Raw genomic sequence first — 72,089 nt, forward strand, 5'->3', positions numbered from 1 at the left:
AAAGCAAACATACCGTACTTGTTAAATAATATAAGTAAACTGTCATTTCCTACAATGTAACAAAAGTCTACTTTGTAGCTGCAGTTACATTACAAACGCGAGCGAGGCAGTTTTATTTTAAGAAGTGATGCATGTGCTGAAAAAAATCCTTCAGGCTACTGAACATGTCGGCGTGCATCGCCATCAGTGACACGGCATCCAGACGGCGTGTGTATCGCTCTGAAAAATAACCAGGTTAGAGCTTGTGTGTTTGTGTGTGTGTGTGAGACTTGCATACTAAAAGGAAGCAAGTCGGTGTCTGTATGATGGATGTTGCTAAGCAGTGGTGGTTGCTAGGTGGTGGAGGGGGAAGGAAAAGAGGGCTGGGGCCGGCGATGGAATCTGCGGGTTTACCTCCGTGTGCACGTGTACTCCTTGGGTCTGAATACTTTATCTTTGATGCCGTTGCATAAATAATGCAACTTCTACCTTGTAAAAGCTGCAGTTTTGGAATTTCTTTACATTATTTTACATCTCGCTCACTTTCATTCAAAACGAACAAGGTGGGGTCTTAGGAAATATGCTGCCGTGACAGTGCTTTAGTTGTTGAGTTAGATCGCAATAGTAAAGTGCTGTAACCACAGGCGGCACTAAAAGGGTGGGAATGGGGGCTCACCAGGGCTGTAGCCCCCAGCGTAACTTCACCAGAAAATCTGACATCTGCTAACCAAAATCCTGTAATTTCAGGCTCAGTTTCTCACTACCTTTGTATGACTGAGCCAATCCTCTAGCGCCCCCACCACACACCCACTCCCCCAGCATCAACAGCACCTGTGAATTTTTTTTTTTTTAATTTATGTGCTGGGATCAGCTGAGCAAGTTCACATCACTCCCATAACACAAAACCTATTTTTATTTTTCCTTATTATACTGTTTGCTTTGGTACGCTAGCATGATACAAAAAAAAAAAATCCTTATCAAAAAAGGTACCCTAGAAACCAGAACCTGACAAAACTGAAAAGTGGGAGGATGACAGATTCACATTCAGAAAGAGTGAAGGAGAATAGTGCCATCTAAAGGACAGCAGCCTCTATCCTGATCATCTTGATTTTATCTTATGTAACTCTTTTGTCAATCTTTCTTACATAGATTTCAGATAATCTTAGATAATCTTACTAATTATAATAATTTTGGATAATCTTATATATCGATGTAAACATTTAAACTTTTTATTTTGTGGATTTCTGACTTTGTTGTATTTATTTTGTCTCTTGTATTTGTTTGTTTCTTTTGTGCTATTTTTTTTGTGTGTCTTGAATAAATTATCTGAGTTGAGTTTGAGTATGTTAGCTGCGTAGTTTTTCTATTCTGCCCACAAGATGACGTGACACTAAATTAAGCCAATCCGACAGGAACTCTGGTCAGGAATGGATTGCTGAGTCTGCCAGCAGAATACAGGACTTCCTAACCTGATATCAGGTTGTTCCGGTTCAACTGTGACGTTTTGTGAATGTTACAAACATTTAAATGTTCAACATTCTAACTCAGCCATCAATCATTCATGTCTGTAGTCACCTGGATGTCACAAGCCACTTTGACACTTGCACAAATTTGATTCCCACACTGGCATGCAGTCGTGCGTGCCAGTGAGTAAACTTGTAAACTGTGCGAGGCTGTGTGCCAGTGCACAAAGAACATTTTGAAATGTTAAAAATTTCTGGCACACATAAATTTTGTGCCACTTGCGTGAACTAGTCGTGAACATTGTGCAACCTATTTGCAAACACTGTGTGTCATTACACACAGGACCTCGCACAATTTACAACAGTTTACGATGAGTTTACTCAACTGGCACGAAAGATTGCCTGCCAGTGTGGGAATCAAATTCGTGCAAGTGTCAAGGTGGCTTAAGGTTGAACCCGCACTGAGGGTGAGAACTGTTGTGGAATTGTTGAAAGGCACAGAAACGGCTTTGAAAGTGAACTCTCATAATCCTCTAAAGCTGAGGAAATTGACAAATGTATGTAACGGTGAATTAATTATAGTACCTCTGATACCTACAGCAGAATGACAAAGAAAAGACACGTCAGCTATGACGCATCAAATACAACACGTCACGACTAGCAAAGCTGTGTTGCACTGAATTCACTGTTAAGCAACCTGCAGTGGGAAAGATACACACCTTTTGTCCTGACCTTTCACAATAACAGCCAAAGAAATATATATCTCTATAGCATCTTCTAACCATATAGACAAAGTGCTTCCCAAAATGCAATGCAATATAATTAAATTACAATAACTTCATAAAATTGTCTAAGGAGATTCTTCAAACTGGCAGAATTACAAAACTCTATACTGTGATCAATATAAATAAATTGATATTTTGCCATATTGCTGAGTGCTAAAACTAACTACAGTTTGGTCTAGTTTTTGTGTCAACATGTACATAATAGGGACTTGACATTTACTTTAAAAAGCACTTTCATATTTCGTGCACCACTAAATACTCACCCCCCCCCCCCGACCCCTTCAAACAACTGAGCTGTGAGACATTTAAAACTATAAAAGCAACAACTACAGTCAAACTGAAAAGGGCTCATTAAAAACACACACAAAAAAAGGCTGTGTCAGAAAACAATGAGACTCACAATGAGTCATTTACTTGGCCTTCCATTGGAAATGACAGTAAAACCAGCTGTCTGCTCTCTCCTGGATGACTGGATTATAATCTGCTGTGAAAATTCTCACAGTTCACTCGTTTCTGGCAGACATTTTACAGATTTGTCTTCACAATCTGGACATGTGTGTTACTGTTTGTGCTCAAATGTAAATCTTTAATTTTACCATCGGCTGCATCTCTTAGTTGGTGTCTTTCCCGTCATGGACGGTCTGATCCAGTCGGGCGAAGGAGACGGTGGGGGGGTTGATGGGGTGGGACACGGGCAGCCATTTGTACTCCAGGTCCTGTGAGGGTCCAGGCGCCAGTCATAGTGCTTTAACAGGTACGTGCACGCTTCCTGAAGACAAATCGCAGGAAGAACCATTTTCTGTATGTCTGAGACGATGCTGAGGATTAACGTGTGGGCGCAGGCGCCAATCTCCTAAATTTACATCAGATAAAATGTTAAAGCAGCGAGGCGTTTGGCAGCATGTTAACCTCTTCTGAATGCCGAACAAGCCAACAATTTGAAAAGTTTGCAGCATCCACAACACAGTTTAAATAAATAAATATGAAAATAGCACACCAACGCAACACCTTTCAGCAGCCAACTGAGAAGGAAACATTAAAACCTTCCTTCTGCGTTGGCATTTATTAATAACACAAAACTAAATGTTCACACGGACAGAAATTAAAGATCGGAAAGGCGACAGTCAGGATCGGATTGTAGGATGATGCTCACTGGGTCTGTTTCACGGTGTCTCTCAACTGTTTTTACAGAAACAAAATAGAGTATTTCAACTGTGTAAAAATGCCAAAGGCTGGAATATATCATTCAGAAAAGAAGGGAAGAAGGGAAAACCTCGTCTATTCCTCCGTCTGTGGCTGATAATATCACAGCCAGCGCTCCTCATTGGCTGATTCTTAACCGTAGCGGCAACCAATTGTATGCTGTAGTGGCACAGCTGCTCCGCCCCCTGCTAATTTATGAATTAATTTTTTTTGGATTGAGGCGGAGGAGGAGGAGCAGTGTCAGTGACTGGGGACGGAGAGAGAGCCAGTTTAGGAATGGAGGAAGGGTGGTGATGATGATGAGGGTAGGGGGGATGAGGAAAAGAAGAAGATGAAGCACAAGGAGGCGATGAGTCACATCGCTGACCCAGATCTCTGATTCTCACTCTGGTCACACCCTGCTGTGTGTGTGTGTGTGTGTGTGTGTGTGTGTGTGTGTGTGTGTGTGTGTGTGTGTGTGTGTGTGTGTGTGTGTGTGTGTGTGTGTGTGTGTGTGTGTATATAGACACAGGATTGTTTTTAAAGGTTTTAGTGTTATTTTTGTTGTTAAAACTGTATTACTTCTCTCAATCATGCGACAAAATTATACAAAAGTTTATTTACTGCACATCATCACAATCACTGCTGGTGCACCTGTTTGGGTACAAATATGCTATCATATTTTAGCTTTTTATTTATTCATTTTTTCACCTAAATCCTTTTTGGAACAATGAATGACGTCTCATTAATTTGAATGTGTAAAAACAAGAATTATATACATGAGAAATGACACAACAGAAATAATAATATGACAAATTCCATGAGCCACATATTGCAGAGGGTGGACATCTAAACTGCAGTAGAGAAGCTTGAATCTTCGACTGGACTGGGTTGCTTGACGTGAGGACGTTTCGCTTTAAATCACAGAAGCTTCCTCAGCTAAAATTCTTGCTCTGGTAGTCTGACTTCTGTCTTGACTCTTGTAGAGAAGAATAAACCAGAAGCCAACAAAAGCTGGAGTTTTTTAACCTAACCAGACCCCACCTACCGAGAGGCTGACTGCTATAGGCTAGTGACTAAACAATAGCTCTAATTAGCACCTATTGTGCTCTAGTTAGCACTCTCCTAATGACAGGACGGAAGCCTCCCCTGATGGCTCCCTTGACGACTCTCTCCTGATGACGTGAATGACTCATTACCATGAACAAAAGACTGAAACTGCTTTGACCTGAGTACCACATTGTAAACAGGGGACAAAGCGTGTCTGAGACCCGCTCCGCGGTTAAGGCTGGCTTTCAACTGTTTTACAAAGAATGCTTCCTTGACACCTCCTTGACACAAGCATTCTTTGTAAAACAGTTGAAACCCACCCATATATATTGTTAAATAGATGCAGTAGTACTTTAGTGGATTCTGCTGCTGCCTCAGGATTGAAATCCACCATATCCGACTCAGTGTCGTCATCAATAGGATCGTTTGAACAGGAATTAACATAACAGTGGCAGAATGTGGGTGAATGGGCTTCAATCCCAATGAGAGCTGGACAATGACAAAGCAACGTTAAGGCCCAGGGTCCATTTAAGCATAAATAGCTTGCGGAAGGATGAGCCAGTAATGCTTTGTGCACGTTCTCCCATTCACGCCACTCTCTCAAAATAACATGATAAAATTGTCCATCTCAACAATGGACCGAGCTGAACGAGGAGGACCATCATTCATATTTCACCTCCATTCAGCCAGACCCAAAATTTACAATGACTCATACGCTCCCTGTGTGCATGTGTGGGGTTGAGTCACCCCTCACTGCTGATTCTTCAGCAGCCTGCAGCATCAAACCTCTTGTCTGATTTGTCTGTTTATGTACATATATTTATTCTATACATACAATTAAATAATTTGACAATAAAAATACGACTTCACCGACTGCGCTGGTACGTAATGTCTGCGACTATGTTGCTGTTCATTCTGACTCAGCGGATGTGACTCCTGTCTGCTGCAGTCTGTTTGCTCACTTCTTTTTTGTCTTTATTTCAAAAACAGAACAAGCTATCAAGAAGGAAATGCAACACGTCATCTGTACAAAAACGTGTGCCCTCCTTCCTCAAAATGCAGTGAAAACCTGTGCATTGTCTGCAATTTTCTTGTACACTAAACAAAATCCATTGAGTAAGTGCAGAATTCTGACCACAAGCAATTTGTAGTTACAGAATTCTTTGTGTGACCTTGACCTCTGACACCCTCCTTCCCCACCCAAAATATAAAATGTATTATTAATTTGGTAGCATTCACATTTGTAAAGCAGGTGTTATTACACAAATTTTAGGCAACAGACGTCAATGCTGGCAATGACTTTGACAGCAGGGTTTTTGGAGTTCTATTAAATGCACACAAATGTTTGTTGGGTAACAGCAGTTACGGTGCTTTTTTGTGGGGGGTTTTTGTTGAAAAGCTCCCTTTGCTGTTGATCTATGACCTTGTGATTCCAACATCAACAGGCTTCAGTGTTGAAATGGTCTAAATATATCCTGACATTCTGGAGTTAGTCTCCCTGTTTTCTGGCAAATGTGCAGAAATCGAGGGACGGACAGACTGCAAACCAGACAATACGGCTCAGCCATAGCAGCCTGAAGGGTAAAAACCTTCTAGAACGGGGGCAGTCATTCATTTTTAAAGCCCTTCATGTTTCCCTGCCCTTTATTAAAAAACAAACAAACAAATCCTCTTGGAATGACTGTAATGTAACCGGAGTTGGTAGTGAGTCTGTTTGGATGTTCTTTGTGTTAGAAACAAAAGTCGCCCAAATCTGTGCCTCATCTCACACCAGTGGTATGGTTAGTGGTTCGGTTTTTCATGATATAGCCAAATTTGCCAACAGCTCTTTTGCTCCTTCTCCTCCCTCCCTTCACCAGAGAACGATAAACAGTCTGACAGCGTTTTTATTTGCCTGCAGCCTTTCACTCCTTCCACTATCTGCTGCCACCACAAGAAACACTTGGCTTCAGTTGCAATTGGGAGAGTTGGATGCCGTCCCAAAGAAAATACCAGCCAATGGCTCAAAACAAAAATGCAGTAAAGTGTGTGTGTGTGTAATGGTAAAGTTACCTTGAGGAAGACATCAGTAAGTTTAGCTCCAATGCAGCTCCTTGGGCCACTGCCGAAAGAACACAGAAAATGCTCCTGACCTGCGTTCCTGCACACAGTCAAAAAATACAGTTACAAACACATAAACATCTGCCCCCAGAGGACAGATCCCAAGTGTCCGTCTGTCTGTGTGTTGCTATAACTTCAGATAACCCAAAACCTGTTGTTCCATCTGGGGTGCCACTGTGGTTTTGTCGCTCCTCAACATCAGCCTTTGATGTTTAAATTTTACATGGGGAAGGCTTAAATCACTTGAATCAATCCCTCAAGATCATCTGGGTTTTAAGTCTGGATTGGTGGTGCAGTGGTGTGAGCGGTTGTTCCATCACAGGAAGATTAAATTCCATCCGGTATATTTCAGTGTGGTGTTTCTGGGTTAGCCCAGTGGGCATTTCCTCCAGCAGTCCAAAGGCCACTTTGATAATATTAGTACTCAAACCAGCACTCTCTCAGTACTGGATGTGAACTCATTGCTCATCTCTCAGCAGACAAATAACCGACACATGGGTCTGTTTTGCAAACATAAACAAGTTTGGTCAAATTGCCTCGTAGGTATTTTGGCCTTGTGATGCTCTGATGATGATGAGGGTCAGACGGCTTGGCTCTTGAGCAATGAAAAGGGCCGAGTGGTTCCAGCAGTCACTGTTTATATAAGTTAAACCTTTTTCATGCTCCATTCCTTTACAAGTTCCAGTGAGGAGAGGGAACTTCTTCAACAGCACTCAGGTTTGACCTGACCTGAGAATGTTTCACTTTATTTCCATTTAGAGTCCAGTGGTCTCTGTTCTTCATGTCTTTTTAATTTATACACACTCAATCCAGTCTGGTTTTAAGACTGTCCTGCTGCTTCCAGTCTTTTCTGTGTGATGATGAGACCTGGAATCCAACAGTTGGATGTCTTTGTTCCCAGGTCTCGCAAAAGAACCTTTGGTATCACTGTAATGACTTTGTTGATGATGGTATGGTACATGGTTTAACGCGTGTATTAAACCTCATGTCCATTTGGTTACTGTCCAACTCCACATCACAGAGCAGGTAACTCAGTGCAATGAGAGTTGGACTCACAATACGTAAACCATTATGACACCATTTCCAACAACTAAAGTATTTTTCTGCCTTGTTTATTCAACAAAAATAACACAGATATCGATATTATTGGCAAACTGATGAATCTGTCAGGCTCTAGTGCGTCTCCCTAAGTATGATCCAACATGACTTGGTCACTTTGGCTTGTGGATGGACTCAACTCGTTCCGTCATGTTACAGCAAATTAAAATCTGACAAGGGCTCAGTACATGTCTTCACACTAAAGCCTGCTGCTTATGACTGATGTGCTCTACAGACAAAAAATCACATGTGCAAGTCGGTCCTCTACACCTCCCCACCAAATGACAACTGGCACGCTTTTGTTTCTGCGGGATAAAATAAGGCCAGATACTTTTTGGATGCACCTCATATCTGCGTGGTTGCTCATCGGTACCCACGGCAATTTCATCACGTAATGCGTGTGGCAGCACACAGCACCACAGCATGCTCCAACACCTGACCTGCGAAAATGATAACTGTACTATTCAACCCAGATTATACCATTGTTAAATTACTGTAGTGTGCTCATGGAAAAAACTGATAATAAGAACAGTCTATGAAACAGTAATCTGAGGCTGAGTACAGGGTGTACCCTTCCTCTCTGAGGTCCAAAGTGTACCAGGATAGACTCAAGCACCCCCTCGTAGAATAGATAATGGATGGATTATGCAGCCTAAAATTACATCAGAGTCTAAGTGATGTTTACAGTTTCTATAACTTCTGGAAGCTTCTGTCCTTGTGCGATCACATCAAATGACCTCCATCTCTACAACATATCCATCTTATTACAAATAAATTCCAGAGTACTTCTATGCATAATAAAATGTCCTTGCTTTGCCCAATACAGCTGACCTTCTTTCTGTGAGATAGGACAAATAAATTCAACACTTGTTCAGTGATCCACAGGGTTCTGGGCAGAAATGGATAAATTCTGAAGGTGCACATCAATCAAAAGTGCCTGAGTCTGGATCACAGCTTGACCTTTTTTTTTTTTTTTTGGTCCATCCCTGCCTCACGTAACTCCTCTGGAAAGTAACTTTAAATACCTATACTCTGCTGGCATTCCGCTGTCAGGTTTGTCAACTGCCTGATGATGAAGGCCATTTCCTCCCTCTCACCACTAATGCATCCTGTCTTCCTGAAACCTGAGCTCTGATTAAAGGGAAGCAGGAAGCATTAGAGGACTGCATAGTCGGGGTCCAGTGTGCACGTGCATATGTCAAACAAACAGAATACTGGTGTTCACTTGCAGTATTTGTCTAATGGTTTAATGTACTGTTTGGCTTATCCTTGCACAATTAGAACTGCAGCTCACAATGCTAAAATAAAGAGAGAGAGAGAGGATGTTTAAGTACAGCATGACGCTCCATACAAATATGCTGACTCGAAGGGAGGTGAATATGAGCGTGACAGTCTATAATTACTTTTTTATTATAGGAAAATGAGAAAGTGTCTGAACTGACACAGCGGAATTTACAGTGCAATGGTAAATTATTCACAGTGCTTCACTTTTTCTGTATTTTGTTATGTTACAGCCTTATTCCAAAATGGATGAATTTTTTCCCCTCAAAATTCTACACACAATACCCCATAATGACAAGTTTTGTTTTTTTTGAGAGATCTGAAAATGGCTGTGCATCAACACTCCCCATCCAACCTGATGGAGCTTCAGCGGTGCTGCAAAGAGGAATGGGCAAAACTGCTCAAATATAGGTGCACCGAGCTTGTGCCATCATATTCAAGAAGACTTGAGGCTGTAATTGCTGCCAAAGGTGCATCAACAAAATATTGAGCAGAGTGTGATTACTTATGCACGTGTGATTTCTTCATTTTTTATTTTTAATAAATTTGCAATAATAATAAAAAAAACTTTCATGTTGTCATTATGGGGTGTTGTAAGTAGAATTTTTAAAAATGTATTTACTCAATTTTGGAATAAGGCTGTAACATAAAATATGGAAAAAGTGAAGCGCTGTGAATACTTTCTGGATGCACTTCACATAGAAAGAGTTGACCTGCTTAAAGCCAAGATGGGGCACTCTCAGAAACAAGGGCTACAAGATATTGGAAAGAACAGATGCTATCTATCTATTTATCTGTCTGTCTGTCTGTCGTAAACATCATAAAGGCACCATTAAATGATTAACGATCTTTTCCAGCCACTGAGGTCCTCTACAGTGACGCACTTGCATGCTGCATCATACCCAGATAAATGTGCCACATGTCCACAACAAGCAGTAACCTGAAACCATATGAAATGAGGTCTACGCGGAAGTGCAGTTCCTTGATGGGCCACTTGAGGCTGGCTCTAAAACAGAGCAGTTTCCCATAGGATTCCGTGTTAAAATGTTCAACTTTAGAGCAGAAATAAACATGTTTATAGCCTGGTAGAAAAAAACTGTTTTGGTCTTGATAGATAATTTCCTCCTCCATGACAACTGTGTAGGGGTGATTTTTTTTTCCTAACTTCTAAGTTTAAGACATTTTAAGGTATGAAGCTGTGTATAATTATGGGTGTGGTTGCTTTGAGTGACAGCGGCTGAGCCCAGATTGTCCTGTGTCTGCTCAATGTAGCTGGAAGTGGGGACTGTGTGTGTCATTTTGGAGTATTTCATGAGAAACACCTGGAATAATACGGCTTGTGGTTTAGGTGAAATGTCCTAACGGTTCATCCAAGACGTCCCTGCTACAGTATTCCTGCTGAGTGAAATTCTTGTTGGATTTAATGTTGTATGCCAGTGGTATTCATTTTTTTTAGCAGCTGTCAGTAGCTTCACCTGTTAGATCCACATAATGTATGATTACTAAGAAAATACACGGCTCATAACTTTTAACGTCCACAACAAAGTAAACCATTAGAACCAGTGTGCAGTCCCCAAAAATATGATTTAATAAACACCCAAACCCAGGTGAGGTGGCTCGGTCTCTAAGAGAGGGGCGTGTTCAGGTCTCTTTCATCACACAAAGAGCCACACTCTACCCCCTTACACAATAATGAGTTCATCACTCAGCCGCTGTGAACATGGAGATTCCCAGAATGTAGCCCAGAGACGGGCTTCGTATCGACTCTCCTGGGTCTCTAAAGTAAACCAATGGGTGACGTTATGCTGGTTTTGTCCGGTGTATATATCCTGTCTGTGGTCCAAAATGTCACAGCTGGCCCTCTCTCACAGTGCAAGTGATACTCTCACTAAGAAACCGCTCATTTGACATTCAGATATCACTGATTATCGTCTAAGTCTGACTTGGTCTCACAGTCTCTGTCCAGCAACCTCATGACTCCACTGACTCTTACCAGGCATTTCTCTGTCAAAGAGGCTAAAGACCCAAAGATATGAATGTCACTGCTGAGGTAAGTGACTGTTTCTCCAACTTCAACACTTTGACCGTATACAGATAGACTTCTGATGGCCAAGTCCAAGAAGCCTGGATCTTAGTCTTGATCCAGGACAACAGCAAACCCAGACACTCGATTCCTTGCTATTCCATTTAATGGTAACATATTGCAGATATGCCAAGAACATAGTCGTAAAAACAGAGAAGGCTGATCAGTAATTGATTCATCCAGAGGGAAATGAAGTTGTCTCAGTCGCCCTTCAAACTCACTATTTTACTGTAACAGGAATAAATAAAACTTGGTAAACTCAAAATGTTGCTGGATGACACAGTCATAAGAGTGAAAATCTGAGTGACGTGACCAACCAAGTTGCACAGACAAGTCAATCAGTCGACTTTACTGCTCTGTTTGATCATAATGCGCTACTAACTCCCAATCCATGGGATCTCCAACACAGGAGTCACACAAACCCATGAGAGCAATGCTGGAGCTGACCTAACACTAGACTTCTTCCAGTCTGTGAGACCTGGTTTCACAGGGGTTGGACACAACAAACGTTTGATCGTGACCATCAGAGGGCGCCACTAAAATGGTTGGGCACTTGTTGCATGACAACAAAAACTTAAAGAAAAGCTGCATGCCTGACACAGTGATTGAGTCTTGCTTTATCAACACCCAAAATAATTTTTTCTTCTGTCGCTTTGCTTGTGCGACAACTCAGCCAATTAGCTCCTGATGTTTTGATTCAGTCACCGGTTAACTATTGATAAATATGAATAAATAAAGACCCTATTATTAGAGGGATGAGGAAGAAAAGAAAGCCTGTAAAGTTTCAGAATGTAGCTGACTTAAAAGAAGTCTGCGTCTGATTTAGTACATTTCTGTGAGGACACAGGCTTTATCACTAACAACCACACCTGCTCCTAATTTTCCATCATCCATCCAGCTTCTACTAACCATGCAACAGTTGGCCGTGTTCAGGACGTTTCAGGCAGGTCTATGGGATATTATTGTCATGGTTTGGCCCTGTTCGAGGCTTTGATTCCTTCTTTCTTTTCCTCCTCTTCGGCTCCTGCTTTATTAGTGGATTATTTTCATCGTGTGTTTATTCTGTGTTCCATTTTGCTTTGTCACTTTGTATTCTTTTGTCTGATTTAGTTCTGTTCTAGTTTTGTCCTGCCAGTTTGTGTCTTCATTTTTTATCATGAGTTTATCACATTTATTTTATATGCTTGGTCGTGGGTTTTTGTTATTATTTATCTTCAGTGTTGCTTATCTGATTATGTTCCATTTGTTAGTCATTGCATTTTCTGTTTATCAGTTATCTTGTTTTGTTAATTACATTCACTGGGTTTTGTTTATTTGCAGTTTAACCAATAGTTTGTTTTGCTTTCATCAGTTATTGTATACTTTGTCTTAGCCAGTATCTGTTTCATCCTAGTTTGGTTTAATATTAAGTTCCTTGTTTGTTCCCTCTTTATAGTCACAGGATTTCTTAGTTCTGCCCCTTTTGCTCACATTAATTATTTGATCATGTCATGTTTCTGACAGTTAGTTTTTCTGTCACTCACTTTTCTTGCTTTGCACTGCTTTGTCTTGCCCTCCCGCACTCTCTTGCCTTTCTTTCCTCTTCTTTGTTCACTTAACCACACCTCTTTCCAGAACCTCCCACACACCTGCTTCACATCTACCTGATTAGTTTTCTCCTCATTAAAACCCTCACAGTTCCACAGCTCACTGACTTTGATCACTCTCTCACCTCTCATCCTATCCAGTTTGCGCTCTAGTGTTTTAACCTTGCTTGTGTACTCCGTGGTCCGCCTCGCTGTAGCCCTGAACTCTGCCTGTTTTTTGACCACAACCCAGCCTGTTCCATGTCTGATACCTCTGCCTGTATGTCTGACTTCATGTGTACCGAACCTACTGCCTGGTCATGAGATAAAGCTACTTATTCTCCACAACCAGCCATGTCTGTGAGTTTGCGTTGGTCTCCTACTGCTTCTTGCGTCGAACCACCACCAACCCTGACAATTATATGAGTTGTTTTTTTTCTGTTGACAGGGTGTATCAAAGTTCACCAGCTGTTAATCCATTTTTGCTTGTTTAATGTTTTGATGTAGATGATGATATCATTTATTGACTGAGTTTGAGGGGATGCATGCACTCATCTACTCATCTACTGTACTGATTCACTGCATTTTACGGGTAACATGCATCAGTGTTCACATGTGAAAATAGTCCTTAACGTCCACCAGCAATGCTCATCCTCTGCCAATTTGTACCGCAAAAGCTTCGCCAAATAGCACATGATATAGTGTTTTAAACCGTGCACTCAGCGGCAACACTGTCTTGCACTTTCATTGTTTGTTGGCTTTTAATATCAACCAATCAGAAATCTCTGCGGCAGATGCGGGATGAAGCCTACCTTCAGCCTCCATCTTTGACATCAAGAAGGCGTTGTACAGTACATAGTTTGGCAAGATGGGTTTGAATCACTGGATCATTGCGCACAAACAGTGTGAGCTCAGCGATGATTCACCGTCACAGTCGGTCTTCTTCAAATCTGAATGGAAACACTTCGACGCATCAGTGAATACAAAATCCATTTTGAAAACGACACCGTGATTTGCTGTGAACTAACCCCGTCTATGTGTGTGTCTGTGTGTGTGAACAGTATGCCGGCACACACACGCAGAGGGTGACAATACCTGTTATAATGAAAGAGACAGTAACAATAAGAAACAGGAAGTTCGAGTTCATGTTTTCTTTGTGTGTCATAATATCAGGGTTTGTTTGTTTGTTTTTTCACAGAACCCGTGTTTTTGTCCATGATGGATCTTTGAATCACAGCATAGAATCATGATAATGTTTTTACATTTCTTTCCTACGGGATCTCCACACAGATAGAAACACAAAGGGAATCTCCACTGGTTAAAAAAAAAAATCCTTGTCAGGTGAGCAGTTACCATGGCAACACTTGACTTCATTCACAGTGTTTCTTCATTCAGTTGTGTGTCCTTGTGTGCCAGTTTCTTTCAAACTGTGCACATTACTAATACCTCCGTCACACATAGCCGGAATCACACAGAGTGCCATTGGAGTTATGAATTGGCGCACATCCGAAAGGTATCAGATTTCAGTTCAAAAAAACCTTCTGACAGCCATCTGCGGAAGTCGACAAAGTTGGTCAAAATCGGTCAGTGGTCCCGAGTGTGGAACACATGTTCATAATTCTCCGGGCGCCATCCAGACAAGACACCTATCTGACAGCGATCCATATGTAATTTGACGGCCATCTGACCACAATTTACATATTCCAGTGGCAGCAGAAACAGGATCTGAAACAATCTGATTGCGGTTGATTGAGCTCTGAGATCAATCGATCACAGCAAAGCCTGTCGACATGCTGTGCCACGTTTGTCCACCTCCGCTGGACCCCAACCAGGGAAGGTGAAGGAAATATTATGTAATAACATGTATGTGGACATGTGCACACATCAGAGGCAAGATGCAACGCCGCAACGCAGCTGAACAGGATGTCATCGCTGTAATGCATGTGTTATTACATTTACACCTCCTAAGTCTGTAGCAGGTATGATGTGGAAATGTTTGCCCAGCACATGATGACATAAATAAACATGTAACTCACCTCCGGTACCTCATGTTCCACAGCGCAGCGCAGAGAGCTGGTCAAATCCCTTTCACCGGGCTGCACTGTGTGCTGACGATCAGCTGACAAAAACATAATCCACCTCGTATAATTAAATCCCATGTGAAGCGTCGTCCCACAACGATAATCCAACTACAGTTGTGTTATGATGCGTATCAAGCAAATTAACAACAAAAAAGAGTTTTAAAAAAGAGAAAAGTGACTTGGCTGCATCTGAATGTTGTGCACATGTGGAAAGTTGGCGCACTGCCAGCACAGTTCAGTGGCAGTTATGGAGTCCAGTCGGACAAATAAAATCTAGCAATGCAAGTATATACTGATCAAACACCTAAAGGGATTTTTCACCAGACTGTACAACAGGTGATCACTGACAAGTGTCAGTGCGCTTGGATGGACATCAGCTCCAGTCCTCGCGTGCACACATGCGCCCCACGTGTGCACGTGGAGTTGCTGGTACAGCGTTTATGGACACATATACACGCACCTGAGCGAACATTTCGGCCACATACTTGCACACTGCTTTGCTCACCTGTTTTACACACATACACACGCGCACGCCGTCATGTGAAGCACACACTGATGAGAGTAGAGAAGCTTGAATCTTCGACTGGACTGGGCTGCTTGACGCAAAGACGTTTGACTTCAAATCGCAGAAGCTTCCTCAGCTAAAATTCTTGCTCTGGTAGTCTGACTTCTGTCTTGACTCTTGTAGAGTCTCTACAAGAGCACGGCTGGCCACGCCTCTTTTTCTGACAACTGCATTGGATAATGGCAATATTTGCCATGTCGGAATGGCTCCTCCACATTCTTGCTATGTGTGACGGGGGCCTAAGGTCCAGGCTGCAGTAATTTTCTGTAAAAATGTTCATGCATTGGCAATAATTTAATTTAAAAAGATTCCAGTGTAATTTAAGTAAGAACCTGAATTTATTTGAAGTTTTTACACATTACTTCTTTGGAATAATTAAGCATTGTTTAGCCTTTTAAAAAAAGTGTTTCAGAAAACTGTTCCCATGGCGGTGGTTCGATTTAACCAATAAATTAGAGGAATTGTGCACAGAGAAATCAGGATCTTCTCTTTTCCCCATCTTGCACACACAGGGAATTTCCATTGGTAAAGACAGTGTCAGGTGACCTGTTTCCATGGCAGCTGCTGCCTACATACATATATTAAAAGGCTTATTTATTTATTCATTTATTTGTGTGTGCGCGTGTGTGTTCCTGACGAGTTCTCTGTGTGAATGAATGAGGATGAATGAGAATATACAGCATGAATGAGCAGTTATACAGTTTCATGATGAAGTGGTATAGAGGAGGATTTTCTTTCACCAAGACATCAGATCTAGGCTTGCATCTCAGATGTACCTTCTGGTAAATTGTAGCTGAACTTTCAGGTCTTCTTTTTAAGAAAATCCTCCTCTGCTCCACTTCATCATGAAGCTGTATAACTGGTGATACAAAATGTAAAACATGCAGTGTGCACAATTTCTTCAACCACAGCCACAGATGCCTGTAAGTTCTGGGTTGTCTGGGTGTCTTGGTGGCTTTCCTCACTCTTCTTCTTCTTGCACAGTCACTCAGTTTTTGAGAACTACTCCACACAGATTTACCATAGAGTGACATACTGTTTGTCTTTCTTCATAACTGATGGAAATAAAGTCCAAGACATATTCAGTGATTTGGAAATGTTCATGTGTCTATCCCCTGACTTGTATAAAGGAAATTAGCAATAAAACTGATTTATAGGTATTATACCAAAGGGGCCCATGACTTATGCAATGTTGGGAAAGTGTAGTGACACGGACCCACAACAGGGGGCGCAAATGAACGGTCAATAGATGAGCCAAAAAGTAACAATTTAATGTTGTGAATGTGCACAACGAACATACAGACAATCACAGAATATCATAACAGTCAATACACAGAGGTGACGTGTGGGCAGGCTCGAGGATAGAAGACGTCTGTCCTGAGCAGAGCCGGAACCACACGATTTCCGCCGCCCCAGAACCTGGTGAATACTGGAGCCGCCAAGTCCCGAATTCCCAGGTGATCACCGTCCCCGACTGTCGGATCTGGTACTGCTGGCGAAGAACAAAGACAGTCAAGTGTGGGTGTGTGTACACCCAGTAACAACAACGGTGGGAATGCCATCTCCACCTCTCACTCAATACTTGCAGCGCGTCCTCAGAGGAAAAAGAGTGCCGTATTGCACAGCCTCCACAAAAGGACCTGAACTCCTGCAAACACTCACAATAAACAGATTCTCAATATTTCCACAAAGGCTGAGGATATTACCTCCTATGAAGTATGATTTCTCGGCAACAAGGTGGAGATGACGTCTGGTCTTTATGGAGTGAGATGATGTTGAGTAGATGGGTGACAGCTGTCAAGAGGTAATGAGCGACAGCTGTCACCCCCGGCTGTGTCCATGGCGGCAGCGCCCTCTCGTGCCTGAAGCCCGCACTTCAGACAGGGCGCCCTCTGGTGGTGGGCCAGCAGTACCTCCTCTTCTGGCGGCCCACACAACATGCAACCCATCATCTTGGTTTTTATTTTTTTAAATATCAAGTTGTAGAAATTTCCTTGAGTTTGAGTTTAAGGAAGATAATTTTAGAAATTTTTATATTGAGAAGCCTGATTTACATTTTGTATTTGAAATGGCATAAACAAATGAAAATGTGTGAAATATGAAGGGGCCAAATTCTTTTGGAGGGCACTGTATAAGCGTTACCAGGATGCAGCTCGACATTGACTGGTACGAACACGGACTACACCAATGTCTGAAACTACTGCTGACTGTGTGTAGAACATTATACACTTCTCTTGTCTGATCTATGAGTATGACTGCTCTCTTACAAATGGGTGCGTGGTTACCGTGGCAATGATCGATGCGTATGTGTATCAAAATTTTGGATTTTTTCTGCACAGGATGCGTAAACTGACAAATTCTTAAAGGTGTAATCCCATTAAATTTTCCATGATTTAAAGTGTAAAAAATATTTTTCTGACTAATTTTGTGCCATATCACCAGTATGGTTCAAAATTCACCTTTTTTGGAAAACAAATTTTAGAATTTGAGCAACACTGGCAAATACTCCAACAAGCTGCCACTGGTTTCCCAGCATGCCGTTAGTCAAAGGAGACTGCTAGCTAGTGCTGGCGTCATGGAGCCGAAGACACATGTCATCAAAAAATAAAATGTAAACACAGTGACAGCCTCAATGAATAAACATCCAGCAGGGATCTTGTTAGGAAAAATTCTGGATAAAATCTGGACATATTTCACAGAGGTTTTGCTGGATATTTGCTAGACAAGAAAGACAACACTCATATGGGTCTGTTCTGTTAGCTGTCGATACTTCTCAATTTTTTTTATTTGTATTGCACCAAATTGCAATGCAGGTCATCTCAAGGCGCTTTACAAGAGCAGGGTCCAAATAAGAGACGACCCAAATCAGCTGGGTGTCCATTAAGGGTATAATGATACATGTATTTGTATTGAACCGTTTCCATACAGGACGTTCGGTTCGGTACAGGGCTGTGCACGGGTGAGTTCGCATTGCGTGTGTTTACCGTAATTTCTGGACTACAGTGCACACCTGAATATTAGCCGCACTCACCAATTTTAAAAAGAAAAAAGAAATTGCACATAAATAAGCCGCACTTGTCTATAAGCCGCGGGTCTCCACGTTATAACATGAGATATTTACAGAGAAAGATGTTAGACAGAAAGATTGCTTTTAAACTTTTAATTAACTACGTACCGTAAATGCTTTTCTTCCCTTAAGTGTTACATGTAAATATTGACGCGCACGTCATCCAGTGCGTGCACGGTGTCACTGCTCCACACAGAGAACTGAGTAATTTTATAACTTTTTCTTGAGATTTCATCGCGTGGGCAGCCAGGACCACATGGAGGCTGTGGTAAATGAGATGTTATTGAGGCGCTGTGACATTTCAACTTGTTGCGCCAAGACAGAGAGCCGGTGAGAAAGGAGAGGGGGGGATAAGGCTCTGCTCCGCTAACTGATCTGACAGCGCAAAGTGCCACAGAGCGACTTTTCTTCACTATAATGCACAGGTAAGACCTTATATTTACAGTGTGTGTGTGTGTGTGTGTGTGTGTGTGTGTGTGTGTGTGTGTGTGTGTGTGTGTGTGTGTGTGTGAATTCACACCGCATGAGGAGTGCAGCTTTCAGGAAATCAACTGTCAGCATCAGCTGACATATTCGTTGTTTATTTGAGAACATTTTAATTAACTTATTACCAGGCAGCACTTTGCAATGATTTTTATTTTCCTGTTTGTATAATGTTATAACAAACTGTTGGTTTAAATAAGCAAATTTAGGTTTTGCATTTTGTTCCCACACTGTACCAAAAATGAACTGAACCGTAACCTCAAAACCAAGGTACGTATCGAACCGTGATTTTAGTGTATCGTTACATTCCTAGTGTCCATCCATTCTAGCAAACACGACAAAACATGTAAAACATAACAAAAATGCAAAACAAAATGCAAGAAATTTGTTACAACGAACAGCAAACAATAAAATTCAAACAATTAAAGTTGGCTTTGTTTGTTTTTTAGCATGTTTTGGAGTATATTCCTGACTGGGGGCAGTCCAGGTCATGGTTACACTAAAAATTAATGAAGAAATGCTCAGAACTGCCAGTAAAAGTGATTCTTATTTGCTTTGGTCACAATTACAAGAAACCCACAGTTCACTGTGGATACAAACATTATTTTTCTTCTCAGTTTTCTACTGTCCTGCCTTTTTTAAAATTCTTTCAGATTTCTATCTTCTGGTTTTTGAAGTTTTTTGTAAAACCTACAGCTTATGCATGTCTTTTTTAAATAAATAATTTCAACCAAACTGCAAAGAGGAGAAACTCTGTGGGATCATTTATGTTTTTGGAAACATCAGATCCTCACCTTCCCATCCATCTCTCAGGCAGGAATGTGTCCGGGTGCTGGAAGACCTCTGGATCACGGTGGACAGCGTGGCTGATGTAGACAAGGCCGTAATCCTTCGGGATGTGGAATCCTGCGAGTGTGGAGTCCTATAAAGACACACGGGAGACTTTATTTTACACACAATAAAGTTTCTCGTTTCCAGGCTCACAATGTGCTTAAATATGGAATAAATCACACTTGTGGCGTTCTGTAAAAGAAGAGTGACCTGAAAGGTGCTTGTCTTTGAAAACTTTTACTTCTCGCATTATCGTTTGTTCACCTTTTCAACTCCTCCCTCTCCTATACAGAACGGTTTTTAATTATCCTCTTCCTCACCAACATCTTTTTTCTTCCCTTACATTCAGATTGCAAGAACATTTTGCTTACGGTGCATCCAGAAAGTATTCACAGCGCGTCACTTTTTCCATGTTTTGTTATGTTACAGCCTTATTCAAAATGGAGTAAATTCATTTTTTTTCCGGTCGAAATTTTACCCACAACACCCCATAATGACAACATGGAAAAAGCTTTTTTTTTTCTTTTTTTTTTTTGAAATGTTTGCAAATTTATTAAAAAAAACTAAGAAATCCAGTGGTGGGCACAAATAACCAAAAAATTAACTTCGATAACAGATAATCAGATAACTGAAAAGTTATCTTTGATAAAGATAAAACAATAAACCACCCAAAAATGTATTGGAAGTTACAGATAACCGATAAATTCCAGCATTGTCTCTGATATAGTAGCAACTACCAACATGCTGATTTTGAGGTTTAACACCAGGATCGCTTCTGGAAGCATCAAAAGTGACAACAGACCCAAATAATGAGTCAGCACTTTTGTCTTTCAGCGACCTTCCTCCTGCTGGAAGCTCCAGTTTACTACATGGCTTCCAGCACAGATGCAACTGAGAAAAGCCAGAAAGCTCAACTCTAACCAATCACAGCACTGCCATCAGGCCGAGGTCTTGGAAAATAAAGCCCTCCTGAGATATGGTTTGGTGTATAAATAAAATGAATACTGATAGAATAACTCAATGTCAATTCTGTCGTTTGTGCAAAGTTAAGATATATATATTTTAATGTTGAATAATGCACTAATTCTGAAGTTTTGTAACAAACACAGACAGATGGCATTCTGGGGAAAATGTGCCTCCGCTATACTGATTGGTTGATTAATTCTATGTAAACCAACACGTTAATGTGAGGTGTGTCGTGTGTTGGTGTTAAACGTGCTTTTGTAAAATATGCCATTTAAAAAAAAAAAAAAAAAAGCCAAGTTGTAATTAGATAACTGTCTGATATAACTGTGTCAAAATAAATAGGACACTGCCAACTACTGGTGCCAGTGCGAGTTTTGGCCCTTTTCTAGCTGATTTTTCATTCGTGTGATCGCACCGAGTTTCAGGTTAATTGCGCGTCCTGCATCGTTTAGTATACATGGAGTAATGAGCTGCGTTTAACATCTCACGACCACCTCCTGATCGCCGATTGTATAGTCAGATGAAAATCAAACCTGTTTGATATTCTTGTGCCTGTGCAAACACCGCAGAGCTGTCTTGTAATTTTTTTTGTTTTGTTTTTTTTTAAACTTTGATGTCTCCCATCGAACGTTTTTGTAAATTAAGTTTGAAAAAAAAAGCTTCTGTTTACGTTTACGTCGAGTCTGACGTGGTTTTTGAACATACAATGTGTGTGAGAACATAAATCGGGCGCTGTGAACTTTTACACCGTGTGGTTCTGTGGTACAGTGTCTGCTCAGCGTCTGAGCACTGCCATGAACACTACTGGCCAGTAGATGACAGTAGAGACCTTGAAAACTTGCCACCTTTGTTTACCAAGTTAACTGTCTAAAAATTATCGGACAAAAATTCATCAGAAGATAGTCTGATAATGGTTTTCAAAGTTATCTGAAAAGATAATCCGATAATGAAAACTTTATCTTCGATAATTATCGGTTATCGGATTATCGGAAGTGTGCCCACCACTGAAGAAATCACATATGCATAAGTATTCACACCCGTTGTCCAATACTTTGTTGATGCACCTTTGGCAGCAATTACAGCCTCAGGTCTTCTTGAATATGATGCCACAAGCTTGTTGCACCTATCTTTGGGCAGATTTGCCGATTCTTCATTCGGTCCCCCTCCATCAGGTTGCATGAGGAGCGTCAGTGCACAGCCATTTTCAGATCTCTCCAGAAATGTTCAATCTGATTCAGGTCTGGGCTCTGGTTGGAACACTCAAGGACATTCACAGAGTTGTCCTGATGCCACTCCTTTGATATCTTGGCTGTGTGTTTAGGGTCATTGTCCTGCTGAAAGATGAACTGTCCCCCAGTCTGAGGTCAAGAGCACTCTGGAGCAGGTTTTCATCCAGGATGTCTCTGTACATTGGTTCATTCATCTTTCCCTCAATCCTGACTAATCTCCCAGTTCCTGCTGCTGAAAAACATCCCCACAGCATGATGCTGCCACCACCATGCTTCACTGTAGGGATGGTGCCTGGTTTCCTCCAAACATGACGCCTGGCATTCACACCAAAGAGGTCTCATCAGACCAGAGAATTTTGTTTCTCGTAGTCTGAGAGTCCTTCAGGTCCCTTTTGGCAAACTCCAGGCGGGCTGCGATGTGCCTTTTACTAAGGAGTGGCTTCTGTCTGGCCACTCTACAATACAGGTCTGATTGGTGGACTCAGACAAAGATGGTTGTCCTTCTGGAAGGTTCTCCTCTCTCCGCAGATGAATGTTGGAGCTCTGACAGAGTGACCATCGGGTTCTTGGTCACCTCCCTGACTCAGGCACTTCTCTGTTGATCACCCAGTTTAGACGGGCAGCCAGCACTAGGAAGAGTCCTGGTAGATCTGAACTTCTTCCATTTAAGGATGACGGAGGCCACTGTGCTCAGTGAGACCTTCAAAGCAGCAGAAATGTTTCTGTACCCTTCCCAAGATTTGTGCCTCGAGACAATCCTGTCTCTGAGGTCTACAGACAATTCCTTTGACGTCATGCTTGGTTCGTGCTCTGACATGCACTGTCAACTGTGGGACCTTATATGTAGACAGGTGTGTGTCTTTCCAAATCATGTCCAATCAACTGAATTTACCCCAGGTGGACTCAATTTAAGCTGTAAAAACATCTCAAGGATGATGGAAACAGGATGCACCTCAGCTCAATTTTGAGCTTCATGGCAAAGGCTGTGAATACTTATATACACGTGATTTCTTAGCTTTTTTTATCTTTAATAAATTTGCAAAAAAACTAAAAAACAAACAAGCAAACCATTTTTCACATTGTTGTTATGGGGAAATTCTCTGTAGAATTTTAAGGAAAAACAAGAAAATAATTTTATCCATTTTGTTGTGGCTGGCGTGCCTGGCTGGCTTTTGTCTGTCTTTTGGTTTTCCTTCCAGGTGGTGCACATTTGGGACTGAGTGGCTGTGTAGCTGAGTTTATCAGGACCTCACCCTGATCACCTGAGGCTGATCACCTGCGGCTCGTCAGGACTCACAGCTGTGGTGCATCTACATGGATTGGAACATGGTGGCATTTAAGACTGGAGTACACAGTGTGTATTTGCCAGAGACTCGACCTTGTGACCAGACGGGTGAGATCGTCGTCTCAAGAGCCATCTCATCATCAGTGGATGCAGAGAACGTCCAGGTTTGATGCATGGTCTGTGAAAGAGGAGGGGGTGAGGTCTCACGCTCGTCAGCACACTTCCTGAGGTACGTTAGATTTTGTGACTAACATTTATACAGTCAGTAAATGTGGTGTCCCTCACACCTTATTATATTGAGCTGTATGTAGTCGTTTAATCAGCTTCCACTGCAGTGGAGTTTTGTGAACAGGGTGTTCTATGCCTGCAGGGTGGGAAGCTGATTAGTAATTAAGCCAGGAAGTGTTTGCTGTTTGTACACCTTTGAGCAGTCCCTCTGTGTGTAGTGTGGACTCACATGATGATTTCTTCTTTCACAGACTCGGTTTGTCGCGGCCACCTGGGGGGTGTCGGCGGGGTCCTTGGGTCCGAACTGGTTCTGGCTCCGGACCGTTTTGTGCTGCTGGGAGCACACCGCAAATCCGCCACGCCAGACCGCGCACTTATTTGTTTGTATTTTTTCACATCACTGTTATGTTTATTAAACCCTGTTATCCTTTGTACCGTGCTCTGCTTATTTTATACTGGGTCCTTCAAACGCTGGTCGGTTCTCCGGGCTGCGTCCGACACATAACACATTTTGGAATAAGGCACAACAAAATGTGGAAAAAGTGAAGCGCTGTGAATACTTTCTGGATGCATGGTACCTTAGTTCCGCCTGAAGAAACTTGAGCTTTTTCCACCTGATTGTGAATACTAATGATTTCCACACCCACCTGCACACAAATGGTTCATTGTGCTTTTCTTTTGCTGCACGTTAACAGCGTTCCTCTTGCATTTCTGTTTCTTTTGCATTTTGCCTGAAGTAATAAGTATTTACAGGCTAATGGTTAACTTTGACTCTGTGTACTTCATAAAACAAAGATGCAATAAAATGTCATTAATCCAAAACTAAAATAAAAAAAATTAAAAATCAACTGTGATGAACTTAAGTTTAAAGCTACAGTGTGTAGGATTTAAAATTTTATAGCTTTCATAAGAGTTGCAATGATTAATTGATTATTAAATTAACTGCCAACTATTTTGATAAACAATGAATCTTATTGAGTTGACACTCTGATTTCAGCTTCTAAGATTTCTGGTTTCTTTCGTCCTCTCTTCCAATGAATTGAAAATTTTTGGGTTGTTGGACAAAACAAGACGTCATCTTGAGCTTTTCTGAAGCACTGATCAACATTTTTCACCATTTTGACATTTTATGTACCAAACACCTAACTGATTAGTCCAGAAAAATAATCAAACTAACTGATAATGAAAATAATGGCTAGTTGCAGCCTCAAAAAAAAAATGCCATTTTTATTTTACTGTTTTGTAACTCAGGAACAGACAAGACAGTGTGCTCCCCCAACACACACACACACACACACACACAAACCTTTTTAATTTCAGACACTTTATATTTTTATATGGTTTTTAATACTTTTAATGACATAAATAATACAAGGTTCAAAGTCGTGGCCCAAATCTTTCCTCCATCATCACACTCAGCACCGGTTCCCCTCAAGGCTGTGTACTGAGCCCCCTCCTGTTCACCCTTTACGTGCACGACTGCTCTCCGACCCATCCCACAAACACCATCATAAAGTTTGCAGATGATACCACCGTGATTGGGCTGATCTCGGGGGGGATGAGACCGACTATAGAGACGAGGTAAATCAACTGACAGCATGGTGTTCAGCTAACAACCTGCCGCTGAACACCACAAAAGCAAAAGAAATAATCCTGGACTTCAGTAAGAACAGGGCTGACCCAGCCCCGCTCTACATCCATGGAGACTGTGTGGAAAGGGTCAGCTCCATCAGGTTCCTGGGAGTGCAGCTCTCTGACAGCCTCTCCTGGACTGCCAACACCACAATGGTGGTGAAGAAAGCCCAGCTGTGACTCCACTTCCTGAGGGTGCTCAGGAGAAACAATCTGGAGGAGAAGCTGCTGGTGTTGTTCTACAGAGCCACCATGGAGAGCATCCTGACGTACTGCATCACAGCGTGGTACGGGGGGGGGGGGGGGGGTGCACAGCAGCAGACAGGAGAGCGCTGCAGAGGGTTATCAAAATGGCCCAGGGGATCACTGGTTGCTTTCTGCCCAGCCTGGAAGATACTGCCAGCTCTCGCTACCTCAGCAGAGCTGCCAGCATCAGCAAAGACACATCCCACCCCAGCAACCACCTGTTTGACCTACTACCCTCCGGCCGACGGTATAGGTCAATCAAAACTAGGACAAACAGACTCAGGGACAGCTTTCTCCCCAGAGCGATCACTGCTCTGAACAAAAACAAGTCACTCTAATCCGCACCTTCAAGTTTCTTGTGCAATATCTGTAAACCATGTGCAATATTCCCGTGCAGTATGATTCCACAGTTGTATATAATTCTCATTTTACATTTTACTTGGTCCACATTTTATTTTATTTAACTTATGTTTATATTAGTTGTACATATTACCTTAGTTAGTTAGTTGTACATTTTACCTTATGTTTATATTAGTGGTACATATACATTTATCATTAAATTTCACTATCTTTTATTTGGCTAAAAATTACTCGCACCACGGAAAGCACCTTTTTGGAGTTGCACTCAAATCTCATTGTAATGCAAATTATAATGACAATAAAGGTGATTCTGATGATTACTGTTAAATTAACCACAGGATGAATCAACTAGAAAATGATCAATAGATTAACTAAAACAAGAGTCATCAGGAGATGATCTGTCCTCCCGGTCCCCACAAATCAGTAATACAAAGTGCTGGGGAGGGTCACCCAAGTACAGGCTAAATGCTAAATATGAATGAAATCGGCCAACTGGTTCTTGAGGTGTCGTGCTAACAAGTGAAAACGAACAGATGGATATGCTCTCTATATCCCCTCGTATTTCATACCGGGGGGTTAAAAACAATCAGACTAATCGATTACAAAAAGCTAGTTACAGCTCTAATTCATAACCATATGTTCATTAGCGTATAATTAATTACCTGCAACATCAAATCAGTGTTTTCATGAGCTTCCAATGAGCACTGCATATCTACATGGGCATGCACCCCCTCATGGAGGCCACCATGGTGCACTGTCATGTTGATACAGTGGCCCAAAAGGGACATACCTGCTCTGCCTTTCACATTTTGAAGTGCAGTCAGAAGACCGAGTGTTTACTGGTTGTCTGCTGTTTGCAGTCTAACAAGTTTCAGAACCTTGATTTTTGCAAAATGGAGGATTATACAGACTGCTCATCACAAGAGAAGGGAGCATGAATTCACAATGCAATCTAGTGGTGAGGTTACAACCTCACCACTAGATGACACTTAATCCTACATACTATAGCTTTAAAAGTGCTACAAATTATTTTTCTACCATTAGATGGTGCACTAGCACTACATTTCAGGACATAAACAATGCCCCCCCTCCTTGGAGACCCCTCCACACACCTCATCCCTAGCTACTCTATTTAAAGCAGAAGAGACAGTCATTGGAGCCTTGTGACAGGTCTAACTTCTTTCTTTTTGGAAAAATACGATAATACTGTATTTCCACATCTGAGCAATAGCTTTTTGCACTCCTGGAAGACTTGCATAGTAGCAGAAGTCACATTTGCATACTGAGCAGAATACAGACAACAATAGTCAGCATTTTTTCATTTTTCTATACAAGGCAATTCTTCTTAATGTGATTATCTCTCGCCCTTTCCCGTAATTTCAGTATGACGTGGTTCCAAATTTTTCTTTTGTCCTTCTGTTACAGAACGAAACTTCTATTTACATCCTGATCAGAAATAAATTATATCATTAAGTCACATGGGGGATTGATTATGAAGACAACATGTTCAAGAACAAATTTTAAAAGAAATACTTTTAAGCATTAACTTTTACATAAAATAACACAAATAATCTTATACCTACAGTACTTCAGTCATTTTAGATTTTAGGACATTTTCTCTGCCCAATGATAAACACATCATATATTCTGTTTCCTTTTATTTCCATGATGACCTTTGTGGACTCTGGCTTCAAAAATCCATCTATTTCTTTTTAGAAAATATTCTAAAACCCCACATCATTAACACATGGTCCACGGAGGCCGTTACAAAATCAATGCTCCTGGCATATTTCCCAGCAGTGACAAATGCCTTCCGACTCTCCTTTAGAGCATCACCAATACACAAAAGTTCTCATCCGGTTTCCGGAGAAAGCAGAGCTAATCAATCACATTGATTGGGCAGTTGCATAAGGTGGCATGGTGAGGTCACACTGATCAAAGATAGCCAGTATGAGTGGAGGAGCCGATGCTGTAATCTGCCTCCCTCGGGGTGAGCAGCTAAACGAGGCGGGGTTTCAAGTAGTGGCTGAAACAGGATGATGAGAGCGGGAAACATTTTGATGAGTAAAAATCCAGGCTGTACGTTAATGTTAATTTCCTATAAAATATAACACATTTGAAATTGGCATGACTTGTTTTTCTGCCACTAAGTGTCACATTTGTGCCACCCTTTAGGACAGGGGTGGCCAAGTTCGATCCTCGAGAGCCACCTTCCTGACACTCAGTTGTCTCCCTGCTCCAACACACCTGAATCCAATGAAAGGCTCATTAAAAGTCTGCTAACAAGTCCTTCATTGGATTTAGGTGTGTTGGAGCAGGGAGACAACTAAGAGTGTCAGGAAGGTGGCTCTCGAGGACCGAACTTGGCCACCCCTGCTTTAGGACGTAAACAAAGCTTCCCTCCTCAGCCACTCCTCCTCAAACCCTACCTCCACTACTGTCTCTTTATAAACCAGGGGACATGCAGAAGCACATGCAGAAATCTCATGCACTAAACATTGCACATGCAGCCAGATCAAGAATGTAAACAGTCTGTCCCTAAAAACTGGTCCACCCTGCCTCCACTATGCATGCATCATTTCGGAGTTCTGACACAGAGTCTCTTCAACCAAAGCGATCAAATGGATTAATGGGATTATTAACCATCAGATGACAAAGTAAAACCTCTCAAATCATTCTAAAGTCAGTTATAAGTAGAAATGAGGCCATTTTAAGCAGAAACAAGGCAAAACTTGGCAAATGACCGGCACGCAGTGAACGCATCAGGTAGCAGCTCATCTGGCTGCTGTGCTCTGATCGCTTCATTCATCTTTTATGATGAAATAATGCTGAATTTATGTGGAAATGATTGTTGTACAAAAGCTTCAGATATCTGTTGCTGAGATAGATGATGACTGGAGTGCACTTTGAAGCAGAAATGAGGTGGTAATTCGTGAACTGCAGCTAATGACGCATGCACAGTGAAGGCAGGGCAGGCCGATTTTTAGGGGGGAACGGGAACAGAAAAGCTCAGAGCAGAGATGGACTGTTGCCTCATTCTCTGTGCAGGATACATGAACCAACTAGGGGTTTCTGTGGGAAAATTTAGCAAGGGGGAAACACCAGAAGCGTGGGAGTGGATGGTGCGGAGCTTTTGAAAATTTGAGGTCAAAATGGGGCAATCTGAGGCTTCTTGAAAGACCGGAACAACAACAACAACAGAGGGTGGGAGCTGCGTGAAATAGGGTATGTTTACGCATTCTTACCGTCATTTTGCCACATTTTAAGTATTTTGGAAGAAAATATGCTGTTTATTACAAACAGGCTTGTTATTTCCCATCACCAATGTTATGTCTTTATGGAAGAATTGATCACCAAGGGGAAGGCTGTACGCTAGGAATAATGCTGGAAAATTATATATATATATATATATATATATATATATATATATATATATATATATATATATATATATATAAAATCAGCATTTTGGCAAGGGGGCTTGCAGCCAAACCAAGGGGGCGTGGTGTCCCTATTTCCTGGTTTAGAAAACCCATGAAATCTATATAGAAAATAGTCATTGGCTGCATTATTTAAATTGCCATTCATAGCAACTGTAATTGTAAGCATGTAATTCACATAACATTGGCATTTATTTTTGGGCCTTCAAAAGAATGAGTTTGGTCAACTCTGATTTGGTGTTTTCACCAGGTTTCATTGGTCAAAAGTGGTTTCAAAATTGGTCAATTCGTTTTTGTGTAAACCACTGCTGGGATAGGCACCCCCACCCCCATGACCCTTAACTGCTTTAAGCGTTTGCAGATGAGTGAGTGAGTTTTTTGTAATCCTACTCATAAATGGAGTTTAAAACAAACTCTGTGGGGTGACAAAATCTTTACATTTTGAACAATGACTGGTCGCCCTGCTCTGTGGGGAATTGCTGTTTTTAAATGTCTTTATTCCATTAGTGCTCAACTGCCAATAAAATAGCTGACCAATTGGCAATTGGGGGTGGTTATGAAATAATACACAATCTTCTACTGACAGTAAATTAATATGTGACTCAACCCACATCACATATGTACTTGTCTTTAAAACTGATTATATTTAAAATAACAGGAAGGAAATTTTCTAAAATTATAAAATTCTAATTGAGGCTTAATAAGGGCATTTGTTTGGAAGTCTGATTTCAAGGTAGGCCTTGATGATCTTCAGTCTGACTAAAACCTTTGAACACTGAACTTGCTGCAGGGCTCAAACAGTGAATTATGGTGGTTTATGACCCTCTCTGTACCTGCTGGTACTTTATGATGTGAGGGGAGAAACACCCATAGTAACAGAACGCCATCTAGAGGAAGCCAGTGCAATTCACAAAACAATAAGGAACTTCTGACTCATGTCCCTTTTTGTACAAAGTATTAAAAACCCTCAGAGGCACCATAATAATATACAGTACCTGGGAAGTACAGGAAATAATTTCATTAAAAACTGCCTAACTGTACAAATTAAGGGATTTCAATAGTCAGTCTTCAGCTAAACGTCAGACATATTCATGAATACTCACAAGTTTGTTTGTATAACACATGATCGCCTTTTCGTTTTTGTGGTTTCCTCTCTGTTTTTACTAGCAACAGGCACCGAGGAGGTGCACCGGGTCTAGCAAACATTGTGAGGTCCACTAACATTTCTTGAACATTGGCGGTAACCCTGCACGTGTTGTGACTTTATTCTAATGCAGAACATGTAGACATTGCTCCAAAACATCATGAAGCAACATATGGATAATGTGTCTCACAATAAAGGACAACAAACTGTCATGTAACTTTCTGCAACATGAAAATGATGAGGTCCCACATTCAGTCTCACCTGACCAGCAATTCTGCATCCACCAATGAAAGGAGGCCAGAGCCTCTGCACCTCCAGCAGCACTCTGTGCAAATAATCAGGGTCTGATATCGCATGGTGACGGGTCTCCACCTCAAAGTTGAGAGAGAGAGAGAGAGACAGAGAGATATGCACCTTTATTTGAAGTAGCTACAACAAAGCAACAAAGTGCGTTTCTGTTTGTCCAGAATGTCATCTTCAGTCCTTGCATGGACTGAGTGTTTGGTAACGTTGTGGAGTCCAGTTTTTTCAGTGAGCAAAGGGTCATGGATCTTGACTTTGCTAGATAGCTAGCAGGGAAGACTGGTGATCTGGCAGCGTGGTAGCCAATCACGACCCAGGACGGTTCCATAGGGCGATGTTGTGCTGACTTTTGGCACAATAGCATGCTTATCAGGAGCACATCTTTAAATATGGCAATGAGCAAGACGAGATATTACACAGTTCTCTTTTAGTAAAAGTATGCATAAAATTAAGTCTAGAAATTATCAAGAATTTATTTTTATTATATTTAATGTCAAACACTAAATTTAGTGGACCGGCACTCAATGGAAGTTTCTCCAGGGAGCAATATTTCGAGGAACAACAGAGAGCGTCATTGATGACGGTCTGCTATATATCGATGACCGGCAGGTCTAGGCTTAAATAGTGCCCATCTGAGCTCACCTCCATCTATAGATGAACAATAGAGAGTGTAATAACCAGTAGTATGTCTCTGTGGCATGAAAGTAGCAGCCTTGCAGACAGGCACTGGGGAGGGTCATGAGGGCAGCAGAGAAGATTATCAGGGCCAGGCTGCCAACCACTGGTGAACTGGCAGAACAGCACTGCTTGTCCAGGACAAGAAGGATAATCAGGGACTCTTCACATCCCTTTAACAATCTGTTTTCCCTCCTGCCCTCAGAAGATGGTACTGCAGCCTGAACTGCAAAACAGCTTTTACCCAACCACCATAAGACAGTTAAATACAAATTGATAGAAAGAACTGTGCAATATAGAATGTAGGATATAGAATACACTGTAGCATCAGATAGCAACTTTATCCTCGTAGCATCTTCATATGTGCAATATCCCGTGTCCTTTATTTATTCATTGTATGTTGTGTATACACAGATACAGAGACAGTTATCAATAGTTTTTTAAAACCTATTTATCACTATCACACCCCTTGGACTTTTATTCTGTGCTTTATTCTGTGTTGTTATCTATTTGAGCAGTGCATCAATATTTTTTTTATGTGACAGCATCTGTGCTGTTTTTTTTACTGAAAGACAATAAAATGAGTCTAAGTCTAAGATACTGTGGGAGGTGCTGCAGGAGTATGGAGCAAGGGAGATCCTTCTCAGGGCCATCCAATCTCTGTACTCACAAAGTGAGAGCTGTGTTCAGGTTCTTGGCAGTAAGTCGGCTTCATTTCTGGGTTGGCGTCCACCTTGTTTGTGATATTCATGGGCAAGATATCAAAGCATAGTTGGGGGGGAGAGGGTCTTCAGTTTGGGGGGCTGAGGGTCTCATCACTGCTTTTTGCATATGATGTGGTCCTGTTGGCTTCATCAGCCTGTGACCTCCAGCACTCACTGGGTTGGTTCACAGCTGAGTATCAAGCAGCTGGGATGAGGATCAACACCTCTAAATCTGAGGCCATTGGTTCTCAGCAGGAAACTGATGAATTGCCTACTCTGGGTAGGAAATGAGGTCATGCCCCAAGTGAAGAAGTTCAAATACCTCTGGGTTGTGTTCATGAGTGAGGGGACAATGGAGCATGAGACTGGCCGGAGAATCTGTGCAGCAGGGAAGGTGTTACATTCACTCTGCCGTACTATTGTGACGACAAGGGAGCCGAGCCAAAAGGCGAAGCTCTCAATCAGCTGGTTAGTCTTCATTCCTACTTTCACCTATGGTCATGCAGTTGGTTCATGACCGAAAGAACTAGATCACAAGTACAAGTGGCTGAAATGGGCTTCCTCAGGGGGGAGGATGGTAGGGTGAGAAGATTGATCATTCGTGAAGAGTTGGGAGCCTCCGTAGCTGTCACTTCGGAGAAGCCAAGAAGGCTTCAGTTTCTGACCCCCATCCTGACAGAACGTGTGTGCTGATAAGATATTGCATGAGTTCCCCCCCTCCCCCCTTGTTTCTGTGTGTGTGTGTGGGGGGGGGGTTCTCATTATACTGAGGAATGCTGATCTTTATATATTGGACTTTACACTCCCTTATTGTTTAATTTACTTGATGTACTTCATGTATTGTAAACATTTAATATTTTATTGCAGTACTTGTGTTTTATATTGCCTTCATTACAACCTGATTGGGGACAACTGAAAATTTTCTTTTTTGCCTGCCTCTGGCTCATTTACATGTTTTTAACTTTTACGAATGTTAAAAAAATAACCTGCTTGCATATGAAAAGTTATTTCAGTTTATTAACCACCACAGAATATACACCTATTTAATGTACTAAAGATGTAAAAAAAAAAAAAAAAAAAAAAAAAAAAAAGCTGTTGTGTTTTGTTGTTGCGCAAGTAAAACAGTTTTGTTTTCATACATGAGGAGTTTGACCAATCAATTTTGTTTGACTCCACTAGTTCGGAGCTGAAATGATAAAAAGTCCTACCCCTGAGACTGAGCCAAAAAAAAAGTCCTTGATCACTCCAGTGGACACAGAAGACCTGTTTGAATCAGGTCCTCCTGCAGCATGGTACTTGTCCCTGAGAAGGAAAAGCACCAGGCTTCAGTGTGTAACTACGATTTTTACCCCACAGGCTCCTCATGTGGAAAAAAAAATCATCTGGTAAAACTTGGTGTCACTCAAAAAAACCTAGACTAAACGCAGCCTCACCCATTTGTATCATTCTCCAGTTTGTCTTTGATGATTTTCATCAGTTTGGCTCGAGCGTCCATCGCGGCGCAGAAACCTGACGACCACATAGGAACCTTCACGCTCACCGGAGCAGACGTAAGACCTGCGGCGGAGGGAGGAAAAAAGCAGAACTAATTGAACTAAAGGAGGAAGTGTAACTTTTATGCAACACTTCATTGCACAATAAACTGACTTGCAAAACGCATCTATATAACGAGTCCGTCCATCCAACTGTGACAAACGTGTAAAGAGATGCAGTGAAACTATTGTCCCTCTCCACGTGCATGAAAACACCGTAACAGCCGCCCACATAGTCCACTTCCAGAAATCCCTCAAGAAATCACATTCAGACTCTAAAGAGGCCTCCAACTAAAAATGTGGTTGGACAAGAATCAGAGGTTTGACCTATCTGATACAGACCTGCAACCTGAGTCCAAACTGACGTTCCTGCTTCTAAGTGTGGAGGAGGGATTGTTGGGAACACTTGTGTTTTGGTCTGAGATAGTGGTGCTTCTGTAAAATCTAGCAGCACAAAACGTGTATATAATTAAACAGGAAAAGGAAATAATCTGTTGGGAAGGTGTCGTAGCACGGACCCACAACAGGGGGCGCAAATGAACGGACAATGAATAAGCCAAAAAGGTAACAATTTAATGTTGCGATAATACACAACGAAACGTACTATAATCTGCACAGTCAATTTAACACCAGGTGACGTGAGGGCAGGCTCGAAGATAGAAGACCCCCGACGAGAGAGAAGCTGCGTCCCACACGGCTTCCACCACCAACGGTCTGAAGAACACCGGAGCCGCCAAGTCCCGAGTCCCCAGGTGGCCTCTGTCTTTGGCTGTCGACCCTGGTACTCCTGGCAGAAAGCAGAAATATGATGAGTGAGTGTGAGTCCGCACACTCAGTAAATCCACAGTTAACGAGGGAGGAAGCGCCTCCACCTCCAAGCACACACTCGTGCAGCTCCTGTTTGAGCACTTATCTGGGTGGGAGGTGTTGCGAAGCCGTCGCTGAACACCTCAAACGCCACCTCCACAGACGAGTCTCACCGACAGGAAAACGGCTGCAAAGAAGAGTTTAGACAGATATACAGTCTTAAGTTCACAGAGAAATTACCTTGGTAATGGTAGTCGATTTCTCGGCGGGGAGGTGGAGTTGCAGTCCGGCTTTTATGGTGGTGATGATGAACGAGTGACAGCTGGTGCAGAGGATGAGTGACAGCTGTCACTTCTTCTGGGTCTGGCGCCCTCTCGTGCTTGGAGCCCGCACTCCAAGCAGGGTGCCCTCTGGTGGTGGTGGGCCAGCAGTACCTCCTCTTCAGCGGCCCACACAACAGGACCCCCCCCCTCAACGGGCGCCTCCTGGCGCCCGACCAGGCTTGTCCGGGTGTCTTGCGTAGAACTCGGCCAGGAGGGCCGGGTCCAGGATGAAGCTCCTCTTCACCCAGGAGCGTTCTTCAGGTCCATACCCCTCCCAGTCCACCAGGTATTGGAACCCCCGGCCCTTACGACGGACGTCCAGGAGCCTGCGGACCGTCCAAGCAGGCTCCCCGTCGATGAGCCGGGCAGGAGGCGGCGTAGGTCCAGGTGCACAGAGGGGCGAGGTGCGGTATGGCTTGATGCGGGACACGTGGAATACAGGGTGGATCCGCCGGATTGATGATCTTGAGGATGTGAAATGGTCCAATGTACCTGTCCTTTAACTTAGGGGAGTCCACACAAAGGGGGATGTCCTTTGTTGAAAGCCACACCTCCTGCCCGGGCCGGTATGTGGGGGCCGGGGAACGTCAGCGGTCCGCATGGGTCTTAGCCCTCGTCCGGGCCTGTAATAGGGCAGAGCGGGCGGTCCGCCACACCCGGCGGCACCTCCTGAGGTGGGCCTGGACCGAGGGCACACCGACCTCTCCCTCCACCAGTGGGAACAATGGGGGCTGGTACCCCAAACATGCCTCAAAAGGGGAGAGGCCGGTAGCAGACGAAACTTGGCTGTTGTGGGCATACTCGATCCAGGCCAGATGGTGACTCCAGGCCGCCGGATGCGCAGAGGTGACACACCGAAGGGCCTGCTCCAACTCCTGGTTGGCCCGCTCTGCCTGGCCGTTGGTCTGGGGGTGGTACCCGGACGAGAGACTCACGGTGGCCCCCAGCTCCTTGCAGAAACTCTTCCACACCTGTGAAGAGAACTGGGGACCACGATCTGATACAACGTCTGATGGTATCCCATGCAGCCGCATGACGTGGTGGACCAGGAGGTCTGCCGTCTCCTGGGCCGTCGGGAGCTTCGGGAGGGCCACGAAGTGGGCCGCCTTGGAGAACCGGTCCACTATCGTGAGAATCACGGTGTTGCCCTGGGACGGCGGGAGGCCCGTGATGAAATCCAGGCCGATGTGAGACCAGGGGCGATGAGGCACTGGCAGGGGTTGGAGGAGGCCCGTCGTCCTCCGATGGTCTGCCTTGCCCCTGGCGCAGATGGTACAGGCCTGGACGTAGTCCTGGACGTCGGTTTCCAGGGGACGCCCACCAGAAGCGCTGCTGGACTACTGCCACGGTCCTATGACAGCTTGGACCCGTGACAGAAGTCCAGTACGGCAGCTCTTGCCTCTGGTGGGACGTACAGTCGGTTCTTGGGGCCAGTCCCCGGGTCCGGGCTCCTTGTCAGGGCCTCCCGGACGGTCTTCTCCACGTCCCAGGTGAGGGTGGCCACGACAGTTCGACAGCCCAGCTTTGGCTTCTTCTTCGTGCACCCGGGACAATGCATCTGGTTTTTGGTTCTTGGTCCCGGGGCGATACGTGATCTGGAAGTCAAAGCGCCTGAAGAACAGAGACCAGCGGGCTTGCCTGGGGTTCAGCCGCTTGGCGGTCCGAATGTACTCCAGGTTCCGATGGTCCGTGAAAACCGTGAAGGGCAACGACGCCCCCTCCAGCAGGTGTCTCCACTCTTCAAGAGCCTCCTTCACCGCAAGAAGTTCCCGATTGCCGACGTCATAGTTCCGTTCAGCGGGGGTCAACCTCCGGGAATAAAAGGCACAAGGATGGAGAACCTTATCAACCTCCACGCTCTGGGATAGCACGGCTCCTATCCCTGAGTCAGAGGCGTCCACTTCTACTATGTACTGGCGATCAGGATCAGGCTGCACCAGAACTGGTGCAGTCGAGAACCGGCGTTTCAACTCTTGGAACGCGGCTTCGCACCGATCCGACCAGGCGAAGGGGACCTTGGTGGAGGTCAGGGCAGTCAGGGGGCTAACTACCTGACTGTAACCTTTAATGAACCTCCTGTAGAAATTTGCAAAGCCTAGGAACTGCTGTAGTTTCCTGCGGCTTGTTGGTTGGGGCCAATCTCTCACTGCCGCAACCTTAGCCGGATCAGGGGCGACGGAGTTGGAGGAGATGATGAACCCCAGGAAGGACAAAGAAGTGCGGTGGAACTTGCACTTCTCGCCCTTCACAAACAGCCGGTTCTCCAACAACCGCTGTAGGACCTGACGTACATGCTAGACATGGGTCTCAGGGTCCGGGGAAAAGATGAGTATATCGTCCAGATATACGAAGACGAACCGATGCAGGAAGTCCCGCAAGACGTCATTTACCAAAGCTTGGAACGTCGCGGGGGCGTTAGTGAGGCCGAACGGCATGACCAGATACTCAAAATGACCTAACGGGGTGTTGAATGCCGTCTTCCATTCGTCTCCCTTCCGGATCCGAACCAGGTGGTACGCGTTTCTAAGATCCAATTTAGTGAAAATTTGGGCTCCATGCAGGGGCGTGAACACTGAATCCAACAGAGGTAACGGGTATCGGTTGCGAACCGTGATCTCGTTCAGCCCTCTGTAATCAATGCATGGACGGAGTCCGCCGTCTTTTTTACCTACAAAAAGAAACCAGCACCCATCGGGGAGGGGGAGTTCCGGATCAGCCCGGCAGCTAAGGAGTCCCGGATGTAGGTCTCCATTGATTCGCGTTCCGGACGTGAGAGGTTGTACAACCTACTGGACGGGTACTCAGCGCCCGGGACCAAATCGATGGCACAATCATACGGTCGGTGCGGGGGAAGAGTGAGCGCCAGATTCCTTGCTGAAAACGTCAGCAAGATCATGGTACTCCTTTGGCACCGCCGGATAGATTGGGGGGGACTTTGACCTCCTCATTAGCCGTAGTGCCGGGAGGGACCGAGGATCCTAAACACTCCCGGTGGCAGGTTTCGCTCCACTGCGTGACAACCCCGGACGGCCAATCTATCCGGGGATTGTGCTTCACCATCCATGGAAAGCCCAAAATCACTCGGGAGGTGGAAAGTGTTACATGGAACACTATCTCCTCCCTGTGATTCCCAGACACAACCAAAGTCACTGGTTGTGTCTGATGTGTGATTAATGGAGCAGGGTGCCATCTAGTGCTCGCACCCGCAATGGTTGTCGGCAGAGCCACCACCAGAGGGAGCCCTACTTCCTTTACCATCTGCTGTCCAGCAGATTCCCTTCAGACCCCGTGTCTACCAGTGCTGGGGCGTGAAGGGTTAAATCCCCACAAAGGATTGTTACTGGGATTCGTGCAGATTTGCGGGGTTTTCCCGCGTGCGTGTTATGGCCCACCCTTAGCCCAGTTTCTAAGGACGGGCGTTGTAGTTTGACCGTTTGGGGCAGTCCTTCTGCATGTGCTCGCAAGAGCCGCAGACAAAACACTCCCCGCGGGCCAGCCTCCTTTGTCTGATATTTGATCTTAATTTGGCCCTGCTCGTGTCCATAGCCTCCTCAGCAGGGGGAGCTGTAGCCACACGGAGCTCTCTGGCAGTGAAGCGTGGGGACGACGTCACCTTGTCGGAACCGGAAGGGGGAGGGATGGCTCGTGCCCGGTTACGCCCCCCGGCCTGCTCCCGACGATGCTCGTTTAAACGGTTGTCTAAGCGTATAACTAAATCGACAAGCCCGTCAAAATCCCGGGGTTCCTCCTTAGCCAGTAGGTGCTCCTTAAGGACCGGGGACAGTCCGTTTACAAAGGCGGCGCGGAGCGCAACGTTATTCCAGCCGGACCTCGCTGCCGCGATGCGGAAGTCGACTGCATACTCGGCTGCGCTACGGTGCCCCTGTCTCATCGACAGCAGCATATTCGAAGCGGTCTCGCCTCTGTTGGGATGATCAAACACTTGTTTGAACTCCCGTACAAACCCAGCATAAGACGTTAGGAGCCGTGAATTCTGCTCCCAAAGCGCCGTAGCCCATGCGCGTGCCTCTCCTCGAAGCAAATTAATAACATAAGCCACCCGGCTAGCGTCTGATGCGTACATGACAGGGCGCTGTGAAAAGACGAGTGAACACTGCATGAGGAAGTCCGCGCACGTCTCGACACAGCCCCCGTACGGTTCCGGAAGGCTTATGTATGCTTCAGGGGACGGAGGGGGGGTTTGTTGAACGACCAGTGGAACGTCTGATACAGGCCCAGGAACAGCCAGAGGAGTGGCTGCAGCAGCGCCCTGGTCGCGCGCTTCCACCCTGGCAGTGAGAGCCTCCACACTCCGATGAAGGAGGACATTCTGCTCGGTCACTAAATCTAACCGAGCCGTGAAGGCGGTTAAGATCTGCTGCAGCTCACTCAACACGCCTCCCGCTGACGCCTGCGCTCCTGGCTCTTCCATTGGCCGTTCAAGCTCGGGTTGACGCCCCTCGGAATCCATGACGATGGCCGAGAAATCCTGTTGGGAAGGTGTCGTAGCACGGACCCACAACAGGGGGTGCAAATGAACGGACAATGAATAAGCCAAAAAGGTAACAATTTAATGTTGCGATAATACACAACGAAACGTACTATAATCTGCACAGTCAATTTAACACCAGGTGACGTGTGGGCAAGCTCGAAGATAGAAGACCCCCGACGAGAGAGAAGCTGCGTCCCACACGGCTTCCACCACCAACGGTCTGAAGAACACCGGAGCCGCCAAGTCCCGAGTCCCCAGGTGGCCTCTGTCTTCGGCTGTCGACCCTGGTACTGCTGGCAGAAAGCAGAAATATGATGAGTGAGTGTGAGTCCGCACACTCAGTAAATCCACAGTTAACGACGGAGGAAGCGCCTCCACCTCCAACCACACACTCGTGCAGCTCCTGTTTGAGCACTTATCTGGGTGGGAGGTGTTGCGAAGCCGTCGCTGAACACCTCAAACGCCACCTCCACAGACGAGTCTCACCGACAGGAAAACGGCTGCAAAGAAGAGTTTAGACAGATATACAGTCTTAAGTTCACAGAGAAATTACCTTGGTAATGGTAGTCGATTTCTCGGCGGGGAGGTGGAGTTGCAGTCCGGCTTTTATGGTGGTGATGATGAACGAGTGACAGCTGGTGCAGAGGATGAGTGACAGCTGTCACTTCTTCTGGGTCTGGCGCCCTCTCGTGCTTGGAGCCCGCACTCCAAGCAGGGCGCCCTCTGGTGGTGGTGGGCCAGCAGTACCTCCTCTTCAGCGGCCCACACAACATAATCAGAGGTATCTGTCAAACTCAACAGCAGCCATTTCTCAAAACTGGAGGCTGAAAAATGTGATGGGAACATCTCTAATGTAAAATACCCGATTTGAAACACTGTGCAGCCTTTTGCAGAGGTCAGCAGCATTATGAAAGTGCACAGTACGGCACTGGCCACATTGTGCACTTTCAGTGTGCTTTCAGTGAGCAGATGTACACATGAGATGTGGTTTTACGGGTTATTATGTGCATTCATACCGTGCCAGTGCCGGGTACAGAGCTGTGTGATTTCCTGGTATACTTCAGGCTGCTCCTCTGCTCGTACATTCAGAAACAGGCCCAATACCAACTCTGTTCCCAGACTCTTAAAATAGAATAGACAACAGCGGCTGACCGCTACACACACACACGCCAGCCGTTGACTGGTTTTATCAGGTAACTTTCGCACCACAAAACAATATATTTGCACAGTTTATCAAAAGTAAATGAGATACCTGAGAGTGAGATCCTTCAGACAGCGCTCGCACACACTGCAGACAGGACGTACAGAAAAAATATATTTTTACCCCAGACAGCCAAAATATAGAATATGACATTATTTTCATTATTCATTCGACTGTCAAATATTTCAATTATTAACTGGTTAGTCACTTGGAAAAACTACAGCTGCAACAATTCATCAACTATTCAGCAACTATTAAACTGGTAGACAATTATTTTGATAACTTGACTAATCATTTTCAGTTTTTTGTGTCCAAATTTGCTGATTTTTTATTTTTTTACATAAATGTGAATATTTTCTGGCTTATTTTCCTGCATCTTTGGGTTGTAGACACAAGACATTTGAAGGCATCATTTTAGGCTCTGGATGGCACTGATCAATACTTTTCAAAGGTTGTGTGGTTTTTTTATTACATTTTATGGAACTCACAACTAAGCGAGAAATTCATCAATTTATAAAAATAATCATTAGTTAGAGCTCTGGAATGAAAAAGAACTAATTTCTGTTAAGAAAACCTCTGATGTGGATTTAAAAAGGTTTGGACAAATCACACAGTCTTATTGCAACCAAACTGATAAATTAGGGCTTCTTAGAACGTATGAAATTGTCACTGCCTGCAAAGTGTCACACACAAATCTTCATGTATAAAACAAACAAATATACCTTTTGTTATTATAATACTTCCTGTACCTGGAGATATAATCACTCCATGACCCCAAACAACTCCCTGTCAACAGACTGTTGAGAGACAGACGGAGGAGACACGCCTCTTCCCCTAAAATGTACAGATACAAGTTAGCCATGTTTTCATTCACACTCAAGTTAAACCACATTTTATTTTAAAACTAACAAGCAATTATATTCAAGGTGAGGTGAAATTAATCTAACAGGAAATGGCTTTAAAATAAAACATCCAACAATGATTTGATGCATCTTTGGCTACATTCACATTACTAATTGAAACAGCCTGAAATTGATTTTTTTTTTCTCCTTTCTTTATCCCTCTAGACTGTTCAAATTCATGTTTCGAAGTGAAACGGATCTGGTCTGATTATTCTTTCAGCAGTCACACTGTTAGAGGTTAGATCTGTGTCAGACCTCGGATCATATGCAGCATGGTGGATTAGTGGTTCACACTGTTACCTGACAGCAAGAAGGTCATGGGATCAATTTCCACCTGTGGCCTTTCTGTGTGGAGTTTGCATGTTCTCCCTGTGTTTGCGTGGATTCTCTCCAGGTGCTCCGGCTTCCTCTCACAGCTAAAGACATGCAGGTTAGGTGAACTGGAAACTTTAAATTGTCCAGATCGCTTGTAAAAAAAAAGATCTTGATCTCAATTAGACTAACCTGGTTAAATTAAAATACGGAATTACCCCAAATTACCTGGGTGGGGGGGAGACTGATATGGCATGTTCACACTGTTCAAAAGATCAGATCTCAGTGTTCTGACCCTTCTCCCAGGAGCCACATGGTCCTCATAACTGATCAGGTTTGAATAAGCTGTAGAACCAAACATCCAAGGTTTTGGTCAGGCTGTCAACCCAAATCCATACTTTGGCATATTCAGATTTTATTCAGATTTATTCTTGAAAGTCTGAGCATCACATTTTTGCAAATCTGATTCAAAGTGTGTTTGAAAGTGGTTTAAAATTCCAATCTGATTTCTTAAGAAGCATCTGTCTGGATGCATAAATTGGATTTCAAACATGTCTTTTCTGTCGCTTTAAATACAATGACGACATCAAATCCACAGTGACGGCAGTGCAGACAGTTTGTCTCAAAAGATCTGATTTGAGTGAAAAAAAGAGATTTCCCTGCGCTGTGAGCGTAGCCCAAATCCAAGATAACAGCTCAGTTTGTAGTTTTTCACTTGCACATCAAAGTGTATGGCAATCTTATTTGAATAAAAGGGAATAAAATTTGAATAAAAGTGCTGGTATTTGCAAATTTAATGAAAATATGTGTGATTCACCATTTTGGAGCTATTGAACCAAACTTGCGCGAGCTATTGAAGTATTCTTTTAAAACTAGAGCTCTTGGCAAAACTCTATTGTATCTAGTAATGCTAAATGTCCAGCAGGTGGAGACAAAGCTTCATTTCAAGAACCTTGCATATAGCCTGCTGTGGAACACTGCTAATAATGACCAATCTGTTGTTTATATTAGCAGTTGTAGGATTGTTCATTGAACAGCTTTTCCTTATCTTAGGACCCTGTCACACCTTGATGATTTAAGCAGCGTATGTCGACCGTATTAAAAACTCTGACATACGCTGAATTTTTTTTCACTGCTGGATGTATACATAGCGCATTCATAACCAGTTGGACATATACATGTCGTATTCCTAACTTATATATATATAATGTTTCAATTAATTAACACCAACGACTGCATAGCATGTTGCGGGTTACACATGCAATTTACGCCTAACAATATCTGTCTTACGCAAAGTGTGTGGCAGAGTATCACTGACGAGCACGGGGCGATCACATGTTGTAGACCTATATATGGCTGCGCTTGACAATCACCGCACTCGACATCGGAAGATCAGCATGTTGCAACAACCTGCTAGCAAGAACTCTCTTGGCTGAGGCTGGGGGTGAAAGGTGCCATGATCACCCAGTCAACCTCTGGAGAAGATGCAGGCTCCAACACCTCTCGGGCTTTGTCCATGGCGTTGGTTGCTGCGTCCGTGGCCCCTATGGACGCTCCACTTGCCAAGAAGAGGAGGGCCAAGAAGATGCTGTTTTGTCTTAATGTCCAAGAGCAGCAGCTCAAGTGTGATTTAATTCATGAGAATGCATGCCTGTGGGACATTAAGAAGAGTGACAATGAGAAACCCACACCCATCACCCACACCCGTCTCAACAAGAAAAAGGGCAGAGACGGCGCCCCAAAACTGACTGAGAGGGAGCAGTGGGTGAAGGCAAGCTTCGCCTTCCTCAAAACTGTGGTCCACCATCGTGCCGAGCCCGTCTACTGTGTAGGTACAAATAATGTTAATATGTATTTATAATAGGCCGATTCTATTCACAAGGCAAGGGTGTGTGTGTGTGTTGGCCACGTGAGAGCGTGTGAGTGTGTGGGGGCCACGTGAGAGTGTGTGCGGGCCACGTGTGCACGTGTGGAGGTGTATGTGTGTGTGAAGGTTAAAATGTTTTTTTTGCCTAGGGGACACAGCTGCTTTACAAAAAATGAATTTCTCTTGTATTGTTGCCTTGTATTTTAATCAGCTTTCACAATTGCAGGTGAAGGAAACCATCACAGCACATACCGGGGACCTTGAGGCTGCCAAGGCTGCCTGTGCAGACATCGTGGGGGCTTCTGACAGCACACTCTTCCCTATTCCCTGCTCAACACTGCCCAGGGACAAGCGTGGCCAGGAAGATGATCAGTTGCTGCATTCAATGCAGAAGAGGGTGTATGAGTCTGGGGAGGTCCTCAAAGGTTTCGTTCAGCCTCAGCCCATCACAGCCACTGCACTCTTTGCAAATTATGTGCGTGACAGTTTGGTCAGCATGTCCAAGAGCAAGTTCAGGAAGGTATGTTCACAGATAAACACCATCCTCAGTGACCTGATGGACAAGGACAGTGAGCAAGAACTTCCCCAATTCACCACCGTTCCTGTGCCTGTTGCTGTGCGACCAGTTTCTGCGCCAGCTGCCTACACTCCCACAGGCAATTACCAGCCACTTCTCCACATGTGGAGATACCAAGCACCATCTACTTCATCAGTCTTGGGTTCACATCCAGCTGGGTATGTAGACCTGTACATGCAGCACCAGCAGCAGCATGTACAGCAGATGGGTTTCGGCCTCCGCATGGAATCACACAGCAAAGATCCACCTCTATATCTGCTGCTTTAAATTCAGCTGGCCAGTTACGGCACCCGAGCCTAAGCACCCTTGTATGAAGGGTCAAAGTGATAAAAATTAATTGAAATATTGAATGTGGTAAATATGAACACAGTAAAACACAGATTGTGGTAAAAATGAAAGCAGTAAATCTTTGAATGTGGTGAAAATGAAAGCAGTACGAGGTCTGTTAGAAAAGTAACGGACCTTTTTTTTTTTTTTTGCAAAAACTATATGGATTGAAGCTTGAACCTTCGTGCGCATGCGTGAGTTTTTTCATGCCTGTCGGTTGGGTCATTCGCCTGTGAGCAGGCCTTGTGGGAGCAGTGGTCCAGCCCCCTCGTCGGATTTTCATTGTCAGGAAATTGGCTGATCGACTGCCGCTTTGCTTCATCAAAATTTTTTCAGAAAGTGTGAGAGACCGCCAGGTGGAAACCATTTGGAAAATTCAGACGGATTTCGGTGAAGATCTTATGGGGATCACAGAGATTAAGGACAATTACAACTGGATTAAAGACGGCCCACAGTGGCGGATGGCGCGCCGCACACCAAGCGGCGATCGACAGGCTCAAACGACCAGATCATTTCCAAAGTGAACGCTTTGTTGATCCGGGACGTCGTCTGACTACCAGAGAAATGGCAAGACAGCTGGACATAGCACTTTTTCAGCACATTCCACTGTTACAGGAGTTTGTGTAATGGAAAGAGGAGTGGAGAAATTCGCCACGGAGCCGCTCATGGCACGGGACGAAAGCACCTCCGTGTTGGTCTCACAGGACAAGCACTAGCATGCCCTGCTCTTGCACCATTCGGAAGATTCAGACGGCTTTCGGTGGCTTTTCAGTCGTGTGACTATCCGAGAAATTGTGGACGAGCTGGACATGCCACAACATGTCCTGTGAGGCTTCATCACGGCGTTGCTTTTTGTTCTGTGCCCTGCCCCTCCGTCCCGACGCGCGAATCCCTCCGCACGTCTTTTCATGCCGAAAAAGTGCTGATGTCAAACTCTTCTGCCATTTCTGTGGTAGTCAGATGACGTCCCGGATCAACAAAGCGTTTACTTTGGAAATGAACGGCACATTTCACTGTTACAGGAGTTTTTTGTCATGAAAAGACGTGCGGAGGACGTACGTGTACCCGAGGTCTGTCAATAAAGTATAGGTCCTTTTTATTTTTTCAAAAACTATATGGATTTCATTCATATGTTTTTACGTCAGACATGCTTGAACCCTCGTGCGCATGCGTGAGTTTTTCCACGCCTGTCGGTGATGTCATTCGCCTGTGAGCACTCCTTGTAGGAGGAGTCGTCCAGCCCCTCGTCGGAATTCCTTTGTCTGAGAAGTTGCTGAGAGATTGGCGCTTTGTTTGATCAAAATTTTTTCTAAACCTGTGAGGCACATCGAAGTGGACACGGTTAGAAAAATTAAGCTGGTTTTTGGTGAAAATTTTAACGGCTGATGAGAAATTTTGAGGTGATACTGTCGGTTTAAGGACTTCCCACGGAGCGGGACGTCGCGCAGCGCTCCCAGGCGCCGTCGTCAGCCTGTTTCAAGCTGAAACCAGCTTAATTTTTCGAACCGTGTCCACTTCGATGTGTCTCACAGGTTTAGAAAAAATTTTGATCAAACAACGCGCCAGTCTCTCAGCAACTTCTCAGACAAAGGAATTCCGACGAGGGGCTGGACGACTCCTCCCACAAGGAGTGCTCACAGGCGAATGACGTCACCGACAGGCGTGGAAAAACTCACGCATGCGCACGAGGGTTCAAGCATGTCTGACGTAAAAACATATGAATGAAATCCATATAGTTTTTGAAAAAAATAAAAAGGACCGTAACTTTATTGACAGCCCTCGTATAATTTATTTAGATATTTTGAACAACCAGTTTTACTGTCTGTTTACTTCCATTTACATTTATGACCCCATTAAATGTAAAACATTTTACTACTGGATTTTGCTTAAACGGCTTTTCAAACTGTTAGCATTTAATTTAAATCAGTAAACCTTGGTAACTTTTACAAATCAAATTGATGTTACACAAAAGTGGAGACATTTTAGCAAAAAGTACAAAAGTTTATTTAAAATTCACAGTGAAACATAACCGGTGTATGACATGTAGGCAAATGATGACAGGTATCCCATTCCGTGGCATGAACCCTTTCGGTGGTGTCTGAGAAACCATCTGAAACACACACATACAGCATACATATTTTAATTAGTGCTGTCAGGTTATTAAAAAAATTATATAATTGATTACAGGGTTTGTGATTATTTAGCAGGTATATTTAAAAAAATCTGTGTGTTTGGGGCATTTAATAATCTGGTAAACATGGTGTGGGTTATTTCTGTTACACATCAAGCAGGTATTAAGCTGTAAATTGATCTTAAATTGGGAGAAGTGTCTAACTGTAATTTGGATGGGTTAAATGCAGACAAAATACATTGTATTTATGTGTACAATGACAATAAAAGGTTGTATTATAAAGAATGCCTATAAAAACAGAATTGTGGGAGTTTGGAAGCTGGTTCTTTCTGCACAATATGACTCCTTTAATAATTATCTTATGACATTTCATATTTAAATTTGTCTATTGAACATTTAAATCTGGATGAAAAACAAATCAAATATTTTTAATGCGTTTTAACCTGTTTGAGTTCAGTGATGACGTTAATTAACGGTCATTAAAACCAAATTAACCTTTTGTGCATGAAAGTCAGTAAACGCACAAACTCCCACGTTTGATTTTTAACAATAGTTATCAAAGCAAGTTACTTCAGTATAAAAAGTATTGACATCCAACATTTATTGCTCTCAGAAACGTGTCTTCATTTACAGACCAAGTCACTGACGTCTAAACAAAATGGAGCAGTGTGACAGGTGCTGTAATTAATTAATCTAAATTAATGCTTTATTTTGACAACAATTTTAATACTTAATAGCGACAGCCTGCAGTTATTACTTGTTTATGAGCTAACGATTAGCTTACCGTCATGCTTTGTCTCTTCGTTTGTAGCAGCTCGTATCTTCTCGTCTTCATATTGTTGTATGAATTCCCAAAGTCTTCTGTACTTTTGAAGTGTGTTTCGTCTTGTCGCCAGCAACTTTCAACTCACAGAGCAGCAAACACACGGAGTCCGCCATTGTTTATGTTTGTGTCGCCTATAAAACGACATCATTTGGGCGCTCTTCGCCTGCGACTCCCAATGGTGCCACCCCGCGGTCAGTGATATGCGCAGTGGCTCTGGACTACAAATTTCCGCTGTCGCAACAGTGGCTGCTGCCGTATTCCGATCCAGCGGAAGTTAGCAAAATTGCACAGTTGACGCGGTGAATGATAAAACTGAAGTGGGTAAAGTGGACCTGCTAAAATTGAGGCAGTGAATGAAAACATTCAACATTAAACTGAGTACAGCAAATGATACAATTGAAGTGGGTAAAGTAGAGGTACTAAAATCGAGGCAGTGAATTAAATTTTTAAGACATAATATTTATAAGATTAATATTTATCATAATGTGATTTTAATGACATCCAGATTTAACAATTCTAATTTTCAAAGGGCCAATATTAATCAGATGTTTTTCATGTTTAGTACTTCATACCTTCCATTTTTATCAAGTCCAGTTTTACCCTTTTGATTTTTTAACCACATTCAATATTTACTGCTTTCACTTTTAACCACATTGTTTTACTGCTTTCATTTTCACCACATTCAAAGTTTTACTGCTTTCATTTTTACCACAATCTATGTTTTACTGCGTTCATATTTACCACATTCAATATTTCAATTAATTTTGATCACTTTGATCCTTCATACCCTTGAGACCAGCAGTCAGTCTAAACATCTCTCTGCTCTCTGGACTGTTCACCCTGTCCAGTGGTCCTGTTGCTCCAAGCAGTCTGTCTACACCTCCACCACAGTGACAGTGCTTGTCATGACCGCTATGCCATTTTGTACGTAATATGGCAGTGCAGTCTTGTTTGAACCCTGCGTGATGTCGTGGGATGTAACCAACTTATAGGGACCTCTGCTCTCATTGTGCAATATATACACAGCATAACTTCACATGGAAAAATGGTGTACTGTTTTGTTTTTGGTTGCAATCACCGAAGCAGTCGCGAATTTTTATTTTTTTTTCGGTTCCTAGTGGAGAAGGGAAGATGAGGCATCGTGTTGGTAAGTGTTTGCCTACACAGCTAACCAGAGTAGCTGCATGGACACGTTTCACTTTGTGTGTAATTTGCCCAAAAACTCAGAGAAAATGCCGTGATTTTTTTTCCCCCCGGAAGTAGAGAAATTACGCCATATGCGTCATATTTTACCCCTTTAGCGACTGTCCTCACACGAGGCTGCGCTGCCCAATTACATCCACCAAGGATGTAATAAAACCATTGGCATTTGTTTGTCTGCCTTTTAGCAGGATTACGTCAAAACTACTGCATGGATTTTGACAAAATTTTCACAACAGATAGATATTAGGCCGTGGAAGAACCCAATACATTTTGGAGGTGATCCAGTTCCGGATTCTGGATCAAGTTTCAATTTATATAGACTTTGAAGGATTACTGTTAGCAGGATTATGTCAAAACTACTGCATGGATTTTGACAAAAGTTTTAATACAGATACATATTAGGCCATGGAAGACACCATTAATGCTTGGAGGTGATCTGGATCAGAATATGGATTCTGGATCAAGTTTCACTTTATATAGGCTTTGAAGGATTAAGTCAAAACTACTACCAAATTTTCACAACTGATACATATTAGGCCATGGAAGACACCATAAAATTTTGGAGGTGACCTGGATACAAATCTGGATTCAGGATCAAGTTTCACTTTATACAGGCTTTGAAGGATTACCTCAAAACTACTCCACGGATTCTCTCAAAATTTGCACCACAAATAGATATTAGGGCATGGATCCGGACCCAGATTGATGGACATCAGTAATCTCTGACTGCTCTTGTTTGTTTTTGTTTCTGTGTTTTAAAACGGTGTTTTTATGCCTTTTTGTGTGTACAGTTTCCTGCATTTTTATGGATTTTTTTTTTTTTTTGTTTAGCTACTTCTGTACTATTTTGTACATAATCTTTTATTCTCAGGATGTCAATCTAGTTTTTGGCCCATTTTTTCAGGATTTCAAAACAGTGTTCTTTGTGCTACTCTGCAAATACATTTTATTTTTTCACAGGATTTTAAAACAGTCTATATATGCTTTATTTAATGTACAGTTTCTTGCAATTTTATTACAGTTTTTAGCTACTTCTGTGTCATAGCTCTCAGGATGTCAACCTAGTGTTGTCCCATTTTCTCAGGATTTCGAAACAGTGTTTTTGTGCTACTGTAATTAACTTTTTAATTTTTTTCCTCAGGCTAAACCAGTGTTTTTGTTGTGTGGGCTGCCTGAAGAGGAGGTACTGCTGGCCCACCACCAGAGGGCGCCCTGCCTGAAGTGCGGGCTTCAGGCACGAGAGGGCGCCACCTCCACGGACACAGCCGGGGGTGACAGCTGTCACTCATTATCTCTTGACAGCTGTCACCCATCTACTCTACATCATCTCACTCCATAAAGACCGGACATCATCTCCACCTCGTTGCCGAGATATCATCTACCTGTGAAGGTAATATCCTCAGCCAGAAACTAACTGTCCTAGTCTGAATTCATTTTGCAGCTGCTTTCCTGTGGAGTGCCTTATCAGTGAGGTTGGCGTAATCCGCGACGGCTTCACTTCACACCCCAACCAGATAAGTGTTTGTCAGGAGCTGCACGAGTGTGTGTTAGAGGTGGAGGTGATTTTCCACCTTCTGACTGTTTTTGTTACTGGGTGTGCACACACCCACGTCTCATTGTTTGTGCTCCTCGCCAGCAGTACCAGATCCGACAGTCGGGGACGGTGATCACCTGGGAATTCGGGACTTGGCGACTCCAGTATTCACCGGGTTCTGTGGCGGTGGAAATCGTGTGGTTCCGGCTCTTCTCAGGACAGACGTCTTCTATCCTCGAGCCTGCCCACACGTCACTTTTGTGGATTGACTGCTATTAGATTCTGTGATTGTCTGTATATTCGTTGTGCACATTCACAACATTAAATTGTTACCTTTTGGCTCATCTATTGACCGTTCATTTGTGCCCCCTGTTGTGGGTCCGTGTCACTACACTTTCCCCAACAGTTTTTGTATTTACGGGTTATCACAATTGTATAGAGCAACTTCTGTTCCATTCTGTGCAAAATTTGTTTTCTCTAGATTTCAAAACAATGTTTTTGTGCCATTTTGTTCTTAGGATATTATGTTTTTTGGTGCATTTTTGAAGAGGGCTATAAAATAGAGCAGGGGTGGCCAAGTTCGGTCCTCGACAGCCACCTTCCTGACACTCTTAGTTGTCTCCCTGCTCCAACCTTGGAGCAGGGAGACAACTAAGAGTGTCAGGAAGTGGAGCAGGGAGACAACTAAGAGTGTCAGGAAGGTGGCTGTCGAGGACCAAACTTGGCCACCCCTGAAATAGAGTGTTACAATATAACACTCTCACAGCATTATTGCAAAGGAGCTTTTACATGAGTACAAACACACAGTGCAGGTGAAATACAGCCAAATATCAAGACTGTGGCTCGACTATGGTCCGTATATGAAAAATAGCTTCAAGCGCAAACTTATTATGTCTGAGGTCCTTTATTGCCTGACCAATGCAGTAACACAAATATCAACTAGATCATTTTATCTTGCCACGGAACTGCACCAGCTGACGGTGGTTCACACAGTGCATGAGGAGATTTCTGTTTCTTTCCATCCTTGGAGGCAGTGTTGGGGCCAGTAGCTGTGTGTGTGTGTCCTCCAAGAGATGTCCCTCTCACCATGCTCCTGGAACAAATTCATAGTTGTCGTTGTGTAGTCCTGGGTAACTGCAATAAAAACATTAAGGCCCAGTTACAATAAAAATAACGCCATTATTCATAAAATGTTACACATTTTTTTCATGCATTATTATAAAATATGCTATGTACATGAATTACCTGATCCTCATTAGGTTGTGCAGGCTCAAGCAGGCTTTCACGATGAGCTGACAAAGGGGTGATGCTGCATGATCGTTAATATAACCTGAAATCTGTTAGCCAGGATGCCAATTGCATTTTCTACTACCCTCCTTGCTCAGGAAAGCCTGCAGATGAAGACTCCCGAAGGCTGTATGGCTTCATCATGGTTGCTCGTAGGGCGAAGGCATCATCCCGATGAAAAAGTAGGGCACATCCTGGTTGGCGTTGGGAAGACGCTCAGGGGTCAGGGAAACCAAGGGTACCATTTTCAATGCATTACTTAAGCTCACTGTGATTATACAGTACATCTGCGCATCTGTTGCTCATCCAGGACCACCGACATCTGCCCAAATAAATTTGTAGTCGCCATCCACAAGGGCCAGTAGAAGAGCAGAGTAGAATCCTTTGTACATGATGAATTGGGACCCACTCTCTGGAGGACAGCGGCAAGCCACGTACTTCCCATCAAGTACCACACAACTGTCTGGAAAGTTCCATCTTTGTAAGAACTTTTCAGCTATGGTGGACCAACCATCAGGATTACTTGTGCAAAGCATGACCTCATTCACATATTCATCAATAATGGCTTGACAGACTTCTTTTATGGGCCGAGTGTTGTGAGGGACCCTGCAGCTAAACTTCATCAAAGCATAATGTCCCAGAGGCAAGGTGATGCAAAGTCAGGGCAAGCTTCATGCCGGGCTCAAGGGAATCCATGAAGAAGGTGTACTGCTTGGCTATCCTTGGACCCACTCTGGCTAGCAGCTTGTCAAGCATCACCCAGGAAGTTGGTGTAGGATGCATGGTTGTGGTTACAGAGTTCCAACATGTGCTAGCCATACGTGCCAAACTTCCGTTGCCTCCCGATCCATGTTCTCACCCAAATCCTTCTCCTTCGTTCATCTCTTCTTCTCATGGCTCTGTTGGCAGGCAGCTGGTGCAGTGTCAAAGCCATGAGATCATGCTGATGTTGGAGGAAAGTTCGAACGTGTTCTTGTTGCTTTGCTGGATCCTACATGTCTGTTCACCATGTAGTCTGGCGAGTATTGACGGGTACCTCCTTCCAAACCCTATTTTACTACCAGCTGCTGTCAATACGCCATTATATGTAGCTGACAGGTTCAGTAAGTTCTGTGGTCGTCAGGAACACGTCAAATAAGTTACATATAGATTCACAGCATGTTACTCATAGGCTATAAATAAGTTTTGGGTACACTAAAAATTATCTCACTGTATTTCAACTTATGAATCACTTACAAGTAATGTGTGTGGGTGTGTGCATAACTTACCTACAGCTAATGTCCCACATATGCGGGACGTATGAGCCGTATACGTTGAAAATATTGTGCATGCCCAAACTTTTTCGAGGTACTCGCTGTATGACGACATATATCAGTGTGCTTCAACGTGCTCTTAACTTATACAAAACTTACCCATAAATGGTAAATGGACTGCATTTATATAGCGCTTTTCCATCTGCATCAGTCACTCAAAGCATTTTACAATTATGCCTCACATTCACACAGACACACTCTCACACCAATGTCAGGGTGCTGCCATGCCAGGCGCTCACTACACTCCCGGAGCAACTTGGAAATTAATTAAGGACCTTGTCCAAGGGCCCTTAGTGATTTTCCGATCAGGCTGGGGTTTGAACCAAGGATGATCTGGTCTCAAGCGCAACCCTTAACCACTAGACCATCACCTCCCCTAACTTATTAGATATATCCCAGCATTTTTAATACGGTCGGCATACGCTGGCTAAATCATCAAGGTGTGACAGGGATGTTACTCGTGTTTTCTGTCTTTTTCCATTTAACTTATCAGGTTTAATGTTTGTGTTCCTGATGAAACCAAGCTCATACGTTTGGGGAAAAATGACAGATTGTAACATCAGCTTGCAGACAGCAGCATAAAAGTGTCCGTGTTGCATTTACCGTTGGTGGTCACGAGTGTGTTACCATACACGTTGGTCATCAAATCCGTTGGATCCTTAAGAAACACATTGGACTTCTCTGAAACACAAACACACTAATGCTCAAACTCCCTATTTTTGGAGGGTGTCTACTCACAGGGCTCTGTGTGTTTTCATCAGGATAACAAAGAACATCAGGTGTCTCAAAGCACAGATGAACCCTCTGGAGTCAAATGACGCACCCTCACGTCAAAAGTCACACGATCTAATTAAACTGACATAGCACACAATCGGCTCCACTCTGAGTGTCTGTTTGCATGTTGAATGTGGAGACTTCAACCTCCAAACCGTTTTTTAAATTTTGTCAATAGGCCAAGTATAACTTGAATTATGATTAATAATTTATGCACGTTTTTTTGGGGATGATATTCTCATTATTCGCTGCGCATTTTGCACACAGCTGCATCAAAATGACTCATTTCCTCCTTTCAGCTGAAAGAGCGAGAAGGCTGGGAAGAAACAGGACTCCCTCAACTGCAGCAGGAGAAAGGAGTGTTACCATTGGTGGAAAACTCAGTAACTAATAAATCACGTTTGCCAACTTCACGTGGGTTTGATGAGACTGCACAGACCCACCCACGTGGGTGGGTCTGTGTGTGTGTGTGCGTTTTGCGAATGGGACTTTTCTTCCGTGCCTCTCTCTGTGACAGCAAACAGGTAAAAAAATACACAAATTTTTCACTGGTGTAAAATATATTACCAAATAAACAATGATCCCCAATCCACATAATTTGCTTGCTGAGCGAAGGGAAATTGTGGTTTCATGCGGAGCAAAAAGGAGAAAGCAATCAGTTTTGAAAGTTGTGTGTTATTTGCCGTGCTTGGAGTGTGTTTTAGTGTGTGTGGTGGAGTGTTTTAGCGTGTGTAGTGTAGTTTTTTATTTATTTATTTAGTGTGTCAAAATAATCAGGTGTCTGGAACAGCGCGTCGTCTCTTTTTTTTTTTTAACTGAATGAAAGCGATCAAACCGTGGAGTGCCCCATCAGACTCTGAACCAGAGCGTGATCAACCTGATGATGAAGTGGACTTTATTGTTCTAGTCTGGACGAACGAAAGCAGGTGGATTCACTGATCTGTGCGCACAGATTTGTGCAGTGGACCAGACCGCTTGCTTCTCATTCCATGTTCTCCAGGACTCTGCGTTTCTGCTACAGCCCCGACTCCTGGAGTATAGAACAGGCTCCAGTGGCAGAGAACACAGGAGTTCAGGCAGAGACTTCCTCCCCCAAAGTCCAAAACACCCTCTTCTGTTGTTTTTTTTTTTTTTTTTTTTTGGCCACTAACACAGCCAAAACAGTCTGTACCAATACCAATAAAAATGCTACAAAAACAAGGAATTAGGGACAAATAAACATGGATATTGAGGTGGAATATCTGTACAAATTCTTGGAGCTTCTGATGTGCATTGAACAGGAATTGTTTTTCTGAGTTGCACATATACAATTTGTGTGGCATCTTATTGCATGTAAATAGCCACAAAAAAGGCTTGAAGCATTTCCTCCATTTTAATGTGAATTGCTGGATATAACTTTGTTTATGCTACATTTTTAAATATATTTTTGAAGTTTACAATTTATATTTGCATTCTAAGTTATGAAAATGGTTTGTTAAAAATATTTCTGGTTTTCACAAAATATTTTAGGTTTTGGGGTGAATATTGGGTCACTGATTTAATGCAGTATGTCAGAATGAAAGAAAAACTGTATAGTCACACAGGTGAGGCTGTGCTGGAAAAAATGACACCAAACAGGGCAAGGTAAACAGATTTTTTTAAGGTAAATTACGAAGGTAAAATCAAAAGTAGTCAAAACGCCCAAAATAGCCAAGACTCCAGAAGGTCAAAGTCTTCCTTTGAAGACAGCTGTCTCTTGCTCTCCCTCAGACTTTGTGGGGTGTCTGAAAGAGAAAGTGGGAGTCCAAATGTGCACTTCTGTGACGTAAGACATTTTTGTGGTAAGAGTGGTAACAAATTAAGCAAAGCTTGTATATTGAGTTGGTGTGTGAGTCCAGAATGTTTTTAGAACCTAAGACCTCAACAATTTTCAGAAGAACTCAACCCTTTAATTTCCTATTAATTATGTCATTTTAATGTTAATTTGCTGTCTTAATGTATTTAGAAATTATTTAGGTTCTTGTTATCATATACACGATTATTATTTTATTTCTACTTCTATTTTGTCATTTGACTTTTAAATGCACCACAATGGAAATAAGTGTTTTCACTTTCTTGTGTCATCCATGTATTATTAACACATTTACAATTACATTATGTACTTACATTGACCTTAAAATCATTCACACTTTTAATATAATAATGACTTACCGCCCCCTTCTGGAATGGCATGAGTCCTGAAAGTAGTTAGCAATACACACCCACAGCTGCTGTAAACAGGTGGTTTTAATTTGACAAACAAATACAGTGGCTGAAGACATTACACCACTAAACATTACACACATGGTACCAACATGAAATTTAAGTCACTCATGGTAATAGCAATATGAGACTTATCTAAACTGACTAAAACAATTGAGCTACAAAAACACAATAAATCAATAACAGGAACAACACTGTTAAACTAACATAAACCACAATAACAACATTTAAAATCTCAAAACCCCGAACTCCCATAGTGCATTGCAGCACAGCACAAACATCCACTGATTATTGGTTAACTAAAATTGCTAAGTTCTCCAAGAATATTTGTTCTATCAACTTTCCATTTTTGCAGTGTTCATCCTTGACCCAAAATACATAAGAATGCCAAACGGCAAATGTCAACTCTTCCCGGTTTTTGCGTGATCAAAGCCATACACACGCACGGGGGGTCACTTTATTATAATATATATTATTCAGGCTTAAATTTTGAGAGCAGGTTAGTTTCTCCTTTTGTATACAAAGCATTGTGTGAATTTGAGAATGCTTAATATGAAATCTAAACCATAGTTAATCCAAAAAGATAAAAACATTTCAGCACTGCAAGTACACCCCCCCAGGTGTACTTGGGACCGAAGACGGATCCCTGTGGAACCCCATATTTCATGTCACCAAGGTCGGGGTAGTGTTGGTTGACACAATTCTCAGACACAATGAGAATGACTCCAAATCAAGTCACCATGATACTTTTTATGTAGTGCTATTCAGGTGTTTTTGGGGAGGTAGTAAAACCTGTGGGGTACTTCAAATATGCTTAATTTAAATTTTTAAATTTAGCATATTACAGAAAATATGTGAACGTGTGCAGAGTGGTGTTTCTGATCAAAATAGAATGTTTTAAGCAGAAATACACTTTACTCACCCCCCCCCCCCCCCCAAAAAAAAACACCTGAGCACATTTAAAAAGTACCCTCGTGACTTGATTTATAATTCAAGGTATGAAATGAGTTAATTCCCAATAGTGCAAAATATTTTAAATTTAAAATATTATTTTTCACAAACTGTGATACCCCAAACTTGGAGTGCACCTGCATATTTCAAACCCCTACAAATTTTATAAAAAGAAAAAAAAAAAAGAAAAAGTGAGAACGTCATATTTGACCACAAATATTAGATATTGAAGCTTTTTTTTCTTTTAAACGTAGATGCACAGTACTGTATAACAGGTGTTACACTGGTTCCGCTCTCCCCTATTTATTGATTTCTTTATTTATTTGAATGGTTTTATTTGAAGTTTTCTTTAGTTCTTGAAATAAACGCGTACTTACCGCCCAGCAGCTCCCGGGATGCCTGTACGGAGCCGATATAGGCGGTGGGTCTGTTCAGCAAGCGGCTCAGGAACACTCGGCTCCGGTGTTTGTCCATCTCCTGCCGGCAGAAACTCACCGGGTTCCGGTAAAACTCCACCGACTTGTCGCCTAGCACCGACACGCCGGCGTTCCCTGGAAGTTTAGCCATTCTAATTAAACGACGCGGAGACTTAATTCATTCCGACCTCATTCATGTCACAGGTTAATGTGCTGGGTCACTTCGCTTTGATCCTGTTAACGCCGGAGGTTTGTTTTGTTTTGTTTTGTTTTTTTCCTGCTCGCGCTGATGCGTTCAGGTGTTGTTGGTGTTTTGCTACCTGTTACTAATACGTCACAACTCGTGTTTATAACACAGTTGAATCCTTTGTGTGTTATTACTGTTCTAATGGCTGCAGCAATAAGTTCATTTATTTATTTATTCATCTATCTTGTGGTGGTGCTGCAATCTATTCTTTGACCATTTTAATTGTGTGAGTGTTCTCTACAGTATGTAAGCCTGGTCAAAATGTATTTATTATTTTTTAAAATGTTCATCGTAAGTCCCTCCGGCTGCTCCCTTGTTTTCACTCGGGGTCGCCACAGCAGATCTGAAGTACATCTACATGTTGAACTGGTACAAGTTTTACGCCTGATTAAAATGTGGCAGGGGTGGGGTTCGTAGCAGGAACTTTTCGCACTGAAACCAAGCAGAATAACCACTTCACACCACCCCTGCTGATTTTTAATTATATATAATGAAGAATAAATTGACAGAGCGCACCTGAAGGCAGCACAAGTTTTTTCTTTCTGTTGTATTGACTAAACTCCGCCCCCTTTCACAAGTAGTCACAGGTGCATCTGGTTTTTCTTTATTTTTATGGAACAATAAACAATAAAAATCTTTATTACAAAATTTGTTTTATTCAGGGTGTCTTTAAGTAACATCACAAGAAAAGAATTGGAAAATAAGTATATATTAATTAAGCACCTTTAACAACTTGTAGCAGACAGGCAAAATAATTATGTTTTTTGTAATGAAAGCATTAAATTTGGCACACCTAAATGAGCTAAAGTTTATTTTCAGACGTGGAGGCATCCATGAGCTGACCTCTAATGACCTACAGGGGTCAGTGACCTTTGGAATCACTGTTATTCTTGCTGTATGCTTGCTGCTTTCAGTTAGTTGTCCCTGAAAACTGGATCTTGCCTTTGAATTAAAGTTGTTTTAATTCACAGAAAGGAAGAAGAAGAATTTTACACACTGGCATCTGTCTTGGGCCGAATAGCAATTCATGTTTGGAATGTGTCACAACTGGATGTCTCATTTTATCACTGCACGTGCAGTTTCAGGTTTCCTGTCCTACTGTAAAGCCCAGACAACTCAGCTTTTGGTGTCTTCCAGGTACCCTGCTGGTCACACCTTAACTGGCGGCAGAGAGTGTAAAGTCCTGTGGTGATGAAGAAACATGTTTTGGTTGACCCAAGCAGCTGACAGCAGTCAGTGAAGCCAGTCACAGAAACGCTGCCAAAATAAAAAATAAAAAAAAACAGCTGACCTCTGACTTCACAGCCACCCTGCTGTGAAGTCTTCTTCAAAAGAAAAGTTACCGTTTGCAGCACTAAAGATCGACTGCAACCTTTTCTCCAGGTTCTGTTTTACATGCCAAACAAGGGGTGGAGATCTCAACCACTTTTTCTCTCTTGAGAAGGAGGCCGAGCCTCACCAGCTCACGATAACTGGAAACCAAGACTGATTTACTACAATGTAGAGCCCGACCGATATGGATTTTTGAGGCCGATGCCGATTTTTTTTTTGCCAGCTTGCACTCGACCGAGACGGACGCACTTTTCTTCTCTCCCTCCCTCCCTATCTTTCCTGCTTCTGTGGCGTGTTGTCTGTGAGGCTGCAGCTTTGCTCTTCTGGAAACGACAAAAATGGATCTGTTAAAGTGATCTCTGAACGCAATTGACACTATTTTTTCTACAAGACATTCGGGAGCAGAGGACCCGACCTGTCCTGCTGGGACGCATGTGATGGGTTACGTGATGGACTCGTGGAGGAGATGGCAGGTCATGTGCCTTTACATGCTTTCTGTGGAGGACATCGAAGATATGTACATATTCGGCTTGGTGGTGACCGGCTTTCTGATGTGTGGTGCGGGCACTCTGCTGGTTTACCGGAAAATCAAGAAAGTGGAAGCAGCTTTGATTGGTCCTTCCAGGCTGCCCTATATGATTGATTCGATTGGGAAGGCAGTGGCTGCGCAGTCGCCGGGGGTTAACCGCGCGTTGGAAAACATCTCGAGCAAGATCGCAGCCCTGGAAACCCGCTATGACCGTCTGTGAAGACCACATTCTACATTCAGATGCATTGAGAGCCACTCTGTTCTCAGAACTGTGGAATCTTTCAGGCGTCTGTTATTCTGGCTATTCATTTGGCTTCCCCAAATACAGCTGCACTTCAAGGTCGCTGTGATAAAAACCTCCTCAGAAGATCAACACTTAAGCCTTGCTCCCTGGTCTTCCCCCCTCCCCTCAGCTTCTCCAGCTCTGATGTGAACTGTGTTAGAACTGTCCAGGACTTCTCAGACTGCGCAGGGCTGTTCCCTCCCCCCTCCAGGACTGTCGGACAAGGCCGTTGACGGCGCTGAACAGGGTTTTTTTTTCTTCTCCTTTTCCCTCGTGTTTTGCTTTCATATATATGTTTTATGTACCGGGCCGGCCTATGTGTTGTGTGTTGTGTGTGTGTTGTTTGTTATGGGTCGGTGTTGGTTTGCTCAGCCCTGTTGTTGACCAAGGCAGGGATGTACATCTGGAGCTGGTCCCCGGGCGCCTAATGGCGACTTCTGCTCCTACTGGCAAATAGGATGGGTTAAATGCAGTAGCCACATTTCATTGTGCAGGGAGGATGTTCTTCTGTACTGTGCATATGAAAATAAAATTTCTTTGAATCTTTGAATAGCGATATTTGGATGAAAAAATGCTGATAATCGATAAATCAGCTGATTTGCCGATAGCCGATAAATCAGCCGATTTTGTTTTTTTTTAATGAATAAAATGTTCTTTTTTGGACCCTTAACAAAAAAGGTATGAGCTAAAAGCTGAAGCTTTGTCCTCATATTGATTAACTTTATAACAGAGAAGAATTTTTCAGTTCAAAAAATGCAAAAATGCAGTTGGAGCAGTTAGGGGGTTATTCAAATGGGCCAACTAGTAAGCTATCGCTCCTGAAAATGATCTTTGCCATATCACATGAGGTAAATCTGCCCTACAATTGGATTTTGGAAAACCATGTGACGGAGAACCAATTCCGATTGGACACTCACATTGCACGTCATCACACATCTTCTATGAGGAGTACCAAGATGGCCAATGGTGGATCGAAAGTCCGTGAAGCAAAAAAAGAGTAAGTTTCTATCTCATATCATTAAAAAGTTATTTACAATTTAGTAAAACTTGGTCCCGGCCGTCGTATACGACGGCGTCGGCCCCAGAGGATTGGGTGACCAGCGAATCAATGTTTCAACCTCTTAGCAGTAAACGAAAGTTTTTCATGCTAGAAATAAGGTCTACACAACGTGGGCTTAATAAAAAGCGTGACCGACGCAATGAAGCATATTTGACACATTACTACATAAACTGGTTAATCAAACTGAGTTGAACTGAAACGGGAGAAATGTGGGGTGAATGTAATCGCAAAGTTATTACATACAACATCCTTATGGGGGTGTAAGCAGCTCTCAGTTGAATGGAGTCAGAGCTCCATCTACTGGGCAAGCAGTGCAAGGACATTTTACATTGCCGACACAAACATTATTTCAGTAACTGTTCTGTTTCTGAGAAATTATCAGCGTTCTATCGGCAAAATTTCGGCCGATGCTGAGTACTTTGAAAACGACTTATATCGGCTGATAATATCGGCCAATAATATTGACCGGCTGATATATATCGGTTGGGCTCTACTGCAATGCCCTGAACCTCCAGTGGCATCTGAGCTACAAAGTACTCCTGGAATGGATGCAGTTATTCTTGATGGTACTGCTATTGTTCACATGCTAAATCCTGCTACAGCAAAAACCTTTCAAGACTACGCAAATTTGGTGTTTGGACCATCCTCCCAACTTGACAAAACCAGCCGCGCCAATGTGGTTTGGGATGTCTATGTCGTCGTCGTGGCAATCCCCTGATCCATTCCCAGATGGGATGGTGGACCAGGAGATGACTGAACAGGCCCAGTCTTGTCATGCTGTGTTTCTGTAAGACGCTGTGGTTGCTGCAGAAAGCTTCTGCTGGTCAGGATCTTCTGCTTTCTCCTCTGTGTTGATTGCCTGCATGTTTTTCAAAGACTTCTACTCCTGTGTGGATCATTGCTCCCCAGCTGGCTTGGCTCAGCTGTACAAACTCTGCAACAACGTTTCAAAACACGCATGATTCAAGGTTTTGAAATATTTTGGAGCTGCTTTGAGTTTGCACTGAGTAATTTGCAGAAATGAAAGATTTTTTTTTGTATTATCTCTATTCACACATTTATCCAACAGTTATGGTTTTACTTTGTCATTCTTTTGTATATTTCATCCAGTATTTGGATGCATCATGCGCACCGCATCCAGCATGTATCAAACATGTCTATGGTATATTACACAGGCCAAACAAAGCTATTTTTTCACTGATCTGGTGCATCAAACTGAAGCACTGTGAATCACAATTTCTCATTGTGAACTCTTATTTTGGTTAGTTATAAGATTATAATATTGTTTTTGAGTTACTGCTTTCACAAACTAACCCACTCACTCACTCACCCACTCATCTACATTTTTTTGCTGCACATGGCCTAAACTGTTTCTATCACAGGGAGGAAAAATCAAAATTATTTCATACACAAGAAACTGAGCTTCCAGTATCAACAAAACACAAAATTAAAAACTTTATTGTACAATATTGTTATAGTCTACCAGTGGTGGCTGCAGATTTTTTTTTCTTGGTGGTGTGTGTTGGCACAATAACATGAAAGTTGGTGACAGAATTGATAGTAAATCATATAATGTGCATTAAATAAAATAAAAAGGTCAATGTGCAGTGGCTTGCAAAAGAGTTTAAAAACAAATTTGAGCATTTCTACATTCAAGTTACTACATATGCCTTTTAAAGTCATGTGAAAAAAAATCTCACCATGATATGAATTAAATACTGTACAAGCATGTAAGAACAATAATACTGCAATGCATAAATATGTGTTCCCTTTAATTTTACACATCTAAATGATCACTTCTACAGCCACTTTTCCTTACACAAGCCAGATGATGGACATGTGACTATTTCCAAATCACTGAATACGTCTTGGACTTCATTTACATCAATCATTAAGAAATAGAAACTTTGTCGCCGTGCAAGGAGATAAATGTGGCAAGCTACCAAGACTTTCACGACAACTTTGGCTGTGATGGGAGAGTGTATCGTGCAACTTTTGTCTGTTGTATCGCCAGTCGCACATTTTGCCAGAAGGCACATGGGAGACTTGAGCCTAGATTTGATCTGTTTTCTTGCTATGGAATTCTACCACTCTTCCATAAAGCCGCTCATGTATTTCACATAATTATGTTGTGCAGGCATGTCGATTTCGTTTTTTTTTTTTTTTTTGGCATATTTTTGAAGTACAGCAGGGTAATGTAGTACCTCCTAAAACCACACGATGGCAGCATCAATTCTATGGAGGCTGGAAAGCTCTCTCTCTCTCTCTCTCTCTCTCTCTCTCTCTCTCTCTCTCTCTCTCTCTCTCTCTCTCTCTCTCACTCTCTCGGAGCGGACTGTAGTCCACATGTCATCCCTCCAGCTGCAGACCGGAGGTTCGGCACGCGGCGCCTCCTTCCTTCAACAGGATTATGTCATGCGCGCCTCTTGCACCCAGAGGCGCAACCGGATCGAAGGAGCGGAGGCGGAGAGCCCGAAGCAGGTGAGCCAGTCCAAAATAAAGTTGTTTTTGTTTTAAGGTTGCAAGTATTTTATAGAATATATTTTCTGGCTTGATTTGGATCATTTTAAACAGAATCTAGATACTTTCATTAAAGCCAATAATGAAATTAATTCATATGAAAAAAAGACTTGTCTTGGAGTTTATCACAAATTTTTATTTGCGATTTTTTTAAATTGTTTTTTTTTAGGTTTGTTAAGTTGCTATGTTGGGGTTTTTCATAGATTTACTTAAACACCATTTATTTGACTTAAAAGTGCTGCTGAACAAAACGTGAGATGTGGTTGTGACATACAGGACATTTGATTAGTTAAAAATAAATAAATAAATGTACTTTTACCCTAAAGGTGCATTTACTGTGCAAAAACTGTGAAATCACTTCTAAACTCCAACTTTACAAATGATATGGAGCTACTGTGTAACTCTGACATCCCTTTATTACTTATGATTTGTGATTTTGTACTCACATAGATTTAAAAAATCTGAGGACAGTGTTAATTAATTACAGGGGCACTGACATGCATGAGTACATGCTTCTGCCAGGATGCAGCAGCTCCTTCATCCTTACAAACACAAAAAAACCTACTTCTTCTGCAACACCTTTGATTTCAGTCCCTTTGTGTGCTTTAACCATCTCCTAAAACACACCAGCAGCACCGCCCCCTAGTGGTGATGTGGAACTATAGTGGGCGACATGAAGCTTTCTGTTCAGTCAGTCAAGATGGCAGCGAAAAAGGATCCGTCGCTGTCCAGTCGCTGTCACGTCTGCTCTTAATTACGTGTCTTTCCGTGTGATACTAAAACGATTATGCCCCGTTTGCTTCCCAGAAGGGTCATGGTTTGAAATCTTGTCTTTTCCTTCATTCATTCATTTTTTGATGCGTATCCTGGTCCGGGTTGCGGTGGCCCCACACCAAGCAGCTCATTCCACACTTCCCTATCCTTGGCCAAGTCCTGTAACCCTTCCAGAGGAAATATAATGCCTCCAGTGTGTTCTGGGACTTTCCGGGGCCTCCTTCCAGTCTGGAAGACCTTCCTAGAGACACGACCAGAGGGCATCCTCACCAGGTGCCCGAACCACCTCAGCTGGCTCCTTTCGATATGAAGAAGCAGTGAGTCCCTCTCTGATAATCGAGCTTCTCAGCCTGTTCAGGAGTGTAAGTCCAGATACCTGACAGAGGAATCTCATTTCCACTACTTGTATCCTTATTCTTTTGGTCATTACCCAAAATTCATGACCATGAGGATAGGAGTGTAACTCGAGAGCCTCTTATTCTCAGCTCCTTCTTCACCATGATGGTCCGGCACAGTGCCTGTAAAACATCAGACGCAGCCCCAGTCCGTCTGTCGATCTCGAGCTCCAACTTACCCTAACACGTGAACAAAACCCTGAAATACTTAAACTCTTCCACTTGGGGCAGTAACTCTCCCTTGACACAAAGGGAGAGTTAAGGGTTCCTTGGTGTCCGCTTTTTTCCAACCTTATCCATATTGTGGAAAACCTTAGCAGGTGATGAACCAGGGTTTTACATCTTTGCAGTGTGGTCTTGTTTTATGTGTGGCAGGACTTTCAAATGGTCAAAGAAATTCTCTTTTTTCAATCATTAACAGTGGCGGATCTAGGTTTCTTAAAGGGGGGTTTGGGGATTGACTAGGGGTGTGGTGGCATGCCCCTGCCGGAAAATTTAGAAATTAAAGGTGCATTTTCCTGCAGTCTTAGGCAAATCAAGCATGTATTTTAGACATTTGCAACAAGTAATTGGTATAATTTTATTAACAAGTTGAGATGGATGATACATAGAAAAATAATTCAGTTTCTGACATCAAATGTGACAGTATTGTTGTATACCCAGCATAATTGTCAGGTTCCACACTAACAACCAGGCAGGCAAGTAGAAAGTTGCCACGTCATTATTTGGAGATATTAATGAGTTTTCATTCTTCAACATGATTTATCCTCCTGGTACTCAAATAACACAGAGGTGCAGAAGAGGCACCTGGGGTGAGCCTGAATGAAGCATTTGACATCACCCTCAGTGTTAAGTTCCTTTGCCTTTGTGTAGTGTATCGCCATCATGGTCAATCCTGCCAACTTCTCCTCAGACATGGTGCGTTTTCACACATCGGAGGACAGAGAAAGACCTTTCTGCTTCACAGGATCATACAGGAGATACACATCCAACCAGCACCAACTCAAGAGGAGTGACATTCCTCTTGTGGGTCAGGACTGTGTGCACTCTGTCTTATGTTGGACAGGAATTGTTTTTTGAGTGGCGCAAATAATTTGTCTGGCATCTTATTGTTTTGTATATACTTGTACAAAAACAGATGAAGCATTTCCTGCATTTTAATGTAAATAGTTGTATATAACCATGTTGTTTACTACATTTGTACATATATTTTTGAAATTTAAAAATTATATTTGCATTCTAAGTTATAAAAATGGTTTGCTAAACACATTTGTGATTTTCACAGTTAAAAAACTTTTTTTTTCTAATTGGATTTTATGTTTTTGTGGGAATTTAGGTTCATTGTGTTAATACAGTATGTCAGAAAGAAAGAAACTGTAAAGTCACACAGGTGAGGTTGTGCTGAAAAAAATGACAGCAAACAAGGCAAAGTAAACAGTCTTTTAAGGTAAATTATGAAGGTAAATCCAAAAGTAGCCAAAAACGGCCAATTATACCCAAGACCCCAGAGAGTTAAGCTTTTGGCTGGCAAGTTGTAATATAGCAATTTTATTTTTGGCACAATGGCTAACTTTGGCGTACTTTGGGAATCTCTACAAAATTTAGTATTTTAGACATCAGTAGCAGAACCTGAAAGTCCAGCTATTTGAAGGGATTCTTCTCATTAGCGGTGTGTCAATTTTGACAGTATGGACAGTTAGACAGACTTTAGATTTGTGTAAATGGTGAGACACCAGGGGATTGTCCAGGGTTACCGGCTTCAAGCCACATTCTTCCAGCGCCTGTTTTGGCTCGCTGAGATGTTCATATTACAGATATGATAATTGTTTAACACCAGCATCTCCAAAAATGGCTCTGTGGCTGTCAGAGCACATGAAAAGGTCTGTTGAGATGTTCAGTTAAGCCAAACACAATGGGTCTGATTTCTGACACTGAATCACAGACAGCTGGCAATTATTTCTTCCTGGCTGTTTTTTTTTTTTTTTTTATAGGAACACAAATTTCAGATCAGGCTTGTGATCACAGTCACGCACCTTTCATACTGTATCCACACAGAGCCTCACGTACAAACACGCATTCAGCCGAGCAGACTTCGAGGTGAGGATGTCGTAAATGGCTATTGATGGTGAATTTACCAAAAATTAAGACCACATTTTATTTAAAAATTAAAAAACAAGTTTTCTGTCTTTCTAAATATTTGTAGACTGAACTGTATGTCAATGTTCCTTTGTTAGTCCTACATGGAAAAATTTGCAGTGTGACAGCAATTGGGTAAAAGCAATTGCGCAACAGCAGAGTAACAGTGAGTAAATGTGCAAATAGAAGACAAAGTAAATACTTAGACATGGAAAATCAACAGAATGAAAAATAGAGAAATAGTATATACACACACACTGAAAGCAAGATATACTTGTATAAATACGTATAATCGGTAGGATAAGTCCAGTGTGTGTACAGTAAAATAGGTTTCACAAAAGTATTCCACAGTTCATTGATTTGGGATTTACATAAGTAAATATATATACACTTACTGCATGGGAGCAGTGCAGATTGTGCAGTCCAGTAGCAGCAGGAAGAGAAGACCTGCAATACCTGTCCCTCATAGACTTCAGGTGAATCAGTCTGTCACTGAAGGAGGTGCCCCGTTCTGAGGTGGCATCCTGTAGTTAGCGGGACTGGTTCTCCAGCAGAGATGGCAGCTTGGTTGCTTGGGTATATTGCTTATTCACAATGTGTATATGGTAAATTTCAAACTTCATGATCAACAAGCCGTAGGCAAATTGTTAACTTGATGTCCTGGGCTTTATTTTCTCTTGAGTTCTAATGCAGACAAATGGTATTGTTATCTTGATTTTACACTTGGTTCATCTCAAATCTCATTGCTGACATTGACAGCCTTTTTTTTAATTTAACCTCCACCAAGGAGGTAAAACTGTTTGGGTTTTAGCAGAACATCCCAAAAACACATGAGTGCATGTCAGTGAAATTGGTGGATAGGTAGGTCTTGGATCAAGGAAGTGTTGAATAGATTTTGAACCAGAAGCAAATAAACGATCTTGTTTAATTAATATGTTTACAACAAAGAGGAGGTAGCTCAGTGGGATAAGGAATTGGCTACCAATAGATGGGTTATATTCCTGATCATTGTGTTCTTGGACAAGACACTTTATCTGTATGGTCTATGTCCACCCAGTTGTAAATGGTTACCAGTCTTGGCTGAGGGAAAATCTACGACGGGCTGGAATCCTGTCTAGGGAGTTGTAGTCTCTGTGGCTTCATGCTACCATTTTCAGGGATAAGCAACTGCACAATGGGCATCAGGGCCAATGTAGAACTTGCTTCTTTCCAAGGCCTCTCATTGATTTTTGTGAAATGGAAACCTTAACTCTGTTCTAGCTGGATTAAAAATGTACATCCAGACACACCTATAAACAAGTCTTCTACTTTCAGGGGTCACCACAGCAGATCAATCGTTTCCATCTCACCCTGTCCTCTGTATCTTCCTCTGTCACACCAACCACCTGCATGTCCTCCCTCACCACATCCATAAACCTCCTCTTTGTCCTCCTTCTTCTCCACCTGCCTGGTGGCTCCATCCTCAGCATCCTTCTCCCTATATACCCTGGGTCCCTCCTCTGCACATGTCCAAACCATCTCAATCTCGACTCTCTGACTTTGTCTCCAAGCCATCCCACCTGAGCTGTCCCTCTGATATGTTCATTCCTAATCCTGTCCATTCTCATCACTCCCAAAGAGAATTGCAACACCTTCAGCTCTGCCACCTCCAGCTCTGCTTCCTGTCTTTTTGTTAGTGCCACCATCTTTAAGTCGTACAACATAGCTGGTCTCACTACTGTCTCATGGACACTCTTCTTCACTCTTGCTGATATTCTTTAGTCACAAATCACTCCTGCCACCTTTCTCCACCCATTGCACCCTGCCTGCAAGCTCTTCTTCACCTCTCTACCACACTCTCCATTACTTTGGACAGTTGACCCCAAGTAATTAAACTCATCTACTTTCACCACTTCTACTCCTTGTAACCGGACTATTCCACTGGGCTCCCTCTCATTCACACACATGTTCTCAGTCTTGCTCCTACTGACCTTCATTCCCCTTCTTTCCAGAGCATATCTCCACCTCTCCAGGCTAGACTCAACCTGTTCTCTACTCTCACTGCAGATCAAAATGTCATCTGCAAATATCATACACACCCCTCTACCCCTCTACCTTGAATAAGTCTGTCATTCCTACTTCGCATCTCATCGCTGTCACACTGTCCTCGTACATGTCCTGCATGGCACTCACATACTTCTCTGCCACTCCAGGCTTCCTCATGCAATGCCACATCTCTTCTCTTGGCACACTGTCATAATCATTCAGTAAAACCACAAAAACACAATGTAAATCCTTCTGCCCTCTATACTTCTCCAACAGTATTCTCAGAGCAAACATCGCATCTGTTGTGCTCTTTTTCGGCATGAAACCATATTGCTACTCACAGGTCTTCACCTGTTTTGTAAGCCTAGCTTCTACTACTCTTTCCCATAACTTCATGCTGTGGCTGATCAACTTTATGCCTCTGTAGTTACTGCAGCTCTGCACATCACCCTTGTTGTTAAAAATCAAAACCAGCACACTTCATCTCCACTCCTCAGGCATCCTCTCACCTTCCAAGATTTTATTAAGCAATCTGGCTAGAAACTCCACTGCCACCCCTCCAAGCCATTTCCCTGCCTCCACCGGAATGTCATCTGGACCAACTGCCTGTCCACTCTTCATCCTTTTAATAGCTGCCGTCTCTCTTGTACTTCCTGATTTACTCTCTTCACGTCATTCAGCCTTTTTCTCTCTCTCTTTTTCTTCAGTTTTGGTGCTTTTTACATTGGATGCCCTTCCTGACGCAACACTCCTCATTTATCCGGGTTTGGGACCGGCACTCAGAATGCATTGGCCGCACACCCCATGTGGCTGAGTTACAGACCTATAAACAAGTACAGGGTAAAAATAATTATTTGTCTGGAAATCAAGATGTAGACACAGAAAATTTAAATTCTGTGAATGCAAGTTTGAAAGTGATAACTCCAGTCAGATAAAGAGTCAAGCAATATGTCACTGAAAATGTTAATACTAGCATTATATATTATAATAAATATTTACAATATTTTGATGCTGTTGCATATTTTTATCTTACATCCTCGTATAAATGCATCCATTAGTCACGCTGAGGTGAGACCATCGGACAAACAGGCAGATGCGTCTTTACTACCTAGACTGTGGCAGGTCATCACAGTCTATTTAGTCCGGCCACAGTTTCATAATGAGCTAAAAATACTTTGACACACTTCTCTGCTTCAGGAAATCATCTCACTTCCAGTTAGTCAATCAGCTCCCTTCACTTCCACACAGCAGGAGTGTGAGCTAGAACCACCCGACTAAGACACAAAGACATTTCATTGACGTAACATCGTTGTGGCCAATTAATCACTTATTTTTCAGTTCTGAGTTCGGATCGCAACAATTTTGAAATCAATCTTCCTGTTTTGTCTTGTTTATAAATCAAGCACGACCCTTTCCTTGCATCTCTCACTCTTGCCCAACCTGTGGCATCTTTGGCTCATCTTGAGCCAAGATGATGGAAAGAGAGCCTTTAGCCAACAAGAAACACTTTAAGACCTACAGCAAGGAACAAATACAAATTCCGAGCAAGGTTTGTTACACAGTGGCATCTGCACCACAAGAAAACATGACCCACTTTGTTTCATCATTTACAATCCATTTGCAAAATGGTGTTTGACCAACCAATGATACGGCAGTCCCCAATGTGTGGCCCATGGGCTATATCTGGTGCACACTACCTCTGTTTTGGCCTGCTATGGCCATTTAACAAACCCTCTGCAAATTCATAATTTACTGGTCAGTAGACTAAACAGTAGTGTCTTATTTTGAAATGAGAAATTTCCCGGTTCAAGGCCACCCATGCCCATTCTCCTTGTACAGGTTCCTGGTTCAAGACCACCTTGCCCATTCTTGTTCTACAGGGTTCTCTTGGGAGAAGCCAAAAGAAAGCATTCTAATAGGCCCCCTTCCAGCTTGGGCCCCTAGGCAACTGCTGAGATTGATTGCCTTGTTGGCCTCCCCTATTTCCACAACAGTCTCCAATTAAGTCAAGTCATGCGCTGGTCATGCGCTGATGCTGCGCTTTGCCACATCCACAACACCAACTGCATTGGTTCCTGGATGGCAACTCCCTAGGCAGACAACCAGTTGGCATCCCCTTGACCTTCTCCAGCTACTGGTCTCCTCAACACTCAGACACACCTGCTTGATGGATGTTGAGCAGAGAAACGGTTCACATGGCCAAAATGTCAAAGTTGACACTCCCTCACAATGCAAGTGATCCTTCTCATCTTAGTCTTCCTCAGTAATCCCTCCTTTGATATAACGTCATTCCAGCGGGACCACATGATCCTCCAAAGAGACCTAGTACCAAAGACATCCAGTCGCTGTCTTAGGTCACTAGTTAGCATCCAAATCTCATAGCCATACAGCAAGACAGGCAGCATCAGGACCCAAAAGACTTGGGCCTTCATGCACCTGCAAAGATATCAGCATCTCCAAACACCTCTGTCCAGGGACCTCATGACTCCATAAACTCAGTTAAAGACAATTTTTTTTTCTTTTTTTAATTGTAACCATCTGCCTGCCCAGCTATAAAAGACATGAAGAAATAAGAAACCATCATCTTTCATACTATGAAAATACCCCACCCTAAAACCTTTTAATGGACTATATTACCTAAAACAAGCTGCTCCATATTGTTTATTAAAATGTTGAATGCATGGTTAGAATTTTTCAGTCAAGTGTGGAAGTGCACATAGATGAGCTGTACCCACTTATTGGGTCACTGTGGGGGCTGCAATCCCAGCATTCATTGGGCAAGAGGTGGGGTACACCTTGGACAGGACACCAGTCCACTGCAGGGCCACAAAAAGACAGACAAATACATTCACAGCTACGGCCAATTTAAACTTTCCACTCCACCTGACGTGCATGTGTTTGGATGTGGGAGGAAGCCGGAGCACCCGGAGGGAACCCACGCAAACACAACATCCAAACTCCACACAGAAGGAAAGGACCAGGTGGGAAATGATTCCAGAAGCTTCTAGTTGTGAGGTGACGGTGTTAACCACAAAGCCACCGTGTCGCCATGATCTTATTTCTATAATTTATTTAAAGAGGGTCTGAGGTCCACCCACCCATCTCTCACAGTCCTGTGAGAAACACAGATGCATCATCACAGCAGCACAAATCATAAAATAATCATCACTAGAGAAAAGCAGATTATGAGTTGCCAATATTATAATATTAAGACGACTGTGTAGTCCAACAAAATCAACGTGAGACAACAGAATGTCTTCAAACAGGACCTTAAAATAATCTCTTCTGCTTTCTGTCTGTGTGTCTCTACTCTTTAAAACACTTGTGGCATAAACAAAATGTGGGACAATGCAGTTGAGATGTTTTTGTCCAATCACAAAGAATCAAACCCAGGTCTACATATAGCCCAACCCCTTTTCCCAAATCTGGGAAATCACTTTCTTTGCTTTCTCTTAAACTGGAACACTGTTCACAGCAAATCTCATCCAAACCAGTGGTTAGCTCATTAAAAATCGTAGGCATACCCACCAATAGGAACCATATTTTAGAGTCCTCACTACATTAGTCTTCAGAGTTTCTCCAACACACACATTCAGTATTGAGAATCAGAACCAACAGAACCTTCTTGCCTGTCTGATATTTTTTCCCAGGACTACATGGTCCCAGTTGTGCAAACCTCTGGCGGTACCAGGGAAGAAAACAAAATGAAAACAGGAACATGCACTGCATCGTGATTTACCATCATTGGACAATTTACTGCATTAGATGTTAAATTTGATTACTTTCAAAGGAAATATGCACTTCTGGCTCAAGCAAAAACTGATAAAGGCACTTGTCCAACAACGGGGCGATCATGGCCAAAAAGCAATTGAGAGCACCGATGAGTTCCCATGTATCAGTTACTTTTAATCAACCGGGCTTTGAAACAAACTGGTGTTGAAAGACAG

The 72,089-nt window shown here is 42.9% G+C and overlaps 2 protein-coding genes across 2 annotated transcripts; one reads left to right on the forward strand and one right to left on the reverse strand.

The window, feature by feature from the left end:
- Nucleotides 1–1,314: 1,314 nt before the first annotated feature.
- On the reverse strand, nt 1,315–57,084 carry LOC117529105 (putative cytochrome P450 120). Its single transcript, XM_034191806.1, is given in 13 exon segments — nt 1,315–2,948; nt 2,951–2,996; nt 6,512–6,599; nt 19,577–19,704; nt 30,405–30,515; nt 33,034–33,127; nt 33,259–33,382; nt 39,996–40,123; nt 40,125–40,133; nt 40,232–40,267; nt 40,930–41,014; nt 53,063–53,140; nt 56,803–57,084. Coding segments are annotated over 13 exon segments (1,227 nt in total). The 5' UTR covers nt 56,993–57,084; the 3' UTR covers nt 1,315–2,838.
- Nucleotides 41,491–44,187, forward strand: LOC117529669. Its single transcript, XM_034192518.1, has 2 exons — nt 41,491–43,222; nt 43,488–44,187. The coding sequence occupies exons 1-2, from the start codon at nt 42,851–42,853 to the stop codon at nt 44,103–44,105; spliced, it is 990 nt and encodes a 329-aa protein (XP_034048409.1). The 5' UTR covers nt 41,491–42,850; the 3' UTR covers nt 44,106–44,187.
- Nucleotides 57,085–72,089: the final 15,005 nt, after the last annotated feature.

This window comes from Thalassophryne amazonica, chromosome 17, assembly GCF_902500255.1.
Source record: "Thalassophryne amazonica chromosome 17, fThaAma1.1, whole genome shotgun sequence".
In the NCBI taxonomy this organism is placed as follows: Eukaryota; Metazoa; Chordata; class Actinopteri; order Batrachoidiformes; family Batrachoididae; genus Thalassophryne; species Thalassophryne amazonica.

Bases quoted from the DNA above. Each gene is read 5' to 3' on its own strand.
- LOC117529669 (XM_034192518.1), top strand. From the start codon at position 42,851: ATGATCACCCAGTCAACCTCTGGAGAAGATGCAGGCTCCAACACCTCT. The intron at 43,223-43,487 runs GTAGGTACAAAT...TCACAATTGCAG, and splicing joins GTGCCGAGCCCGTCTACTGT to GTGAAGGAAACCATCACAGC.